The following is a 72,089-nucleotide window of genomic DNA, read 5'->3' on the forward strand; positions in this document are numbered from 1 at the left end:
GTATAACAAGTAAATGAACACCCCTATAAGGTCGATCCAGGAGATGCTTAGTGACTTTGAACCACTACATCGACCTTGTAGGGGTCTTCATTTATTTCTTGTACAAATCGATATTCTAAACCACAATAACATCTACTGAATTGGTGGCTATGCCCTTTTCGCTGACTTATAAGTGAGTTTGAACCATTGGACCGACCTTCAGATGCCATTTGATGGTAACCGGTCAACTAGTTAACATTGCAACAAAATTTTAAATGTAACGAGATACATGAGAAAAACAAAACACAATGTCAAAATCAAAATTTTGGTAAACTTAGTGACTTTATTGTTATTCAAAAAAAGTAGTTACTAAGAGAAGAGAACCACTCATTTTGTTGATATTGCAACAAAATTGTAAAATATAGTGACATAATTGAGAAAAAAAACCTTGTGTCAAAATCAAAAATTTATGGTAATATAGTGACTCTCTTGTAATTTTCCCGTTTAAATAATTTCCTTAATAAATCCAAATTTAATGATAACATAATATGTGCATTTATTTAGTGGTCTGAAACTTATCCAATAAAATAGACCAGTTACACCTCAATTACGAATTATAGATCACACTATATATGGATATACTTACCTATAGACTTCATTAAATTGATGATCATGAAAAATATCAATTCCAATTTCTATACCGATATCGTTTAGAAGTTTTTCCAAGATTAAATATTGTCATAGGAAATGAGTTAAAACATTGTTATACATGCCATAAACATTACAAGTAGAGTACACCACAAAAATGGTCCATGTGGTTGTCATTGTTGTGGTTTCAGCCCAAAACAAGCTGGATTTGCACAAGTGGTCTAAAATTGGATTTTTTGTGGTTTTGGTCCCTCTCTATCTATCTCTCACTCGCCCCATCTTGTATCCCCACCAAGCCACACCACCCAATTGTCTTCTCCGACCATGACTTTGCCATATATACACATACTGAAAACCTACAAGTTAAAATCACATACACACGATGAAAAAATTAATCATATCAAAAACAAAAATCTAAAAATGAATCAAAATTTGAAAGATATGGAAAATCAAATTAAAATTACCATATTCATGACCATCGACATAACCCTACAACACCACCACCACTATTATCATTTAAACGACGACATCAACATCTTGAAACAAACCATCAACATCAACACCATAAACTGAAGATTTCTATCGATCTAATACACTTCAAGTATTAAGAACAAAAGCAAACTACTCTAAGAAAACAAAGAACAAAAAGTAAACAACACAGAGAGTTCTCCAAATTGTATTTCACCAAGAAGACGGTTTGTCACAAAGACGGTAACCAAGGCGAACTCTCAACATTAGAGTTTACGCTAATGTAGATTATAAACTAATCTATACAAGTATATCCCTGATGGGTTTTAGCCATATGAACATTCCTATGTGCACATGCAAACCCTAATGCTTGGATCTAGGTTTCTCTAATTAAACATGCATTGAACCCAAGAATTCTAATGACTAATAGAGCATAATAACATATGAAATCAGAATTAGAAGTTTACCTTGAATCACTTTCTTGATCTTCTTGTCCTTGGAGCTTTAGAGTCACAATTGTCACTCCTCTAATGGCTTACAAACACCAACTAGCAAGAGGATGATTTGAGAGAGAGGAGAGGGAAGAGAAATTGGCCAGGGTTTCTTTCTAAAGCACAAGTGCCGATTTCCTTAACCCTTGGGATCTATTTATACTTGTAAGGCTCCTAGGGTTTCACCCTTAAACCCTAATTGGATAACTTAGGCCCTAAGCAATCCAATACCCTAATTGATAAGCCTTAGACGAATTCTAAGCCTATCCTAAGCCCTAGAAATCATCCACCATTATCCATAAGGGATTTATAGCCCAAAATCCAACTATCATACAATTGAAAGTTTATGCCCCTTTAATAAATTAATCTCTTTAAGTCACCAAATTAATTCCTAATTAATTTATGACTTATATTAATCAAATAATAATATTATTATTCTCATAATATATTAATAATATTTCTTCTCTCATAATAAATCATCTTGTCAAGTTGCTATGGTGAAGGCAACCCAAAAGGACCATGCACAACCAGGTCAAATACTTGCCTAATATAGTTGCAGCCTTAGACACTATTCCAACAGTGTCCCACTTGGATAAGTCTAGTAACTATATACAAGTATAATCCGATTAGCAATCGTAACTCTCAAAGACGTTGTCAAACTCTGATCTAATCAATCTTGTCCTTTAGATAAGGGATCCTACAGTCCTCTGTTTAGATGTCATGCTGACAATTCTATGGAACAATTTGTCTAGCATTTGGTTTCTCGATCTTCGATTTATTTGACATAGAACTTAATCGAACACATCAATTTAGTTCTGACCGGGCCCGGCACATAAGTCAAATCAAATCATCGAGCGGCCGCGATATCGCTTTTACCCTCTTAGGATAAAAGTAACAGATAAACTTCGACTTATATGCATTTACTTATTCATTAATCAACTATACACAACAATGCGTTTTATTACATCAAGTTACTGATGCGGTTTCGCATTATCGATGTACAACCAATTAACAAATAACAAACCATATATCTTGGTTTTAAGACTATATGATATTATCTTCTTGCAATCATGCTTTTTATCATATTCCATAAGGTGATTCCAGCAAGCGCGGGTTTGTTCCAATGCTCAAAACTAGTTCATAAGCACTCATGAATGTTGCAGCAACCTTTTGCTAAGTCTAATACCATTTAGACAATCTACACACCAATTCATGACAATCTTCATTCATATCTACTTCCAACATATGAACAATTGTGGACAATTTGAATAATTCGATTATTCTTAATAAACTCAATTATTCTGGAAGTCAAAACATGGAAAGAGAAACAATAGTTAAACAATTAACATAAGACAGTAACATTACTCATAAATAATACTCTTTTATTTAATCATCAAATGTTAATTACATTTATCTATTACACGTTTCCAATACTATCTAATCTATACTAATATCATCCTTCAGCCCAATAGCATGCTGCAAGTGCTTAACCCTACTCAGTCCCTTCGTAAGCGGATTTGCTGGGTTATCTTCTGATGATATCCTCTTCACCACGAGTTGTCCTTCTTCTACACGATGTCTAATAAAGTGATATTTTCTGACGATATGTCGAGATCTACCATGATCCCTCGGTCCCTTGGTCAAGGCAACCGCTCCTTCATTATCACAGAAAATCTCCATGGGCTCCTTTATGGCAGGTACAACTCCAAGATCACTGATGAAGTTTTTCAACCATATTGCCTCCTTCGACGCTTCGCTCGCTGCAATGTACTCTGATTCGCACGTTGAATCAGCTACGGTTTCCTGCTTGGAACTTTTCCAAGTTACTGCTCCTCCATTCAGGGTAAAGACCCAGCCTAACTGCAAACGGTAGTTGTCCCTGTCGGTCTGAAAGCTGGCATCACTATACCCTCGCACCTTCAAGTCATCACTCCCTCCGAGGACTAAGCACCATTCCTTCGTCCTACGAAGGTACTTAAGGATATTCTTAACCGTAATCCAATGGGCTCTGCCAGGGTTCCCTTGATATCTACTAACCATGCTCAAAGCAAAGGCTACACCAGGGCGAGTACAAGTCATAGCATACATAATTAAGCCAACTGCGGAAGCGTATGGTACTCGGCTCATTTCTGCTATTTCAGCTTCGGTACTCGGACTTCGAGTCTTACTCAACTTGGCATTACTTTTATCGGTAATTCTTCCTTCTTCGAGTTTTCCATACTAAAATGTTTTAGTATTTTATCTAAGTAAGTGTTCTGACTAAATCCTATTAGTCTCTTACTTCGTTCTCTCACTATCCTTATTCCCAAAATATAGGAAGCCTCTCCGAGATCCTTCATAGCGAAGCACTTCCCGAGCCACGACTTAACCTCTTGCAGAGTCGGGACGTCGTTTCCTATGAGTAGTATGTCATCGACATACAAAACGAGGAAGCTTACTATACTCCCACTGGCTTTGACATATACACATGATTCATCTTCGCTTCGTACAAATCCAAACTCTTTGACTTTCTCATTGAAGCAAAGATTCCATCCGCGAGATGCTTGCTTAAGTCCATAAATGGACATCTCAAGCTTACACACTCTATTCGGATGCTTCGGATCCACAAACCCCTCTGGCTGAGTCATGTAAACATCCTCAACCAACTTCCCATTAAGGAAAGCGGTCTTGACATCCATTTGCCAAATCTCATTATCATGAAATGCGGCAATTGCTAGCATCACCCTAATAGATTTTATCTTCGCAATTGGTGAGAAGGTCTCATCATAGTCAACTTCGGGAGTTTGAGTAAAACCCTTCGCAACCAATCGCGCCTTATATGTGTGTACGTTTCCATCCACGTCGGTCTTCTTCTTGAAGATCCATTTGCACCCAACGGTCTTACGTCCGGGCACATTATCAACCAAATTCCAAACTTGGTTGTCATACATGGATTGGATCTTGCTGTCCATTGCCTCTTTCCATTTCGCAGACTCCGGGCCCGTCATGGCTTCCTTATAGCTATTAGGTTCATCTAGATTTATTAGTGTACCATCACTAATATACGTATCCTTTCGGTAGTAATATGAAAACCATAAAACTGGGGTTGAACTCTAACTCTTTCGGAACGTCTAAGAGGTAAGGACTCGTCAATCGGTTCAACCAGAGTTTTCTCCTCGGGTTGAGTGCCAACGGTAGAGGTTCCTTCATCTATCGACTCTTGAATCTCTTCAAGCTCGATTTGCCTCCCACTGTCTCCTTGGCTTATGAGTTCTCGCTCTCGGAAAACTCCTCTCCTCGCAACAAAGACAACATTGTCCTTCGGTCTATAGAAGAGATATCCAAAGGATTTATGCGGGTAGCCGATGAAAATACATCGCTCACTACGAGGTTCGAGCTTGTCGTGAGTATCTCGTCTTATGAAAGCCTCGCAACCCCAAACCTTGATATGTGCTAACGAGGGAGCTTTCCCTATCCACATCTCGTGAGGTGTTTTGGCAACCTTTTTAGTAGGGACTCAGTTAAGGATGTGGGCGGCAGTCTCTAAGGCATACCCCCAAAAAGAGATAGGTAGTGAAGCACGACTCATCGTAGAGCGAACCATGTCCAACAAGGTTCGATTATGCCTTTCTGCCACACCATTCAACTGTAGTGTCCTAGGTGGCGTCAATTGTGAAACTATTCCACACTCCTTGAGATAGTCGTGGAATTCAAGACTTAGGTACTCTCCTCCTCGATCGGATCGAAGCATCTTGATTTTCCTGCACAATTGATTCTCCACTTCATTCTTGAACTCTTTGAACTTTTCAAACGTTTCTGACTTTTGCTTGATTAAGTAGATATACCCATATCTACTATAGTCATCGGTAAAAGTCACATAGAAGCGGTTCCCATCCTTTGTGGTTGATCTAAATGGTCCACATACATCGGTATGTATGAGGTCCAATAGACCCTCACCCCTTTCACACGTACTAGTGAAGGGTGACTTAGTCATCTTTCTAAGCAAACAAGATTCACATGTGTCATCTTCCCTAAGGTCGAATGACTCCAACACTCCATCCTTTTGGAGTTGTGCTATGCGCTTCTTGTTGACATGTCCAAGACGACAATGCCACAAGGATGCTCTATCCATACCATTGGAAGAATCCATGCATAAAACATCATTTCCTAAGTTATCTACAATCATAACAGTTTCATAAATTCCATTACACGGTATTGCTTCAAAATATAAGACACCATTTAGATAAGCAAGAATAGAACCATTCTCATTATTAAAAGAAAATCTAAAACCTTGTCTAAACAAACCATGAAATGAAATGATGTTTCTTGCCATTTTTGGCTAATAGCAACAATTGTTCAAATCTAAACATAAACCATCCCTAAGCACTAAAGAATACACTCCAATCTTGGTCACAGGTGACGATCTTCTGTTCCCCATGATTAGATTTATTCTTCGATGCTCCACATCCCTATTTCTTCTTAGTCCCTGCAATTCAGAACAAATGTGGTAACCACAACAGGTATCAAGGACCCAAGAAATAGCATGAGATGAATCATTAGATTTAATTGTGTATATACCTGCGAAAGACGGCTTGATCTTTCCTTCCCTGATGGCTTGCAGGTAGTCTGGGCAGCTTCTCTTCCAATGCCCTATTTTATGGCAATGATGGCACTCTGCCTCTTTTGGGTTAGGGTTAGGCTTAGCGGGATCAACTTTGGTCCCACTAAAAGAGGAAGCATCTCGGGACTTTCCCTTGCGGTGGCTCTTAGACGAAGCCTTCCTCTTCTTGCCTCTTCCTTGCCCAATGGCCAAAACAGGAGCAGCGAGTGGATTGGGAGTGGGTGCAACAGACTTATCCTTGAGGTTGCTTTCAGCAACCCTAAGGAGACCTTGGAGCTTACTTAGGGTGACCTCTTCTTTGTTCATGTGGTAGATCATCCTAAATTGATTGTAACACGGAGGCAAAGAGTGAAGCACCATGTCGATCGCCAAGTCTTCCCCAAAGTCAACATTCAACTTGCGAAGACGATCAACATACCTTTGCATCTGTTGCAGGTGCACGGTTAGAGATTCTCCATGACCTATTTTGGCGGAAATCATGTTAGTGAAAATCTCGTAACGCTCCTGCCTCGCATTTTGGTGGTATCTCTCCAACACGTCTTGGTGCGTTTCGTACGGATACATGTCCTCATAGGAATTTTGGAATTCGGCGTTCATTGTGGCTATCATGATGCAATGAACCTTCGTTGCATCACGTTCATGAGTCTCAAAAGCAGTCATTTCAGTCGGAGTAGCGATTTCTGGGTTAATCTTCTCGAGCTTCTCATCGAGGACATACTCCTTGTCCTCGTAGCGAGCAATTTTGCGAATGTATCTTATCCATTTGCTAAAGTTTGTCCCATCGAAAGTCACCTTCTGACAAAGGCTCATCAATGTGAACGAGCTAGCAGCAGCGTTGTTCGCGTTCGACATCTAGAAATGACAAAGATAGATTAGAATTTGAATCCCTAATTATCATCCAATAAGAAAAATTAGGGCTAGGATCCAACAACAATATTTACATATTAGAAAAGGGATACCGTAATCTAACATGCAAACAATTTGAAGGTAAGTGAATGACGATTCACTAATTCTCCATCACGAAAACATAACTTTAAGTTCTAAATGTATTGAGAATTCCAAGGTTTAGATGAGATTCATTGAAACTTTTCAATGGCATGTTTAAATCTCGATATGCCCCTCTCGTTTGTGACTGGGATACCGAGGATCACAAAGTGGGTGTGAATTACCATGCAAATTCACATGGTGCCTTCATTGTAACAATCACCTATTCGATGTACCGGTAAACCACACACGCTCCATCGAACTATGATAAACAATGAATCACCCTTTGCTACCTTTTCTTAGAACCAATTAGTGTCCCGATAAACCACACACGCTCCACTAACTTCTTAGCAAGGGTGCAAAGTGTAATTTCATGGGATTGCATCAATTCAATTTTCCTAAAGTAACTAGGATTGGGAATTTTTTTTGAAAAAACATGTAGTTAATTTGTATTTCATATTATACTTTTAATGAAGAGATGAGGTTGCCCTATCCTACCCGTTCGGCTAACGACCCTCCACCGATCAAGCAAGCGGTGGGTGTGAGTGTACACCCATTAAGCGCCATTTTATAGGCAGCAACTGTCACACCCCCAAACCAAGGATGGCGGAAACGTCCAGGGGTGGAGGACTTCATGTTCAGTATCACAACAATATGTATAATAGTGCTCAAAGTAAATACAACCATCATAAATATAATTGAAAAAGTTACACCAAAGTATTTGTTTACATGTTTCAAAATCAATTACAATATGATGACAAAAATAAATTGTTGACGGTTTAACGTCCCATCCTCAAAGCGCTGAAGTTTTCCTGTTTCACTGATTCCCTGAGAATACAAGTAGTTTTGAAAAGTGTCAACAATTAAGTTGGTGAGTTCATAAGAGTTTTGTTTGGAGTAGAAACTGTTTTCCTTTTTAAAAGCGATAGGATATGTATCCAGAAAATCCAATATTTTCTTAGTTAGGTGTAAACAGAATATTCCTATATGATGTGTTGATGTATCCTAGATTGACCCGTAGATTTCCCCTATAATTGTCCAACGTATATAAGTTATAGAAGATTTAAGTTAGATAAAACGTCGAATATAGTGGGTCTGCCCTAGGTCCACAACCCAACGAGGAACAGGAGATGAGGCGGGCACCACCAATTCTAAGCCAATCCAGACTAAATTCTTGTATGACTCAAGCATATACGCTCAACGATTATAGTTGAAGTCTAACAATACGAACCTTTAATGTGAATATAACCTATACATATCATAGTTCACCGGGGAGTAATAGGGATTAGTGAACCTGAACTATGCATATGAATAGCTTATCGAAAGTGAGGTGATGGTGAATATAACCTATACATATCAAAAGTGATGGTGAATGTGAATATAACCTATACATATCATAGTTCACCGGGGAGTAATAGAGATTAGTGAACCTGAACTATGCATATGAATAGCTTATCGAAAGTGATGTGATGGTGAATATAACCTATAATTATCAAAAGTGATGGTGAATGTGAATATAACCTATACATATCATAGTTCACCGGGGAGTAATAGAGATTAGTGAACCTGAACTATGCATATGAATAGCTTATCGAAAGTGATGTGATGGTGAATTCCTTTCTTGTAATTAAGTTCCTAGGGTAGATGAAACATAAACTATACCTATTATAGTTTATTACTTTGTTTGTAATATGTATTTACCATAACTATACCGATTATAACTAACGCGTTCGTTTGTGGGGGTATAATGGCTTAACTATACTTATTATAGATTATCTTAATCGTCCATAGCGGCAATAACTCTTTTGTAAGTGTAAGACCTTTAATATTGTGTTTGTTATATGAATAACCCTAAACTATACCTATTATAGTTTATCGATTTATTTCGTGGGAAATGAGCATAGGCCTTACTTGTCATAATTTATCAATGTTTATATTTTAATGGATATAGCCTCGTAATATCGTATATATATATATATATATATATATATATATATATATATATATATATATATATATATATATATATATATATATATTTGTCATACTTGTGAAGGTGTAAATCCATTCGTTTTCTGATGTATGTCTATGTAAGAATACAAAATTTGTTATATATTGCAACTACACATAATCACATAACGATGTATTCCTTGCTCAACATGTTACAAGGTGAAATGAAATTTATTGTGTTTTTCCGTTAATAACATTTTCTGTAACTGTTATTGGAAAAATTGTAGAAAAATCATAAAATGTCCAAATCAGGTTCTGTAACTTCTGAGAGTTTGGAAGATGAGTCTAGTTTATTCATAATTTTTAATGACCTCTAACTTGGGTGAAAAAGTCCATAATCACAGACTGGTCCGGATTGATGTTTGAAATGATAGGCAGTTTTGTAAAAATCACCATAAATTGTAGAAAAATCGTATGGAGATGTGCAAGTAGTCATTTTAAAGCTAAGAAGTGGAACTACATGCACCTAAAACAGTTTTGAAAACAAAAATATTTAAGATGTCCAAAACAGTCCGTGAATGGAGTGAAACTTTTCTGATGAAAGCTGTTAGAAAAATGTAGTTATGTTCTAAGTATTTTAACTTGTATTCCCCCCCTAAAAACTTGAGAAAACGTGAAAATGTAGGGGTATGAACTCACCTTAAGTGTTTTCAGTAGGTAAGTGTTGAAGAAGAGAAGTGTTCAACCCAAGAACACTTGAAGAATCACTTGAAGATTCGAAGCTCTAACACAAATATTATGGAGTTTGTGTAAGATACCCATGATTTGGGTGGAAATAATTGAGATAATCATAAAGGAAATGGATTATGCTTACCAAATGTGGAGGAAAAACTCAAGATCAGCCCTTGAATCTCGAATTTCTAGAGAGAGAAAGTGAGTGAGAAAAGAGTTTGATCTTCTTGTGAAATGAGAGCAAATGAGAGAAAATGAGGAGAGAGGATGATTATCCAGCTTTCAAAAACGTGGGGATGGCTTGTAAAAAGGGGTAAAAGGTACAAGGTATGGTGGGGAGGAGTATGGGTTGTCATGGAGTGGGTATGGGGGTTGCTTGCGTCATAAAGTAAAGCAAAGTCAACACTCCTCCTATTTGTACTTTTACCCACTTGCTTTTATTATTTAAATAGAGATTTTTATGAAAATATGATTAAATTGTGAATATTTAGGGTTTATTATGCTAAATTATGATTTTGGGTGAAAATCCCGCGTTAAAATAATTAAAACGGGCTTAAAACGGAAATTTGGTTGAAAACCGGGAGAAGAGTGCTTCCCAGCGAGACCTCTCGGTCGTAGGCCGAGGTTTGGTCCCTAGGCCGAGGCTCGGTCCACGCTGAGGTTGGAGTCGGAAGCAAAAGGCACGAGAAGTGAAGAAGGAGCGAAGGCGAGGGGCGAGGGTCCGGTCCGAAGGCTCGGTCCGAAGGCTCGGTCCGAAGGGTCAGCAGGGAAGCTTCGGTCCTCGGTCTGGAAATAAGAGGCTAGAATGTCAAAACCGAACGAACTGTAGTGAACAGTAATGAACAGTACCTTCGGTTCGGTTAGTGAACAGTACCTTCGGTTCGGATCAGCAGCCTTCTTCATCAGGAGGGTTCGGTTCCTAAGAGGGGTTTCGGTTCCTAAGGTCCGTTTTTCGCGTAGACTTCCGTTTTTGGGCTGTTTTCGCCAAATTCGAGGGTCGAGATGCCCCGAGTGATTAGAGAAAGTTGGGAGAGATTTTGAGAGAGATTCCTCGTTCTTAGAGAGATTTGGGAGAGATTTGACATACTTGGAGAGATTTCGCATACAAAGAGATATGTGGGAGAGATTTCACACACTTAGAGAGATTTGGGAGAGATTTGACATACTTGGAGAGATTTCACATACAAAGAGATATGTGGGAGAGATTTCACACACTTAGAGAGATTTGGGAGAGATTTGACATACTTGGAGAGATTTCACATACAAAGAGATATGTGGGAGAGATTTCACATACTTAGAGAGATTTGGGAGAGATTTGACATACTTGGAGAGATTTCACATACAAAGAGATATGTGGGAGAGATTTCACATACTTAGAGAGATTTGGGAGAGATTTGACATAAGAAGAGATAGAGTGAAAACGATTGAGAGAGGTTTCATTGGTGACCTTTTTGAGTGCTCGGCTTTGCAATGCAGGGTCCGTAAGCCCCGTTACGCCTTGTTTAAGGATCTTGCATACTCCCGATGAGTATGCGACATTGTTTTATCGGTTTGGCTCGCCACGTACCACAGTTTTAGGTTAAGGAGATCTAGATGTACGCACTTTTTGATTTAGGATCTCTCGTTAGAATAGAGAGTTGTTTAGGAGTTACTTAACGTAAGCTCTAGTACTCACGGCAAAATGAGTGGACCGGTTTGACTTGTTGACTTTCGTTGACTTTGACTCGACTGAAAATTGACGGTTGTCACATCAACCTTATACCCACCTTATAGACCGGCTTCGTGAATGAGGCCTATTAACGGTAAGAATAGAATTTTAATTATATATATATATATATATACATATATATATATATATATATATATATATTAATCTTGTAATATTATATTAGTATAGGGTTGAATTTTAAACTTGTAAAATTCTAGGGTTTGAAATTTAAATTGTCTAAATTAAACTTTAATCACAAAACATAAATTTCAAAACTTGAGGGTAAGTTTTAAACTTTTCAAAACATAGGGGGTCAAATAACAAATAATCTGAATTAACATTTAATCACATAATTATCCATATTTGATTTATTTAATAATTTCTTGCAAAACAATTTACCAATTTAATCAAAATAATTAATCAATTATCACATAAGGAAATAAATATTTTATTAATTGATAAATATCTTCAATTAGATCAAGAATATACTCATATATATCATAAAATCGGATTTATATTGATCTAATATGATAAAGGCAAGTATCTCAAAGATAAACAGCAAGAAATCCCGACATTTGCTCTTTCTGACACTTGGACTCACCGAGTACCCCAATGGACTCGCTGAGTCTAGCCTACTCGCCGAGTCCACTATGGGACTCGCCGAGTCCATCAGACAGAACCACAAAATTCGAATTTTGAAGGCATCAAACAAGCAACCAATGCATCAATTCAATAGAAACCAATCTAGGCTCTGATACCACTGATGGGTTTTAACCATATGAACATTCCTATGTGCACATGCAAACCCTAATGCTTGGATCTAGGTTTATCTAATTAAACATGCATTGAACCCAAGACTTCTAATGACTAATAGAGCATAATAACATATGAAATCAGAATTAGAAGTTTACCTTAAATCACTTGCTTGATCTTCTTGTCCTTGGAGCTTTAGAGTCACAATTGTCACTCCTCTAATGGCTTATAAACACCAACTAGCAAGAGGATGATTTGAGAGAGAGGAGAGGGAAGAGAAATCAGCCAGGGTTTCTTTCTAAAGCACAAGTGCCGATTTCCTTAACCCTTGGGATCTATTTATACTTGTAAGGCTCCTAGGGTTTCACCCTTAAACCCTAATTGGATAACTTAGGCCCTAAGCAATCCAATACCCTAATTGATAAGCCTTGGACGAATTCTAAGCCTATACTAAGCCCTAGAAATCGTCCACCATTATCCATAAGGGATTTATAGCCCAAAATCCAACTATCATACAATTGACAGTTTATGCCCCTTTAATCAATTAATCTCTTTAAGTCACCAAATTAATTTCTAATTAATTTATGACTTATATTAATCAAATAATAATATTATTATTCCTTATATTATTCTCATAATATATTAATAATATTTCTTCTCTCGTAATAAATCATCCTGTCAAGTTGCTATGGTGAAGGCAACCCAAAAGGACCATGCACAACCGGGTCAGATACTTGCCTAATATAGTTGAAGCCTTAGACACTATTCCAACAATCCCTTGATTAACGGGATTGTATCTCATCTATACAAAGAATCGATCCTTATCACAAGGATATCAGATATGATATCTATGATATATATATATATATATATATATATATATATATATATATATATATATTACCTAATATACAAAAGATTACATAGAATAACTATACTACTCGGTGATGTTGATAGACGTGATACGCTAGTGTTGTCGATATGTAGACGATGACGCTGATAGGAAGTGTGTAGTATGTAGACGATGACCCTGATGATGTCAAAACTAATATTCAATTAATCCTTTAGCTCCCATTCCTCCTGAGAGTAAGATTGAAATTTTAAGTTCTTTAGCTTTAACAAATGCTCCCCCTGAGAAGATGAATGACTCCCATTTTTGATTGTCAAGTGGTTGAGACGGTATTTATGAATCGCAGCAGACGGACGGAGAGATGATAAGATGAGAATGTTGATGTCAGCTTGACCCCCTAGGTTTAGCAAGATTTCTTTAGCTTTAGCATGATTCTCCCCATTTTTGACATCAGCAGCAAATACGGGATTGTGAAGTTTCCTGATAGTATAGTTTTAAACTACAATTCTTGGATATAGTATTGTGAGATTCACCAGTGTGTGGTTTGATATGCTGACTCATTAATCAGTTTTATTAGAAGAAAATGAAAAGAGTGGTATGATGTGTGTAATGCATTTCAGTATAATATGTACCCATCGGCAAAGAGTGTCGAAGTTTTATCAGTGTATGGCTAATACACTGAATCATTAACTTCTTGATAGAAGAATTATTGAGAAAAAATGGGTAGGTGCGTGTAATATATCACGAACAATGATATACCCATAGACACATATTTTTCAAATTTTCATCAATGTCTTGTATCATATGTTGAATAATAAAAATGGGTTGGTGTGTGTGATAGCCTACGGTACATAAACTAACCATCGAGACAGAGTTTCAAACTTTCATCAGTGTGTGGTATATCACATTGAATCATCAAGTTTTATTAAGAAGATGTTAAGGAAAGAATGGATTGTTTCAGTCATGTTGAGGTGAAATCAGAGTGAATCATCAACGATGTTAAGTCATCAACAAGAAGCGGTTTAACTTCCATATCATAGAGTTAAGTTGCTGTCTAGAAGTATAAAGTTCACCATCTATTCATTTAATATGGTATGGGACAGAATAATAAGAATACAACCAAAAAGTTAGTCAAACAAGAAAATAGTTTAAAAAGGAATATACAACCATTTTAATAGGCCCTCTACATAGCCTTTTTCAAAAGAATCATAAAGGCGGAAATGTTTTTTGCGTAGTATCATAAAAAAGAAATCTTTTGAAATAACTACTTATTAATTTACTTCCTTTCTTCGGAATATCTACCCTTAAGGTTTTTCTATAAAAGAAGACGCAAGTAAAGATAAAACTCATCAGTACACAATACATCTTACTACAAATCAAGTGTGATGAAGCCATTTATCATTGAAACATTGCAGATGTAGTCCAAGCTTTATATTTACCAAGAGCAGGAGAGAAGCATAGACCAGTCTTTGTAACTAACAAGTTAATTGGCTTAAATCCATGAAACGATCGTGTCCTCAAGATCAACATGAGGGAATTCAAGGTTTTATCGGATTATGATTCAGTAGATGAAAACAAGACTTACTACATTGATGGTTGCTCTTTGCATCTATAACAGTGAGTGGAGGAGAAAGTGGGCATTCACAAGAATAATAGGACATGATGCCACTCTTTTTCTCAACACCAACAACATTAAGATCTTTCTGGATGACTCCAGTTCTCACAAGCTCTAAAGAAAGAAGATGCATATAAATCTTAGATAGGCCTGAAAAATAGATAAAAAAGAGAGGTGAATGTAAATATTAGAAATAAAGCTTAAACACACTATGTAAAAGTCTATAAACATAATAAATTAATTATTTGTTTTTGTGTTTTTCAGAAACAAGCAGAAGAAATATTAAATCAAAAGAGTTAAGAAATAATTAATTCATTAAAAGCATGCCAAGATCTGCAAACAATTTGTTTAAAGTCTTCTCGTCCTATGCCTTAGTGAAAATGTCAGCCAACTGATCGGTGGATGGAATATAGAACAACTCCACTTTTCCCTTTTGAACAATGTCCCTGATGAAGTGATGATGGATATCAATGTGCTTGGTCTTGGAATGTTGCACTAGATTATGTATCATCTGAATGGCACTGGTGTTGTCATAGAAGATGGGAGTCTTTGAGAAGTTAGACCAAAATCCAAGAGCTGATTATGAATCCATAGTATCTGAGCACAACACCTTCCGGTGGCTACATATTCAGCTTTAGCGGCAGATCAAGCTATTGATGTATGATTTTTGTTGGACCATCTTACCAATATATTTCCAAGCATTTAAGCTCCTCATGAAGTGCTTTTTCAATCAATGCCACATCCATCATGATCAGAGTCAGTTTATCCCACCAACTTGAACTCAGAATCACAAGGATACCATAACCTAAGATTGGGTTTGTGTTTTAAGTAACGAAAGATATTTTTCATAGAAAGAAGATGAGATTCATTAAGATTGGCTTGATAACGAGCACACAATATAGTAGAAAACATAATGTCAAGGCGACTGGCAGTAAGATAGAGTAGAGATCCTATCATTCCTTGTAACAAAGTTGCATTCACATCAGTGTCATTTGGATCATCGCCAATAAATGTTGATGAGGACATCAGAGTCTTTTTCAGATTGAAATTAGAGAAACCATACTTTTTCAGTATATCCGCAACATATTTTTCTTGGAAAACAAAAATACCATAAACTAGTTTTTTGACATGCAAACCCAAAAAGAAGGTTAGTTCTCCTATTATGCTCGTCTCGAACTTTTTAGCCATGATCTCTGTGAATTTCAAGCTTAGTTTTTCACCAATGGATCCAAAAATGATATCATCAACATACACTTGAGCAAGAATGATGTGAGATCCTGAATTCTTGATGAACAAAGTGTTGGCAATATTTTCTTTGTTCTATCCACTTGTAAGAAGATAGCTCGCCAATGTGTCATACCATGCTCTAGGTGTCTGCTTTAAACAATAGACAACGTTATCATGATGATACACGTGATTTGGAAACTCTTCACTTTCAAACCCTGGTGGTTGTTTTAGAAATACTTCTTCTTGAAGATCTCCATGTAAGAAGGCAGTCTTGACGTCCATTTGATAGACTTTGAAGTTCTTAAAAGAAGCAAAGGCAGGAAACAAGAGAACTGCTTCAAGTCTAGCAAGAGGAGAAACTATTTCATCATAGTCTAACCATTCTAGCTGACAGAAATCTTGAGCCACAAGTCTAGCTTTATTTCTTATAACGATCCCATCTTCATCTATTTTGTTCCTGAAAACCCAATGAGTGCCAATGATAATCTTTCCTTGAGGCTTGGGAACAAGAGTCCACACACGATGATGTTCAAATCCATTTAGTTCATCCTACATAGCCTTGATCCATTCAGCTTCTTATATGGCATCAACAACATTATTTGGTTCAATCATTGAGATGAAGTTTACAAACATGCATAAGTTGTTGCTGACTCTGCTATGAGTGAGAATTCCAGAGTTTACATCTCCAATGATTTGGGATTCAGGATGATCTCAAAAAATTCTTAGATTATAACTTTCATTTGAATTACTTGGAGCAGAGTCTTCATGATTGGATGGTTCAGCCTCTTCATGCTGATCTTCAAACATAAGCTGTGAGTTGATGAATTAATCAAAAACAGGGTCTTAAGGACTGTATGAAAGCTCATTTAGAATCGATGAGGGGTGGTCAACTCGATCATGAATGAATGATTCTTCATCGAAGGTGATATGAGTTGTTTCCTTATCAGTTTACCTTGAAAGATTGAATATCCTGAAATCCTTGGATACGCTGAAATAACCCAGAAACACTCCTTCACCAGCTTTAGCTTCAAACTTCAAGCGTTGATCTCTTTGATTCAATATCTAACAAAAACATCCAAATAAATGAAAATAAGAAATGTTTGATTTCTTTCCCTTAAGTAGCTCATAAGCAGTTTTCCAATGACGCTTAAAAACGATAGACCAATTTTGGGTATAACGCGTTGTATTGATAGCTTCAACCCAAAATGACAAAGGAAGACCAGCTTCAATGACCGTAGTTCTTCCAGCTTCATTGAGATTTATGTTTCTTCTCTCCGCAATACTATTTTGCTGGGGAGTTCTAACAACATAGAAGTTTTGAGAAATTCCTTAGATTGAGCAAAAGTCTTCTAGAGAGGAGTTCTTGAATTCAGTTCCATGATCACTATGTAATTGCCCTACTTTGTGATCACAAAGAACTTCCCATTGTTTGATGAGAATAATGATTTCATCAGCAGCATGACTTTTCTTTATTAAAAAGACTACCCACGCAAACCTTGACAACTCATCCATAATGATGAGAGTGAATTTCTTTCCAACTCTTGACTTAGCTGGAACTGGTCCAAAAAGATCCATGTGAAGAAGATAAAGTGGTTTGATAATGGAAGAACATGACTTTGGTGTGAAGGAAGATTTGGTTTTATTTCCATTTTCACATGTTGAGCACAACTTATCCTTGACAAATTGCATCTTAGGAATTCCTCTTACAAGCTGATCCCCTGAGATCTTTGATATGTTCTTGAAATTCAGATGAAATAGACTCTTGTGCCACAACCAATATATATGAGACTGGTCATGAGAGAAAAAGCAACGATGAAGAGAGTTGTCAGTAGAAAACATATCCAAAACATATATATATATATATATATATATATATATATATATATATCATTATGTCAGTTTGCAATCAGAACAATGATATTTTTTTGATCAACAACCTTTCCTTCTCTGTTGTTAAAGAGGACTTCATAGCCAACTTCATACAGTGGGCTGATTGAAATGAGATTACGCTGAAGACCTTTCACATAAGATACATTATTGAAAACAACATAATTGTACTTGATGGATCCAAATCCTTTTGTAGATCCCTTGCCGTTATCTCTATATGTAATAGTCAGACCATCCTTCTTTATGAAATCTTCTAGAAGAGACTTGAATCCGGTTATATGTATTGAGCAACCGCTATCTAAATATCAAATATGCTCTTTAATGTAAAACTATATTATACAATAAGCCCTAAAACAAAACCAAAAATTCACACAATAAACGCTGACCCTTTTGGCAATGTGTCACTCAAGAAAAGATATTATATAAATCATCGGGGAGATAGTTCAACGAGTTTTCCTTTTTGGTACACTTATAATTACGAGTCATGATGTTGTCAGCACGAATAATGTTCTTTTCAAAAGTGCACTCGCTGACTTTGTGAGAGGCATCACCACATCGATAACAAGCTTTGATTCCAAGATTCTTTCCTATATCAATATATTTTTTATTTCTTTTCAACTGTTGAATCCAAAGAACTTTGACAATTTGATTTAAGAGTTCTTGTTTTAGTTCTGGAAGAAAGAATGTTATCGATGGTATGCTTAGATGATACCTTGTCATGAGTCCCATGAGTCATTGAGAGTCATCAGAAGTAGACGACTTTGGTTGATCTTCAGGTTTAGAATTGCTAACAGAGCATTGAGGAAAAATGATATGAATTTCGTTTAGTGAATAAACTTCATCATTGCATATAGGAAATTTTATAATAATCTTAGTGTAGGGAAGAACATACTCATAGTGAGAAGGTTGATGAGAATGATCAAGAGCAGATAATCGAGAAACACATTTGGTGATACCCTTAGAATTTGTAGAGCAGTGAGTGTCACACCCCAAAACCGAGAACGGCGGAAACATTCTGGGGCGGAGGACGTCATGTATAATATCAACAACAATGTAAAGTAGTAAACAAGCAACAACATCATCCATTGCATTAATAAAATAATTATTATACAATTGTATTCTGACAAATTTTAATAAACACTAGAGCATAAATCAAAATGAAAGATAAGTCTTGAATAAGCTCCATCTTCCGTTTTCCTTGCATCAGTACCTGTCTATGATGACCTGAGGATACAAGTAATTTTGAAAGCGAGTATCAGCTTTAAAGCTGGTGAGATCATAAGTATTAATGTGTCTTAATTTGTGAAAACTTATAATTTCTAAGACTTGACATTGCTTTGAAAGAAAACGAGTATAAGTATGAAAATATTTGTAGCTCAACTGTAAATGTTTGAAAATCCCTAGAAATCCCTATGATTCCTATTAGTAACAAAAGGAGTCTTCTACCAAGACTTAACTGTTATGTGTGTGTGTGTCTCTTGTAAGAGTATGTATTTTTCCAAAGTATAACTATCATTACTCAAAATATAGATTGTATATTTATGTTTAAGTGAGGTTATCACTGAAATATGTACTGGAAAAATTAACGTAGTACTAAATCGTAGCTCTAAAAGGGCTACTATTTATCAACAGATAGCATCTACATTACCGCGTTTCCTATGAAAAATTCACGAAGTGAATGTAATGGGAAAGAAATGGTACTATGGTGTAGTGTCGAACTACAACCGTACCTATTACCTTAAATCTAGGGTAATACTACCAAGTACCACAGTATTTGGATATATATAAATATATATATCAATACACCGATACTCAACTTGCCTTATTTGATGGATAAGGTATAATGTGATGTCTAGATCCCAGACTGTTTCGCTCCCCTATCAAAGGGATTTTAGGACCTACACACGACCCCTGCATGAATGCAAGCCGTGAGCATCACATTACCTGCGATCATGTATACTCGATATAACAATCACAATCGTAGTGTGTTTTATCAGTATAGTTAGATCCTAAACTGGTTCTGAGCTATAGCCCCTAGTGACGTCTATCCTATGTATATGAAAGCGTACTCATGTAAGTGTGATCATGTAATTGTACTTATGGTGTACTGAAATGTTCTACGTGTGCTAGCTGTAATGTGTGTTCTCTCTATCTAGCAAGTATTGTCATGTAAGCGTTCTAGTATAATTGTATATGTTCTCGTCCTAGTATAGATGTATATGTATTGTACAGCAATGTTCTAGAAAGTATTGACTCATGAATGAACTGACTCGTTGTATGATATCGCGTTCTAGTAATGGTTCTAGTATCTTCCTGAACTACCCATATGGTAGCTTACTAGTGATCTAAGTGGTACGTATGGACGTGGATGTATACCCTTGCTACCCAAGGGCATAGGATGAATTGGAAGGACCTTTTATGACTTTATGTGTACACATGATATATAACTAATATTTAAACGACCTTCGGATGAGTATCCAATATCCCACCAGACCACATCTCAAGGCGCGAAAAGGAAATAGGGTGGATAGCCTTCCTAAGTCTTTTAAACATTTCTTATATAACTATACATATAGAGGCATGCAATTTATAATATAAAAGCATAAATAAGTTTGGTAAAACATTTGAAACATAAATATTAGTTTAAGGAAAGATCGACTTGATGTCAATCTATAAAACAATTTGAAGGCATAAGTTTGATAAAACAATATAAGTATAAGGAACATTTGTTTGAAATACAGTTGTAAATAAGTTTGAAATATGATAAACAGAGTAAGAGGTACAGCGTAATAAGGAGTTTAAAACATATAAAATGTTTATAAAAATCATTTGAAGGAAACTGTTTGGTAAAACGGCTAATGAGTAGCCAAATCTTTTGAATGTTGTATATTAATCACATGTGATTGATGTAATAAGTAATATACTCCTACTTACTAATCACATGCGATTGACATAATAAGTAGCATGATTCTACTTGTATCCCCCCCCCCCATAAAGCATTTAAAAGTAGTTTAAAACATTATTTAAGGGTTATGAACTCACATGAAAGCTTGAAGATAGCGAGATGGAAAACCGGGCAGAGTTTTGTCTCGGGAAACGGATTTTCCTCGGGATTCTCGGGAATCTCGGGAGTAAAATCGACCCTCGGGACTTGAGCAAAAAGACCAGAGCTTCGGGTTATAACGGGCACGGAAAACGAGGCAAGATCGAGAGAGAAAAGAGAGAAGTGAGCAACATTTTCGGAAAGCCTCGCATCCTATTTATAGGAAGGCTGAACCGCCTCCGTACGCGGGGCGTACGCTCGTACGCAGCGCGTACGCGTACGTCATGTGTGACCGAAGCCTCGACTGCCTCGGTTCGGATGGGACGGGTTGCTGGGTACGCGGGTCGGATGGGACGGCGGGTCGGACGGGACAGCGGGTCGGACGGGTCGGACGGGTCGGATTCCTCGGATATTGGCGACGTGGACGATCCGAAGCCCTTGATCTCAGTACGCGGGGCGTACGAAGGTACGCAGGGCGTACTTCGGCCCTATCCGATGACTCCCCTTCGGATAATACCGGGAATTTATAATTAAATTTATATTTATTTTAATTAAACTTCTAAAATTCATATCTCCCTCATACGAACTCCGTTTTTGACGTTCTTTATATCCACGCGAAGGTGAGACCATGATCTACAACTTTCGTTTAGATTCCGTTGGCAAATTCCGAAATTATTTTTATTATTTATTTATTAAAATGATGTGATTAAGGAATTTCTTCAAAAATTCATAACTTTCACATCCGAAGTCAGATTTGGACGTTCTTTTTATGTACGATCATAGATTGAGGTTGTCTATAACTTCCATTTAGATACTTAAGGCTAAAAACTATTGCATCGAAATTTCGCGTTTTACGATTAATCGCTGATGCTGGTTTTTGCCGAGAATCTTCGGTTGGTCATAACTTCTTCGTTATAACTCGGATTTTAGGGTTCTTTATATGCTTGGAAACCTTGATACGATTCCTACTACTTTATTTAACCCAAACAAGATTTTAGGGAAGTTATATTTTGACCTAAATTTGATTGGTTTACATTACATTGTCTCGAAATATCGGGTTGTCACAGTGAGTATCAATTAAAGTTTGATTTATAAAATAAGAGCTCACAAATCTATCCTTAAAATCTTCTTTTAAACAACCAGCTTTGTAGAAGGTTCGTTTAGTCTCAACAACTTTGGTTAAGGAAACAACACCTTCTATATCACCTCCAAGAATTTTCTCACACCGATCTGGAACCTAAACATTAATAATTCTTTTTACATTTATGTGAGAAGAGGCCCAATATTTCAAAATAAGTTGAATGCATCTAGCATGATCAACACCTTTTTCTTTTCCGGTGTGAAGAAAATTTATTGGTCAGTGAGATGCATGTGTTTTCCATTTTTAACGTAGAAAAAGAATTTTCGAAAAAGGAGAGTTTTTCTTTTATTTTATTTAACTCAAAACCGAGAGAAGGTCTTTCTTTATTTGATATCAATGGTTTGAAACGTAAGTGACCAATCATGTCATATTTTTTGATGTTTTCAATAGAAGAGTAGTTAACGAGATTTTTTACCTGATACACTGATGTAGCATCCCATTCTGTCTTAAGGTCTGCAATAGCTTGAGAAGGATCAACGTCAAGAGTCCCAACGATGTCAATTGAAGTGTCAGCGTGAGATTTGACGATGTGGGTCATGAGACACTTACCTTCATCATCTGAGGAGTTTTCTTTTTCAAAAGCAGATGATAGTGTAATCTTTAGCTCTTGAGCGGTTGAACAGTTTTGAACCAAACAATAGACATAATAAGGGAGTGAGTTTCTAATAGCAGTTCTCGCCTTTACATCGAGATTCAACATCTTTTTCTCTTCCTTATTATATCCAAGTATAGATTTCTCTTTCAGCTTACTACTAGATGCACCATCATAGGATGATTGATGCATAACAACGATCAGACCAATGTTGACGCTATTGAGCATATCAAAGTCCATGAACTCAGACCTTCCATGGCCTTTTATTTCCAAGAAGAGAAGACGTGTTTATCAAATGGATGCATCTTGTTGCTAACAGTTGATTTTGGAATAAAAGAGGTCGACATGATTTACTTAAGTGTATCAAAAACCTACTCTGATACCAATTGAAGGTTTGTATCGACCGGATACACTTCAAGTATAAAGAGCAAAAGTAAACTAATCTAAGAAAACAAAGAGTAGAAAGTAAATAACACATAGAGTTCTCCAAATTGTCTTTCCCTAAGAAAGGGTTTGTCTTCACCAAGAAGAAGTTTTGTCACAAGGACGGTTACCAAGACGAACTCTCTACATTAAAGTTTACCCTAATGTAGATTATATACTAATCTATACAAATATATCCCTTGATTAATGGGATTGTATCTTATCTATACTAAGAATTGACCCTCATCACAAGGATATTGGATCCATTATCTATTATATATATATATATATATATATATATATATATATATATCAATACCTAATATATAAAAGATTACATATAACTATACTACTCGCTGATGCGGATAGACGTGATACGATGGTGCTGTCGGTATGTAGACGTTGACGCCGATATACAACATGTAGGGTGTTTGCTTCATGAGATTATAAGGTGTGAACTTACATAACCTTATACACATATACCATCAAGACTATAAATGACCCATTCCTTTACATAGATGTAGACCACCTAATAGAGTTCAGTTGATCCCCGAAGATCTGCCAGATGTTTTGCACTCTAAAACCAAATTTACTCAAATAAGCATCATCAACTTAATGTGGGTGATTAGAATCTATTCATTTAATTTGTTTACAGTGAGAATCTAGTTCTACATTGTTTATTCTCAGATTTTATTTGTATGTGTGGTTGTATCCATCCCTTTCTTTGCTACTTCAAGAACATTGTTTCATGGAACAAGCAACCATTTGCGCCCACTACTTCAACTTTGCCTTGACTCACTTCAGATTTTCTCTTGCAGAATCCCATGAATTTATTTATAGACTTGGGTGGTGGAGAATGGATATGGTTAATTTCAAATTTCAAAAAACTGGGCTACAAATCTTCCATTGATCTTCATTTTCGAATAATAATGTTCTTAAATTTGACGACAATGAGCATATCTCGTCAAGTTTAGGTATCGGTTAGACGTTACCACTGTTACGAGGAGCGTACGGTTGACCGCCTGGATCAACCATAAGAAGAAGCGGTGGAGGAAGAAAGTGAGTTATTTATGTGGTAATGTGTTGAGTGATGCAAGTCTTGTAATAGAAGAAAGAGATAAGGGTGGTTGGTGGGTTTTTGTTTTCTTTTTAATTAAAAAATAATTGTAAATAAAAAGGAAAATAATAATTTTAATATAGTCCTTTTAAGCCCTTTCAAATTTTTAAGAACCAAAATCACTAAAAAAAATCTCAATTTGGACCAATATGGTGCAAGTCCAAACTCTTTTGGAGTGCAACCACAAAAAAAAAATGACAACCATATGAACAATTTTTTAAAAAAATTTATTTTACATATATTATGAGACAAATCAAGATTATGTTAAATATTTAATATTAATCTCGAATGATAATACTCCATAGATTATTTATTGAAACATCAAATTAACAGCTTAAAGTCCAACGATATCAAGTGTTTATGAAAATATGCTCCCAGCCAAAGGTTGAGTGTTCAAGTCTTGTTGGAGATGAAATAAGTATTTTAAGAGTAGTGTAAGGAGTGTCTTGTGTTTTTGTTGGATATGTTGTTCAGGGACTTTAACTGTTTTGTGAATATTTTTAATAACAATAGGATCTCTTTGGGTTGGCCTCATGACCCAAATAACATAAGGAAATGGAGGTAAAAATAAGTTGTTAATTTATTAAAGAATTAATAAATTAATTACAAATCATTTTGGTAATTATTTAAAATTTTTATTTGATTAAAGAGCTTGAATATTAATCAATCGAAAATATTAATTGGAATATTCTGGAAGCTCCTAGAGAGCTTAATATGGACGGTTTTGGCTGTTCTCTTTATAGGCATAAGAATTAAATAAAGATTAACCTTACCGTTTGAATCCTTATATGATTCTATATGTTGCCTATAAATAGACTACTGCCTATAAATAAACTACTAGTGGTCAAACCCTAGAGCTGGTGATTCACACAGAAATTGTCCACATCTCTCCCTTTCTCCTTCGATAAGAAATTCATAAACCCTAAACTAGGGTTTCTTCTTTTTGCTTTTGGTTTTGTGGGTTTGACTTCATTAGAAAGGTGCTATTTTGGATCCTTTATCCATTGCAACGAACTGGCAGTCACAAGCTCACAATCAAGCAATCAAGAGGTTATTATTTTTTTCTGTTGATTTTTAAATTACGTTGCTAAAACTAGCAAAACATAGATTCTAGGGTGTATGTATACTTAAGTAAATCTTTAATTGTTTCCGCTACCTTAGATAGTGATGCTAAAGAAACCCAACATGTTTGCCGTTCAAAAAAATATTATTTATTTAAAATATTTCATAGTAACTTCATAAAAACAGAACTTTTTTGTAAAAACTTACACAACTACTTGGTAGCAAAATAACCGATAAACTATGATATGAAAGTGAGTTTTCACTAAGATGGTGTATTTTAGAGATTGGTTGGAATGCTAAAAAGCAAAACACACACTAAAATGTTTTATTTAATGGACTATTGGAGTTTGTCTTAAACTAAAAATCGTGTAGAAAAATACCATAAAATGGTTATAGACAACAAATAAATATAGCTATTTTTCTAAAAGAGCAAAATAGAACTGGAAAGTAGTTAAACAAACGAAAAAGAAGTTTGGTAGCCTTCCCCACAAGTAACATGCTCTATGTGCAAATTCACAAGTTAAACACTATACAACACAAGACCTTACACTTGTGTCGAGATTACAAGGTGACCATCCACGTGTCTCAAACGACTCAAAATTATCATCCTTTAATTTGATGATTTAAATTTTAAGCATTCCAGAAAAGAACCTTGAGTGGTTGGAAAATTTGGGACCTCATATTTTTTTTTTCTGGTCATCGCTCCCACTTCCCACAAATTCTCTTCAAATCCTACTTCTTTTCCTCAACACTTATTCAAACATTTCACTTTGTACCCACCCATTTATTCATCCAAGTTCATAAAACTTCATTTTTAGTCTTTAATCTCCATTTTTCATTGATACCCACAAAATCTTTCTTTCTATTTTCGTCTGGGAATCTCTTGTTTCTCATTCAAGATTCTTGTTTCATTCTGATTTGGGTAAAAAAGCTGCATTTTTTTTTCACATAAAGAAGCTTATTTTTGAAGGATGGTAGGGGGTATATCTGTGGTGGGTAGGTCGGTTGTGGATTCACATACGTCGCCATGTTTGTGTTTGGATTCTTTCACATCAAAAACTCATATGAATCAAACAAAAAGTGAGCATAAATTTCGTCCTGGTTCATTGGAATTAAGAAGTTCTTTTATTCACTCTAAGTATTTAGCCAAAACACCTTCGTGCAAGAAGCAAAGAAAAGCTAAAGGTCTTGTGATTGTTAATGAACTTGGTGGACAATATGAAGATAGTTTTCGTGATGTTCAAGCAGTAAGAACATGCTAAATCTTTCCCTCTTTTTTATTACTATTGAATTAGTTTTAATAATTTGTGGTAGTATCTTTATGTTATAATCACTTAAACCCATTAAGTTCAACTTGAACTAAAGTTATGCTAGACTTCCTGTTGATCGAATTCATTGATTCCAACACGGAATTCGAATCCAAGATTCTATTATGTGGCTTGTGTGGTTGCAAAATTTACCGAACTAATTAAGTTCTGTATATTCTTTCAATTTCAATTTTATTATTAAAAGACCAAATTACCCTTATATATAGACAATAGAAAATTTAAAAACTGAAAATTAAAAAATATTCAAGTTTTAGTATTAAATTTCAAGTTTGTCATTATAATTCTTTCAAAATCCAATTCTTCCATATCCGGATTCTTTCCACAGATTCCGTTCTCTACCAAAAACATTCTATCAACAAGACGCTTCCTAAGAAATTAAACAAAAAAAAAGACTCAAATCTGGCTTTGATCTTAAACGATAATCTAAAAATATTACAGAGACCACCAATCGATTTAACTAATTGCATTCATGTGACATTGGTGTTTTGCTACGAGTTATATGACAAAAGGCTTTTGTTTTGTTGTTTCAGCAATTATTTAATCTATTCACTTACAAAGCAGTGAGGACTGTTATGAACCAACTTTATGAGATGAACCCAACAGAATATCGTTGGTTTTACGAGTAAGATGTCTACTTCCATGTTTCTTATGTTTCTCAACTTTTTCAATGTTATGGTCCCATATCTGCAGACACGATCTCATCTAATATATAATATTAGTCTCAATACTATATAAAGGTCTCTTTTATAGATTCCACATATCTAACATGGTATCAGAGCCATCGAGTCTAGCACTAGAAACTGATTTTCTACTTTCACTTATCATTTTAACAGTTTTGTTGTGTTGAACAAACCGAGTGATGGAAAGCGGTTTCTTCGCGTCCTCCAAAAGGTAAATGCTAGAAATGAAACCTATTTTGAAATGTGGCAAGTTACATTGAAGTTTATGGTTTATGGAACAAAAAATCAAGATTGAAGGCATTTAGTTTCGGATAAATTGGTAAAAACATGTTTTTATTGGTGTAATTTATTTTGATAGGAGAAACATGAACTAGCCGAAAGAGTAATGGTGACTCGGCTTCACCTCTACGGAAAATGGATAAAGGTATGGCATGAGTAATGTTTTTGTGTGATGTTTTTAAATTGTAAATTTGACTTGTTGTTTTTGTTATTGTGTATTGTTAGAAAGTGGATCATGGGGAAATGTACAAAAATTTATCAGATCAGAATTTGGAGTTGATGCGTGAACGACTCATGGAGACAGTGATCTGGCCGTCCGATGATGCAAATTGGGACCAATATTGATGAAGACATTGATCTATTATCATTGTTGTTGACTAGGTAGAAGAATTATAAGAAAATCTCATGATATGTATATGACATTGTATATATAGTATGCTTTCAAGATTGATTATTAATTATATAAATGATATTTGCTCATTTGAGAGCTTGACCGCGTCTAAGGGTTTCAGGCTTAAAATAAAGCCAGTGGAGTAATATAGACGACCCTAGTGTAATTCCTTCATTTACCTTTTGTGCTATCCACATCCCCTCATCTTCCTTATATTGTTAATTTTGGGCTCATGTTTCATATGGCACAGGTTATTTATGGAAGCGGTCTCGTTACATTTGCGTCGAGAGGTACAATTGTCTACATCTTACCACATATTACTCCATTCGTATGTGTTCAAAATGTTGCCAAACACTTTTAATGCATGTTTATTTTCATATTTAGGTTTGGAAAAAACACGTTAAAAAAGTTATTATTTAATTACAACACCTCAAATTTATTTAAAAATGTTTCCTATTTATACGGATTTTAGAGTATCATTAGGTCATCTCCAATGCATTGAACTCTTAAGAGTTCAATGGATTGCCACATCAGCATTCCACTAACTATACCATTTAACCTATTAAACTCTACACTCCATTAAACTCTTAAGAGTTCAATGGATTTCCACATCATCATTTTAATTTTTTTTATAAATAATATTAATAAATAAAACTAGAATATTACATTAATTAGAAATTCAAAGTTACAATTACTGTAACATCCCGAAATATCAAGAGTAGAGTTGAAGGACTAAAAGAGTAAGTTGTGAAAGAGTGACTCGGCGAGTCCATGGATGGACTCGGCGAGTAGAGTCGCGACTGGGTCACGTACTAAGTAGCCGACTCGGCGAGTCGGTGAGGAGGACTCGGCGAGTAGGCGCTGATTGGAGAAAACCCTAATTCTCAGGGTTGAGCCCTATATAAAGAACATTATGTTTTCCTCCCAGCCTCTTTATCACCCCTTGAGCCCCAGAAAACCCTAAATCGCGGAGAGGCACCATTGCTGAGTGGATTGGAGCTTTGAGAAGTAATTATTGGAGGAATTTGGGAGATTGAAGGCTTGGAGCAAGGGGCTTTGCTTGGATTCGAATTTCATTGCAGTTGAGGCGTCCATTGAAGGTAATATCTCGTTCTTGGACTGATTGTATGTTGTTTCTTCATTTTGGGGTTTGTGGGATCTTGCCTATGGATGCAATTGGAAGTCTAGAGGTTAGATCTGAGGTTGCTACCTCAGATCTGGAGTAGAGAAGAATCAGAGAGCATGAAAGTCCCTGTGTTGGAGTGTTTAGTGAAGCTTTTATGTCCCAAACCCTAAATCATAGTGCAAAAAGCCTAGATCTAGTTGGATTCACGTAAAGTTTGCCACTTTACGTGATGAAGGGGTTGTAGGAAGCTAGATCTATGTTTTGGATCAATTGCATGGCTTGGAGTGCTTCTGTATGGATTCAGACCGGTAGTACTCGGCGAGTCACATGGGTGTACTCGGCGAGTTGCTTGAAGACGAGCTGGGACTCGGCGAGTTGGAAGAACAACTCGGCGAGTAGGTTGAAGATAGCCATAGACTCGGAGAGTCTGTTCTTGGACTCGGCGAGTCTTGTCGAAGAGTTCCGATATTCTCTGGTTGAGTCGAGAATCGGTGAGTCAAGGGATGACTCGGTGAGTTGTGTGCGAGAGGACCCAGAAGTTGTGGGAACTCGGCGAGTCTCGGGGTGACTCGGCGAGTTAGGTCGCAGATTGAGTGGAGTTCTGAGTATGGAAACTCGGCGAGTCATCGGGTTGACTCGGCGAGTAGGGTCAGTCAGGGGTTGACTTTGACCTTGTCTTTGACCAAGGGTTGACCAATGGTTTCCAGGGGTATTTTGGTAATTGTTGTTTATTGTTTGAGTTCAGTGCATTGGTGGTTGTCCAGAGGTGGAGATCGTATCAGTGATCGGAGCAGCTTGGGTTGTCCGTTCAGTCGGCAGATTCGAGGTGAGTTATCCTCACTATATCAATAGGGTTTAAGGCACCAAGGCCGACCCTTTATTGGATGGAAATCCGGGTAGTGTCTGTTGTTATGATATTGCGGAATATGGGCCGGAAGGCATTACGTTATGGGCCGGAAGGCATTATATGTTGTGGGCCGGAAGGCATTACATGTTGTGGGTCGGAAGGCATTGCGATGTGGACCGGAAGGTCATGGCCTGGAAAGGCGTATGTGTGTAAGTAGTATGTTGACTGATTCGCAGGGTGATGTTATGCTAGTGACCGGTTAGGCCGGTATCTTGGTTAGAGTAATGTTATGTTATGTGATCTGTTGATCGATTTGCTGACTGTGATCTGTTATATGGTTATGTGTTATGTGCAAGTTTGCTTGGTCTGGGGTTTGACCCGATATGTATGGCTGTTCTATGATCTGTTATGTTATGTATGCATTTTATGCTATGGGCCGGAAGGCGATATGTTATGGGCCGGAAGGCAATATGTTATGGGCCGGAAGGCGATGTGTTATGGGCCGGAAGGCAATATGAATTGGACCGGAAGGTCGTGGCCTGGAAGGGCGTATATGTGGTTGGTATTTTGGGGGTATCTCACTAAGCTTTCGGGCTTACAGTTGTGGTTTTATGTTTTCAGGTTCTCAGGAGTCTGTGGCAAGGCAAAGGCGTGATCGTACCGTTCCTCGCGTTGGCGTTTTATGATATGAACCTGGGAAAATACTCTGTTAAATAATGTATTGAAAACCTTTTTGTAACAACGTTGTTAAAATGGGTGGTTTTTGAAAAGTTTTAATTGTTTTGAAATTTTGGTCGTTACAATTACTAAATATTAATTAAAGATTACAATTTAGAAATTAAAAGTTACAAATAATATACTAAATAAAAAATAAAATATCTAAAATACAAATTTTACTTCATATTGTATTTTATCTTAATCTCGTCACAACGATTTCTCCAAATTTCACGTCCATCTTCCGACATGGTACTGGGATCCATGAAAATGATTGAAATTTCATCATTCTTTACCTTTTCTTCTTTAATCTTCATCTTTCTTTCTTTCAATGCATTCTTCATATCCAAGGAGTTTTGATAGCGTTCAAAAGTCTTTTTATTTTTTTCTATATGTTTTTCAAGTATTTCATCAAACCTATTACCAGATGACGAAGTGGAATTGGTAGCTTTCCCTTTTGCTGCTTTTTTTGCTGCATTCCTACCAATTGGACGAGTTGTAACTTCATCATTATCCAGGTTAATGAAAGATTTTGTATTTCATGAAGACATAGATGTCCCAGATGCAGTGCTTGAACCTTTCCATTTTTGTTCATTTTTAACGATATTCCAAATATGTTCGTGCCTAAAATCGGCACCATATCTCGCATGATAATGCTCAAAAGTTGCACGTTTGAGATCATCCTCAGACCATCCACTGAGGTGTTGACTTTTCAACACTATATACATTTGATTAAATGCAACTGCAAATGGGTTCATGTAATGCCAATGCGTTTTGAGGTTGGCTTGAGTTCTTGCAACGTTCGACGTGTTGCTTTTTTCATAGTATGCAGTAATTCGTCTCCAGAACTCTTTATCACGTTGTTGACTTCCAGTAATGCTATCTTCTGAAATTTGTAGCCAAGCTTTTGCCAACAACATTTCTTCTTCTTTGCTTTAAAGAAATGCAAGAGGCTGCAAGAAAGGATGTGGAGAGAGCATTTGGTGTTCTTCAATCTCGTTGGGCAATTGTACGAGGTCCAGCAAGATCGTGGCAACTTAAAAACATAAAGGATATAATGTATACATGCATTATATTACATAATATGATCGTAGAAAATGAAGGAAATGCAATTAGTAATTGGTCAGATGATGTTGATCCTCCTATACGTGTGAATCGAGGACCTGTCAAAGAAGTTCAATATCAAATTCAAAGAAACTCTAAACTACGCGATAATGCCGTACATCATGCTCTTCGACATGATTTAATAGAGCATATTTGGGAACGTTTTATTAATATGTAATATCACTATGTTGTATTATAATAAATAAGATGTTATCTTTTTAAAATGTTTTTAAGATTTATATATATTTTTTATTGTTTAGAATAAAAAATATGAAGTAACTTAATAAATTAAATTATTGAATATAAAATAAAATAAAGTATAATATATATATATATATATATATATATATATATATATATATATATGTATTGTTTATTGCAAAAAAAATATTAAATATTACTTTCTATTGAGAAAGAAAAACAAAAAAAAAAGTTTTTACAATAAAATGAGAAAAAAAAAGAAAGAAAAAATAAGTTTATATAATAAATTGAGAAAAAAAAAGAAAAAAGATAAGAAAAGCCATACCACCGTTGAATGGGGATTAAACCCCTCATTCAATCAACCCACTCCACAATGCTTTGTATATCCATTCAACTGCCACATAAGCTTTCTTTTCCCATTAAACTCTCTATTAAATGACCATTGTAGATGGCCTTAGGAGAACTTGTAAGGCTGTTATATAAAGTCGTTTCGATGTCAAGTTTTATTCACTCTCTCTCTCTCTCTCTCTCTCTCTCTCTCTCTCTCTTTCTCTGTGTGTGTGTGTGACTTTTATGACTCATGTAAATTTTTGATAAGAGTGTCATTTCATAGTGGTTTTTGTTTCCACTTTATATTTATTGTCGGTATTCTTTGTGGTTATTTGCGTTTGTTTATTTTATAAAAAAAATTGTATCAGAGTTCAACATCAAAACAAAATATCCATTTTTCCTTGTTGGTTCGACATTTACAAAACTCTTCAAGAGTTTTTCCCTAGTTGATTTAATCCACTTTTACAACACCATTTTAATCTTTGGATGTTTTCTAGATCAATAGCTATTATTATTGAATCAACATTGATTTTTGTTGAACCATTAAACTGTAACACCCGTTTTCCAAAATGGCTGAAGATTTAGTGGGATCAAAGATGAGGTTTTTGGAGAAAACCCATATGCCACGACGTGGTGCATGGATGACCACACATGGCATGGATTTTATGAATCTCATATTTGTGACAACCCGAAATTTCATTCATGAAAACTTAACCAAATCAATCAAAAGTCAGACTTGTTTATGCCACCTTTTAGCCCTGTTAAGGGCCTGTTTGAGAGTTTCTGAGCCTAGTGTAATGTATGATTGGATGATAGGATGAGTTAGCTTGTGATCGGGAGGATGAATCCGACTCAGAAAACCACTCACAATGTGTTCACGGCCGTGAACCACCTCCAATATATATATATATATATATATATATATATATATATATATATATATATATATATATATATATATATATATATATATATATGAGTGACCACTTTTTCTCCTCACTTCTCCTCCTCCTAACCGTGAACACCCTCATTTTCTGTCAAAAAGCTTCGACCGTGAACCCTCCAAAGCTCCAAACACATAAGTGTTTCAACCTTAAACTTGTTATACTTGAAAGATTACTAGATCCTAACCTTGATTCTTCATGATTCGTCATCACCTTCATGAACTTGAAGGGATCACGGCCGTGGACCCTTCATAAGGGTCGTGAACCCTTCATAGGTTCATTGGACCGTGAACACCTCATGAGGCCGTGAACTCTATAGGGCCGCAAACCCATCCTTGGGTGGCCGTGAAACCCCTTCCAAGCTTCCATTTGTGAGCCTAACTCTTCATTTAGGGTGTTTCCTACAACCTTAGGTAGTTACCTATACTAGTTAGTAGTTATAAACACGAATTGAATACCCATATATGTGAATATATGCCTTATAGGATCCAATAGTGCTTCGAGACTTCACTTGTGAACTCAAGCATCATATATCTATCTTACCTTGCAGATCACTCACAATCAGGTGAGTTCATACCCTTAACTTATCTTTAAATGATTTTAAATGCTTTTATGGGGGAAGGGGATACAAGTAGAAAACGTTATAGTTATTGTACCAATCACATGTGATTAATAACTATCAAACAAGTGGATTTCTTATACTTCAAACTGTGTTATCAAAAAAAACTATTTCAAAACGTTTTATAAACTGATATCAAGTCATCTATAACCATTCAAACAGTTAAAACTCTTTTACATGCTAAACTCATTATCAAACTCTTTTAAACTTATATATTGTAAAAATCATGTCTATATAGATATAGTTATATAAATAAGGTTGAAAGGGCTTAGGACTGATAACTCACTTTATTTCCTGTTCGTTGTTTGGTTGTGGACTTAGGGTATCGGTTGTTTGTTCGAGTGTCGTTTGAATCTTTGTTATATATTATGTATATGTGTATAGATATAAAAGTTCTTACATCATTTCAACACCTTTGGGTAGCAAAGGTGTACAAACATACTCAGTCATTCAAACAACATTACTAGTAAAGTATAATAGGTATAGTTTAGAGAATTACTACTCACTATTTCTAGAACAATGAAACATAAAAGAGTCAGTTCATACATGAGTAAGTTCAAACATACTATAATGAGAAACAGAAAGAACTTACTATAATGAGAAACAGGGAGGGACAAACTATACACTAGAACAGAGAGAACATACTATATACTAGAACAGAGAGAAAATACTACAAAAATACAAAAATACTATAACATTAATGTGAGCCACTACTTCATGGCATGGCAATATACTGTTGTGTCACGTTTTAGAACCAGAGTCTCCTGGAGGGAGAGCGTGAGTTTGTGTATAGATCTATACGGGATTGACCATCCTACAACTTGTTGCTAGCTACAGTGGGACCTGCAAGTCTAAGGGGTGACGAATGTCATACCATTTCGACTTCTTGGAACATCGTGTCTTACTAGTCAATCAAGTATGGTTATAATCTCATCACATTTTACCTTAATTTAACAATTGGTTTAAGGCAGTTAGTACAATGGTAGTTACTATACACAATACTACAGTACATCTTTATTTTCCCATTACATTCACATTGTGATCTTCTCACATAAACGGTAATGTAAACTATATTTTGGTAATGATAGTCATACTTAGGAAAAACACTCACTTTTACAAAAAAAAAAAACAAACATTCAGAACAGTCAGGTCTTGGTAGAAGACTACATTTCATAATAAAGTAGAAAATATAGAATTTTCTAGGAGATACAACATTTACATCAAACACTTACAAACATTTACAGTCTACATTTACAAACACTTTCATTCAAACTTATACAAACAATGACACTAAAATACTTATGAACTCATCAGATTAAATGTTTATCTACTCTTTCAAAATAACTTGTATTCTCAGGTCACCAGTAGACAGGTACACTGGACCAGATTTTGAGAAGACGGAGCACATTCGAGACTCGTCTTTTATTCTGATTCATATTTTTGTGTCTTTCAAACTATGCACAGAACACACTTGTATTGAATATACTATTAATGCAATAGATGATGTTATTGCTTTTTTTCTATTATGCATTGATATGATACTGTACATGACGTCCTCCGCCCCCAAACATTTCCGCCGTTCCGGTTTGGGTGTTCGATAGTATTTCTGATGAGCACCGCGACGTTGTGGCTGCTTGTAAAACTCGTTTTTAAAATGGTATAACTAAAGACTTAACGAGATCAAATATGTAGTTTTTGGAAAAACTCAACGACACGATGTGGCACAAGAATGCCCATGATGTGGCACAAGGATGCCCATGATGTGGCATGGATTAAATTAGTGTGTCCTCCTGATGATCCCCACGATGTGGCAAGAGAAGGGTCATGGCGTGGCGACTGTTTCAGCGCAAGCCCAAAATTTTAGGGGTTCTCCAATATTTAAGCACCATCTCCTAAGGATTACGACATCCTCTTCAACCTCCAAATTTCTAAACTCGAAACCCTAGCCTTCCTTGGAAGTTTTGGCTCATTTTGGTGTTCTTGGTGGACATAGAGAGAAAGATAAGAAGTTTGGGTGCAAGAATCAAGCAAGAAACTCTTCCCCATCAGTCATATTCTGGACCATTTATAAGGCTTCAAGATCCAACAATTTTGGTTCCTTCTTTGTAGATCTAGGGTTATTTTGCTTATTTAGGTCCTTTGATGAGTTTTTAATGGTCCAACGAGATAAATTTTGCAACTTTATGACCCATCTATTTCCCTTGAGACTTATATCTTGCAAATTTAGGTTTTGGTTGAGTTTTGTTTTTTTGGATCTTTCTTGGAATTTTAGGTCATTTCTCTTCATTATGACCTAGTTGAGTGAAGGTCATACATGGGTCATGCATGTCCATAAAGTTGAGATTTTAATGAATCACTAGGGTCCCTATAAGCTTGCCATTTGGGTGGCAAGACATGGTGGATCAAGATTTCGTGACCGTTTTGTCTGGAGTTAGCCACGACGTGGTGCCATGTCTGCTATAACATGTGGATTGGATTATTCATTATTGAGTTGTTCTTAACTCGAGTTTTGGATCGGGACTGAGTTCGTTAGCCACGAAGTGGCCATGGATTGGTCACAACGTGGAAGTCAGTTGACGATGATTTTTGACTGTTGACTTTGACCTTGAGCTTTGAATTTTTGTCTTGGATTGAGTGTTGGTCAAATTTCTAGTTTTAGAAGAAAGACTAAGTGTTCACCTTGTATGGTTTATTAGGAGGTGTGTAGCACCCACTTTTCTTCGGTTTGAGCTAATAGCTGTGGATTATGTCTGTGAGGCGAGTCTTCTCACTATACTATGTAGGATGCTAGTTGTCTTTGTGATAATTGCAAGGAAGATTAGGATGTGGTCCCTAACATATGTATGAATTTCCCTAATCAGAATTAGGTCATAATCCAAAATCATGGGCCTAAACCCTAAGTCCAAACTCCTAAGATAAGGGCCCAATTGCCTTTCGTATAATGAGCCTAACCATTCTTGGCCCAAACGAAATAACGGACTTCAAGGCCTAACTACACCACTTAAGTGTGACATCCCCATTTTCACGGCTACAAAAGACCGATTTGTTTATGCTTTATTTTCAAATCAGAGTATATTTTTAAAGAAATATAGTGCTGAATTTGTTCCCAGAAAACATGATAAATATATTATCAAAGCATTTCCGAAGAAATGTATTTTATTGATATTAAAACTTTGGGATGTCATCGTCAATACAAAAACATATGCATAAACAGACCTTACATTTATTTACACTAACGATATACATCTCTTTTAAATCTCTCAATTTAAAGTAGCTTCGTATTGACAACTGTGATACAAATAAACTGAGCGGGTCAGGCTGGGAAACCTGGTGAGTAAATAGGGTTTTCAACCCACAATAATATAATTATTATGTTTTATCATCAAACAATTAACCCAATTACCCATCCCCTTTATCTTCTTTATTTCTTAAGGATCTACCCTCAGAATCATCTATCACTCATTCCTAAGGATTCTTCCTAAGGAATAGGCACAAAGTCCATCGCTGCCCGAGTTTGTTTATGAGCACTAAGTATTTAGCTGCCAGGGTTTATACAACAGGCACTAAATCCATAGTTGCTAGGGTTCATCCAACGGGTGTTAAGTCCATAACTCACATTTATCGACAGTATTATTCACGGGAATCCACCCACAATACATGTCAACGGGTTTTTAGAGTACACCGGGTGAACATATCGTTCACAACACCTATAGGTTGCGAGCTTGCTAGTGTTCCACAGGACTGTCTAGAATAGTCCGTGGTTGTCATCTATACTCTACTAGATGACGGGGCCATCGCTTGGCTCATCGCTTCTCACCATATTTTTGTTGGATTAGGTGTCTAAGCCCATAACTATCTTGGTATGTACTTGAGTCGATTGTGAGCATGGTCCTTTTGGGTTACCTTCACCATAGCAATTGATAGGATGAATTAAGGAGAAAAAAGGATTAATTATGATTTATTAGTATATTATATGAATAATATATTAAAAGAGAAATCATATTATTTAATTAATATTAGTCAAGAATTAATAAGAATTAATTTTGTGGCTAAAAGAGATTAATTAAATAAAGGGGACCGTTATGCAAATCATTGATATTTACATAAATGGGCTAATGGACTCCATAGAGTTGGAGTGGACGAAATTTATGGGGAAGCCCATAAGATTTCGTCCAAGGCCGCTAAGGAGGGAGTTCATGGGCTACTTAGGGCCTAAACAGTCGGATTAGGGTTTCCTGGTTGAAAACCCTAATAACCTAAGTATAAAAGGAACCCTTCGCAAGACAAAAACGTCCCTAACCTTCTAAGACAAACCTAGGACGTTTTTGATGCCTCCTCCCTCTCTCCTTGTTCATCTTGTTGCATATGGCGTTTGTGACTCCATTAGAGGTACAACATTTGAGGCACTAGGCTTTCAGAAGTCAATTGCAAGAAGGATTCACATTGTTATTGCAACATAACAATCAAGGCAAGATCTAAACTCTATTCTTTTGTCAATTTCGATTATTGTATGCTAGAATTAGGGTTTGTGAGCTTTGGATGATTATTGCATGTATATTAGAAAAACTAGATCCAAAGCTTTAAGGTTTGCAGGTACACCATATGATTGATATAGTGCTCAAAACCCATCAGTGGTATCAGAGCCTGGTCTGTTTGTTTGATGTATTTAATGTTTTACATGATCATTCATTGTTGAAAGTCGAAAATTCTGCCTTCTGGACCCTAGACTTGCCGAGTGCACTAGAAACTCGACGAGTCCATCCCTGACTCGACGAGTCAGATGCTTAGAAGGACGAATTTTTGGGATTTTGCCATATTTTGCTATGAGATAATTACCAAAAAAAATTTGTTGATAAAATCCAATTTTTATTGATATGGAATGATTATCCTTACCAAAATAGAAGATAATTGTCAAATTAATTAGATAGTCATTGCCTTATGTGATAAACTAGATTTATTTGAATTATTTGATGAATTATCTTGCAAGTAATTGAATTAGGTAAAATTTAGATAATCACTAATTATTTAATTAATTAAAAGTATTTGTAATTTGATCTATATGGTTTTGAAAAGTTTCAAAACTTGCCATCAAGTTTTGGAATGTAACATATAATTAGAAGGTATTAATTTTGAAAATATTAAATTCTAAACCCTAGTATTTTGAAAAGTTCAAATTACAACCTTATGGTTTTATTAAATTAATTAAGTGTATAATTAAAAGAGAGTTAATAAATCCATAATGATATGGTTTGTATTTAATCATTAAAAGTATAATTTTGTTAAATTAGACCACATAGTATTTTAAAAGTGTAAAATACACCCTTATACTATATAAAATTAAAAGTCTAATATTATATATGTATAAGTAAGAGTCAGTCTTACCGTTAGTAGGCCTCATTCACGAAGCTGGTCTCTAAGGGGTGTTTAAGGAAATTGTCTATAAAATGACGATTAAATGGGTAACCACTCTTACCCACCGCACTTTTGACTAGTGGAGGGTCGTTAACCGAATGGGTAGGATAGGACACAACCTTCCATTATAAGTATAATGAAATACGAAGTAACTAAATGTTTTATAAATTCCCAAATCTTAGTTACTTTAGGAAAAACGTGGAGGTGGTGCTATTCCATGAACTTACACTTTGTACCCTTGCTAAGACGTTAGTGGAGCGTGTGTGGTTAACCGTCACACTAATTGGGCTCTAAGAAAAGGTGGAAAAGGGTGACTCGATGTTTGTCATAGATCAATGGAGTGTGTGTGGTTAACCGACACATCGATTTGGTGACTATAACATTGGGGGCACCATGTATATTTGCATGGTTGTCTACAACTTGTTTGTGATCCTCAGCATCCCAGTCACAAACAAAGGGCACACTCAATATTTAAACATTCCATTGATAAGTTCAATGAATCTCAAAAGATCTACGAGTTTCAATTCATTTAAAACTTAATTTTCAATTTTTGTTTTTCATGGTGGAAATTGGTAAATCGTCATTTACCTACCTTAAAATGCTCTGCAATTTGGATTATCACATCCCTCTTCCAAATTGTAGAATATTATGTTGGGTCCTAGCCTTGATATTTCATTTGGGTGTTATATGAAGGATTCCAATAAACTAACTTGAATATTCTCCAGTTTTGTAGATGTCAAAATCTATCAACTATGGTCTTCCTAAATCCGTTGGAAAAAGTTTTCCACATGAAGATGGTGGTCCACGATTGGATTGTGGAAATGAAAATCATACTTCACTTCCTCCACCCCCTCCAATAATTCTCCCTGACCTACGTGTTCGAAGACTTGAAAAGTTCAAGGTCACTTAAGCCCTATTGGCAAAAAGACACAAAGATTGAAAGTATGTATGTGCTCATGTATTGGATATGAAGTTGCATATTGATAGATTGGGAATGTTGGGGTCAAGGAAGTTGGTTGTTGACTTGGTTCTTCAGTCACTTCCTGAATCATATAGCGAGTTCATTAGAGAGTAATATGTGATGGACCACGACGTAACCCTCATTAATATGACTTATTTGCTTATTGTTGCTAGATCGGCGATGATTTGGTGCACTGGTCAAGTAAATTTATCTAGTAAATCAATCTCCCAACCTTCTATGGGAAATGGCAACATTGGAAGTCCGGAAAAGTTTTCTCTACGCAAGAGAAAGGCTGAGTCTGAGATAGTCCCATGTACCATTCCAAAAGAATCCATATGTTTCTACTGCCAAAAGAGGGGGCATTGGTTATGAAGCTTCCCTAAATACCTGAGAGATCTAAGAGATAGGAGAGTCAAGATGTATGACTCTGCTTCAGGTAAAATCCACTATCTAACTCTATTAAGTTTTCTATTTTAGATTCTTAATACATGATGTGATAAGATTGCATTTTGTTGTAGGATCGAAGAAAAGAAAGGAAGCTTCAAGGAAGAAGTAAGTTGAGTCTGATCACGAAGAAATGGATTTCAATCGCATGATTCGATAATCGGATTTTTGGAGCTGCTACTTTTAGAGTTATGTTAGATTGTTTAGAAATATGAAATAGCATAGTTTTCATTTGAATTTGCATTGTAAGGACAAGTATTTCTGAACCTTTTTATAAATAAAATAAAATTTGAGTTTTGTCTTATTTATATATCCTTGCAATGTTATTTATGAAAATTGATGCTTGTGTGTTTCTATTGTAAACAATAAGTGGATGCGATTCTTAGTTATGTTATTTATGGTAGTGTCATAATTTTTCTAAGTAAGGAAATAATCCCATCACCCAAGTATCAATTGGAAAGAAGCTTGGAATCATATGATTTGTATCATGTGATGTATGGAAATCTTGGTACTTGGGAAAATAAGACTAATTCCTTGATCACACAAGTATGTGAGTCAAGAGAAGGACTAAAGGACTAGAGCACAATGTTGTGCACTGGTCAAGTACGCCACAAATAACAATAAGACTATTTGTCATGATTTACTAAAAGTCTAATAAATATGGTTATGCTTACAAGATTAAGTATAATTCGGGATTATTGAAAAGTTTCAATAATAGCAGAACGAATAAGAAGAATCAATTAAGCAGAAAGATAAAAGTTTCTCTAATCTGGAAAGAAGGGAGAGTACTTTTGTATCATGATCGTCTTATTGATTATGAAACCGTATCACAATTGATCCTCTAGGTAAACCTTAGTGCACTGGTATGGCTAAGAAGAGGAATCGGAAATTGTTGAAATGGTTAAATCAATAGGTGAATCATACTTCGTTCCAAAATCAAGTCTTAGAGTCATCCTACAAGATTGTGACTTGGGTGACACATCTTAAGAAGTTCTAACAAACTCATCAAATGTGAAGCATAAAATTGTTTTTCTTACTCTTGCACATTTGAAATTGGTAAATTGTGATGTCTTGGATAAGACAAAGACCAACTAATACCAATTGTGTGCGGTGTTTGTCTTGATAAGAATCAACACTAAATCTTGAATATTTGTTTGTCAAGAAATGTTTCTTGATAAGAGAATCTTATATGTCATGAGGTCGGTGGGAGTCTAAATGATCTTGAAAAGGTTCAAGAACTAATCAAGAGTAAACCCATTATTAAACACTAGCACATGACTTGAGGTTTGTAACCTATCGTGTTGACATATTCTTGTTTCTATACCATTCCAGTTTGGTCAACTATGCATGTGAGTTTTATGAGTTCTCAATGGGTTGCATAGGGGCAAGGCACCCTGATCAATGGAAAGTACATTAATAGGTAGGGGTGAGCTGTTCAATAACTTGGAAGCAATGGTGGGACCCTTGATGGCAAGAAATTAAGAATGAACAAGTTCTGTCCATAAGAGTTAGATTTGTCACAAACATTATCTCATGATTATGGTTATGACAAATTCACATGGATAGGGGCATTCTATATATTGCAATATTATAGCAAGAAACTGATAAAGTATCACGTTTTTTTTTATTATGAATCGTGTCCCATACGTTTCGGGTATAGGATCGATTACATATGCTATAATATTTGACTGTTCTAAAATGTTCCAAATGCCTAAGGTCACTAAGAGGGAAAAGAGACTAGAACCGGATTGACTAAAATAATTGAACAACTGTCAACGACAATCTAAGGTTCGCTAAGGATTGGTCGCTTGTGAGCAGTTGGAAGTATAGTAATGAATGGACCATAATGACATTATTATGATTAGATATAATTCTATTAATAATTATTTGTCATATTGAAAATATGGAAATGTTTCCATATTGGGAGTTGGACGTTAAGAATTTATGTCTAGATTAGAAAGTTTTATGCAAGAAGGATGTTCAAAGGAATGCACTTTGAATGTGAGACTTCACATCTATGGAATTGTCTTGTAACAATCCCCAATAGAGAACTTTGTAATTTCATTGGCAAAGTCTTGGTAAATTTCATGCAATAAGATTACAAAAGGATCGCTGCATAAAAGGTTAGAATCTAACATATTCTAATAGTGACGAGAATTTTGTGTTCTTATACTAACAATAAGGATTAGGAATTATGGAATGAGCATCATTGGAAATGTTTTCAATTGACCTATTTCACAAAGTATGGACCATAAGTAAACAGAGTGTGCATGCTTGGCGCATGGGACAACTGCTGTTACAATGAATAATGTGTAATCAATATGATGACTAAATAAAAGGAGCTTTATTTATACTCAAAAATTTGGGGCCATATTGGATTCAATTATTATTGAGTTTCACTTTGTTTGTTTTGACTTCCCGAATAATAAGATTATTCAAACCATCCACAGTCGCTCATGCTTTGGAAGTAAGTATGAAAGAAGATTGTCACGAATTGGTTTGTAAATTGTCTAAAGTGTATTAGACATAACAAAGGTTTGTTGCAACGTTCATGAGTGCTTACGAATATGATTTGAGCATTGGATTAAACCCACGATCACTTTGATCGCTTCATGGATTTTATCATGAGTGATTGGTGAGACGATAATATCTTATATTCTTGAAACTGAGACGTGTGAGTTGTATTCTGCAAGTTGGTTGTACATTGATAATATGTAAATGCACTAGTAACTTGGCGTTATAAAACATATTGTTGTGTGTGATTTGATGAGTAGGTACAAGCGAGCATCGAGTCAAATTTTATCCGTTCCTTTTATCCAAAGTGGGATAAAAGCGATATTTGTGGGCCCCTCGATGATTTAGTGATGATACCCTAAGCGCTTGGCCAAGCCGGGACTAAGTTGATGTGTTTAATTGTAGTCTGATGTCGGTCATCATAAATTGGAAATTGGGAAACTACACATAGACTGAGTGAATAATTATAATCCATGTCTCATGTCTATACGATATCTAGAATGAAGGCATATATGATCCCTTATCTAAAGGACATGAATCTGATATGATCAGAGTTCGACAACAACTTTTGAAAGCTACGATTATTGATCAGGTTTTGAAGTCACATTCAAATAGTTATTAGACTTATCCAAGTGCGAGACTATTGGATTAGGTGTCTAAGCCCATAACTATCTTGGTATGTACTTGACCCGATTGTGAGCATGGTCCTTTTGGGTTACCTTCACCATAGCAACTGATAGAATGAATTAAGTAGAAAACAAGATTAATTATGATTTATTAATATATTATATGAATAATATATTAAAAGAGAAATCATATTATTTAATTAATATTAGTCAAGAATTAATAACAATTAATTTTGCGACTAAAAGAGATTAATTAAATAAAGGGGACTGTTATGCAAATCATTGATAGTTGCATAAATGGGCTAATGGAATCCATAGAGTTGGAGTGGACAAAATTTATGGGGAGGCCCATAGGATTTCATCGAAGGCCTCTAAGGAGGGAGTCTATGGGCTGCTTAGGGTCTAAGCAGTCAGATTAGGGTTTCCTATTTGAAAACCCTAATAGGCCAAGTATAAAAGGAACCCTTGGCAAGACAAAAACGTCCCTAACCTTCTAAGAGAAACCCTAGGACATTTTTACTGCCTCCTCCCTCTCTCCTTGTTCATCTTGTTGCATATGGTGTTTGTGACTCCATTAGAGGTGCAACATTTGAGACATTAGGCTTTCAGAAGTCAATTGCAAGAAGGGTTCAGATTGTTACTGCAACATAACAATCAAGGAAAGATCTAAAATCTATTCTTTTTCAATTTCAATTATTGTATGTTAGAATTAGGGTTTATGAGCTTTGGATGATTATTGCATTTATATTAGACAAACTAGATCCAAAGCTTTAGGGTTTGCATGTACACCATATGATTGATGTAGTGCTCAAAACCCATCAATTTTACCACTCATATATCATTGCTCATATTTCATCACTCATCATTTATCTCATCTTTAACCTACCCATCTGTTACCCATCATAATTATAGGTATAAAATACATATATAGTTTAAGACACATAAAACGTGTATATTTTTATTCATCCAACATAAATATCAAGAACACAGATAATACGCACACATAGCATGTAATTTATATTAAATACTTCATATCTATGTTTAAGATGAAAGTAACTATGCATTTACCTTAGTAGCATGATTGGATAGAATCTAACTAGAAACGGTAAGCGGTTCGTCGTTGTTAGGCTCGGGAAGGGAAACGACCTTCGAAAAACGAGAGAGAATGAAAGTAGAAGGTGTGGAAATGGCTGAGGTTGAACTTGCTATTTATAGAATGATTTTTGGTCTCTCACGTCATGAGAATTCATTGCTCACGTCGTAAGCTATTGGTGTATCACCTTGTAGCTTCACCATCTGCGTTCTAGGCTTGAATAGTGCCTGTTTGACTCCTCATGTCGTGAGAAATCATGCTCACGTCGTGAGCCTTAAACGTAGACTTGCCATTTGCATTCTAGCCTTGAAAAGTGGCGTTTTGACTTCTCACGTCGTGAGAAATCACGCTCACGTCGTGAATCCAGTCAAATTAGGGTTTCTGACACGTGTCATGATCTCAGACAATGGCATTTTAGGAAGGTCATAACTTTTGCATACAAGCTCCATTTTTGATGTTCTTTATATCCACACGTAGGTGGAGACATACTATACAACTTTCATTTAGAACCCTAAGGAAAAAAGTACTTTATTGTAAAATCAATTTTTACGATTCCCGGTGTCGTACCGGTTTTGTCGCGAAACTTCGACATGTCATAACTGTTGGATTAATGTCTAAGTCCATAACTATAATTGGTAAGATTTGACCCGACCCGGCATGGTCCATTTGGGTTGCATACCATCATGCACTTGGATAGACTATAATGAGAGAAATAAGACACTTATGGTTATTAATATATTATAAGTTCTAGTATATTAATAATAAGAATAATAAGATTATTTAATTAGTATTGATCAAGAATTAATCTAGGATTAATTAAGTGATCAAAAGAAGACTAATTAAATATATGGGTTGATTGTGTAAATCATCCATACTTGTATAGTGGGCTAAGCTCCATGGATAGTCAAGTTGGGCTAAAACCCATAGGATGGTCCATGGATGCTCCATGGTGTATTTGTACCCATGGATCATGGGAATGAAAGGCCATGTCAATTAGGGTTTACATGGTGTAACCCTAACTATATAAGCATCTTATTCTTGACCAAAATCGGACACTAGTGGGTGAAAAGAAAGGGCTAGCCGATTTCATGAGTTGTAGAATTCTCTCAAGTTATTCTAAGTGTTTTGATGATTGTGATTCCATTTGAGGTGTCACACTTGGGGCACTAGGCACTCAAGCTTCATGAAGTTTTTCTACACCAAAGAGGTATGTATTCTATCTTGCTATAGTTATTGTTTTGTATGCTAGATTAGGATAATACCTTGGAAGTTCTTATTTGCATGTATAATAGAGAAAACATAGATCCAAGGTATTTAGGGTTGCATGTACACTTAGGAGTGTTAGAATGCTCAAAACCCAACAGTGGTATCAGAGCCTAGACTTGCTTTCTCTTATACTTGATGCAAATTGTTGAAAAATGCTGAAAAACTCGATTTTCTGGCTTTCTGGGCACTGGACTCGCCGAGTCCACTGATGAACTCGCCGATTCCATGAGTAAAATCATCCTACTCGCCGAGTAGGAGCCCCAGACAGCATATATTCGACGTTTTTGGCTAGAAATGGACTAGGAACATTACCCTAAGTTGTTTTTGAACTTATAAACTTGTTTTTGATGTGGTAATGTTCATGCTAATCCATTTTCAAAGATAATTGTCAATAGATTCATGTTTTGTATTAGTTTAAGGTTTAGACTAATTACATGAAAAAGTTTGATTTGAATTATCTTGTTCTTATGAGTTGCTTAGATTAATAGAAAAGTTAATTGAAATAGTTGTTTTCAATCCATTTTAATCTAAGAGTTGAGTATAAAATGTGTTTGTGTAACTTGTCCTCAAGTTACATGAAGAGTCACATTAAAGACTCATAAAATTCATAAAAGTTGGCAATGGTTACAAAATGAAGAGTCTTGTGTCATTGAATAATTTTTTATGACTCCATAACTTGTCCTCAAGTTATGGAAGTTCAAGAGTCACTTCATTAAAGAAAAATATGTAACCATAATTAAATCCATAAGTTATAAAATAAAGGAAAAAGTTAATTCTTTTATTAGTTTAAAGTCTTCCATAACTTGTCCTCAAGTTATGGAACTTGAAGAGTTTTTGGATTAAAACTACTTTAAACACATAGGTTATGGAATTAATTAGCTTTGAATAGTTTCAAAACTTGCCCTCAAGTTTTGGAATTTGAAAAGTTTTCACTTATGAATACTTTAATTCCAAGTTAGCCCTTAGAATTTTAAAAGTTAAAATTCAACCCTTATACTTTATAATATTATAAGTTAATAATATATATATGTATAAGAGTAAAGTCAGTCTTACCGCTAGTACGACTCATTCACGAAGCCGGTCTATAAGGTGGGTATAAGGTTGTTGCCTATAAAATGGCAACTTAATGGGTGTCCACTCTCACCCACCGCTTGCTTGACTGGTGGAGGGTCGTTAGCCGAACGGGTTTGACAGGACTAGAATTCTCCCTTCATTAAAAGTATTAATGATAATACTAAGTAACTAAACTCTTAATAATACCCAATCTTAGTTACTTAGGAAAAAATGTGAATAAGGTGCTAATCCATGAAATTACACTTTACACTTTGTCTAAGTCGTTAGTGGAGCGTGTGTGGTTAACCGGCACACTAACTTGGACTTAACAAGGTAGGTAAAGGGTGACTTAATATTTATCATAGTATCGATGGAGCGTGTGTGGTTAACCGGCACATCGATTGAGGGGTAATTTATTAAGGGTACCAAGTGATTTGCATGGTTACTTCACACCTTGTTTTGTGATCCTCGGCATCCCAGTCACAAAACCTGAAGGGCACACTCGAGATTGAAACATGCCTTTGAAAAGTTCAATGAATCTCAAAGATCTAGGAGTTTCAAAACCAATTAAAACCTAATAATACATTTCGTTTATCTTGGTGGAAATTGGTGAATCGTCATTCACCTACCTTCAAATATTTTATAGCTTGGATTACGGCATACCTCTTCTAAGTTATAAAATAGTTTGTTGGGTCCTAGCCTTAATATTTTATATTGGGTGTCATATTAAGGACTTAAAATCAACTATCTTGAATATCTCCCAAAAGATGTCTGGTTTAGGCACCTATGATCTTCCCAAATCTTTTGAAACAAGGTTTCCTAAATGAAGATGATGTCCTTTGGAAATCATACTTCTTTCACCTCCTCCAATTATTCTCCCCAACCCACAAGTTCTTGAAAATTTTAAAGGTCACTCAAGCCCTATTGGCAAGGCAAGGTCTAGGTGTGATCACATCTTGGAGATGTAGTCACATATTGACAAGCCGGGAGAGTTGGGTGTCAAAGTCTTGAGAAAGTTGGTGGTTCAATCACTTTCTAAGTCACATAGTGAGTTCCTTTGGGACACCTATGAAACAGACTATGACAAGACCCTTAATGATCTTATCTATTTGTTAAGATCAACTTCCTTAAAACTTGATGGAAATTGACAATAGTGACACAGGAAATCCAGAAAAGCATTCTCTTCCCAATGGAAAGGGATCGGCCATAGTCAACTCGGTTGACCAAATGGTAAAGAGAAAAAGCTAAGTCTGTGATAGTCTCGTGTACCATTATCAAAGGGTCCATATGTTTATATTGCCAAAGGAAGGGGCATTGGTTGCGAAGCTGCCAAATTTACCTAAGGATGTTAAAGTCAATAAGTTTGACTCTACTTCAGGTAAATTCCACTGTCTAACTCTGTTAAGTTTCTATTCTAAGATTCTTGATACATGATGTGACTGGGTCACATGGTAATGTTTTAAGAATCAAAGAAAAGTGAAGAAACTTAAAGAAAGAATATGTTGAATCTGATCGCATAGATGGATTTCTATTGCATAGTTTGAAAAAATCGGATTCTTGAGCTACTTCTTAGGAGTTATGAGATATTGCTTAGGAATAGATAACAACAAGTTTTCATATGGATTGTAAGGATAAGTTTTTCCACAAAGTTTGAAAATAAAAGAAAATTTTTGTTTTATTTATTTTTAAAATATCCTTACAATAGCATTTGAGGGAAAAATTGTTGCTTATATGATTCCATTAAGAGCAAGAGTGGAAATATGAAATTGATTCTTTCATTTGTGGTAATGTCTAGATTTACCAAATAAGGAAATATTCTCATCACCCAAGTTTCAAGTGGACCGGAACTTGGAATCATGCAAGTTGTATAGCATGATGAATGAGAACTTTCAAGTTTTGGAAAATTAAGACTAATTACTTGTTCACATGGATGTGTGAGTCAAGTAAAGGACTAAGGGATCGAGTACACATTCTTGTGCACTGATTAAGTCCACCACAAAAGTTTGATAAGACTATTCGTCATAGTTTACTAAAGCTCAGTAAATATGATTATACTTACAAGCTTAAGTGTAACTCTGAGACATTGGAAAAGGTCCCAATGTATGGCAGAGCGAATAAGAAGAATCAAATAAGGCAGAAGGATAAAAGTTTCTCAAATCTGAAAAGATGGGAGAGTACTTTAGTATCAGTTTTGTGATCATCTTAATGATTAAGAAACCATAGCACAATTAGTTCTCTAAGGAAATCTTAGTGCATTCTTATGACTAAGAAGAGGGATCTTGAATTGTTGAAATGGTTAAATCAAGAAGATGAGTCATACTTCGTTCCAATACAAGTCTTAGAGTCATACTCCAAGATTGTAACTTGAGTGACATGTCTTAAAGAAGGTTTAAAACACTTGTCAAATGTAAGAGTAAAAGTTTTCTACTCTTGTACATTTGAAATTGGTAAGTTGTGATGTTTTGGATAAAACAAAGACCAACTAAGGCCAATGTTGTGAAGTGTTTGTCTTGATTAGAATCCGCACTATCTCTTGGATGGTTGACAAGGGAGTCTTATAGGTCAAGAGGACAGTGGGAGTCTTAAAGGTCTTAAAAGTCTCAAGAACTAATCAAGAATAAAACCTGAAGTTCTTCACTAGCACACGACTTGAGGTTTATAACCTATCGTGTTGACATATTCTGTGCCCATTCCAGTTAAAGTTGGCTTTGCATATGAGTTCTTAGAGTTCTCATTTTGTTGCACAACAACTTGGAAGCAATGGCAGGCCCTTGAGCTGCCAGGTGGCAAGAAATTAAGATTGAGTTCAGTCCATATGGTTTTGGATTTGTCATTATCTTTGTCTTGTGATCATGGTTTTGACAAATTCATATGGGTAGGAACTCATACACCATATAAATCTAAGTGTCATAAGGTTTCTCTCCGATTCATGAAAATGATGGTGAGGAAACACTTTCACTAAGTAGATTTTATCTAGATAGAAATTGTGATATTTGCATTCTCAAAGTTGTTAGTGGAGCGCGTGTGGTTAACCGGCACACTAAAATGGACTTGTGAGAAGTGGCAAAAAGGTCTAACCATTATGATTACGGCATACCTCTTCATAATTGTTTACACACACAAGTGTGCTATCTAAGGGAAGGTGTATGACTTTGATAAAGTCTTATCAAAACAATCTAGTATCAAAAATCTGAACTTCGGTAAGAAAGTCAATGAAGTATTGATTTCTAGAAGTCCAGCTGATTTCTGGGTACATGTCAAAGCTAGTGGGAGCATAAGTGTTATGCTAATAATCATCATGTTAGTGGGAGCATGATAATTATGATAAGTATTGCAAGCTAGCAATGTTAATTATAGAAAACAAAAGGTTTCAATTAGGAAAAGGTTGTTTTGCTATAATTAAGGGAGAGGAAATTATACTTCATCTCAAATCTATAAGCTTAGATCGTGAGGTTTTAATCATTTAGTCAAGGAAATATATGTGAATTTCATGTTGGAATGGCTCAACATAAGGAAATTCTGTATATGGGTCCATTATTTGCGTTCTAAAATTCGATTATGATTATGGCATCCCTTTTCATAATCTGAATTATGAGAACTTGGCAAATTGAAATGGAAATGTTATAGCAAAAGACTGGTTTAGTCTTTATGTGAGACATCATGAATCGTGTCCCATATACTTCAGATATAGGATCGATTACATGTGCTATATTCATCCGTTCTAAAATTTTCCAAATGCCTGGGGCATTAAGAAGGGAAAAGGTTTAGAACTGGATATGACTAAAAGGATTAAACAATTGTCGAAGGACAATCTAAGGTTTACCAAAGATTGGTTGCTCAAGGATAGTTGGAAGTATAGTGATAATTCTGGAAGGACCATATTGACATAGTCTGTAAGGAGGCAACTCTTGTTCAGAAGTGATAGTCAAAATGGAATCTGGAAATGTTTCAAAGTTAGAATTTTCAATCGGTTTAAGATTAGGAAACTTAATGCAAGAAGGATGTTTCCAAGGAACTGATCTCCTTTGGAATACTCTGTAATGATTGTTGTCAAGTCATTCTGACTTTGTGCATAATCATTATAAGAGGTTCAATGCATATAAGTTTAGAATCTAACAGATTTCAGTAAATGGCATGAATTTGGAATTCTTGCATTTGCAGTAAGGATTTGGGAGTGTGAAAAGAGAATCTTTGAAGTTATGTTCAATTGATCTAGTTCACAAAGTAAAGATCATAGACAAACATAGTATGCATACTTGGTGTGTGGCATGACTAGTGTTTAGAAAACATAGTGTACATGCTTGGAGCATGGGACAACTATTGTTTTAAATTCAAGAATAAAGTTGATAGCTGAAACAGTATACAATGAATAATGTGTAATCATATGGTGATAGGTTTTGATACCATATTGGATTCTATTATTATTGTGTTTCACTTTGCATGTTTTGACTTCCCGAATAAACTGGGTTATTCTTCTGGAATGACTAAGTTGTTCAAACTATCCACAGTCGGTCATATGTTGGAAGTAGATATGAATTAAGACTGTCATGGGTTGGCTTGTAGAGGTCTAAGGTGTTGGACAAAGGGCTACAACACTCATGAGTGCTCATAAGTTCTGAGTATTGGATTCAACCTGCGTTCATTGGAATCACTTCATGGATTTTATCACGAGTGATCATGAGACGATAATATCTTATATTCTTCAAACCTAGAGATATGAGTTGTTACTATGAGTTGATAGTACATTGATAGCACGAAAACGCATTTGGTAACTCGGTGCTATAAAACGTGCTTTTGTGTATGATTCAACAAGTAGTAGAACAAGCCATATGAGTCGAAGTTTATCCGTTCCTTTTACCTTCGGGATAAAAGCGATATTTGTGGGCCCCTCGATGATTTGATGATGACAAATGGAAGTGCTCGGCCGGGCCAGGACTGATTTGATTTGCTCAATTAGTCAGTCGTCATAAATCGGAAATCGGGAAACAACAAATGGACAGAGAGAATGATTATAATCCATGTCTCAGTCCATATGATATCTAGAATGGAGGAATATATGATCCCTTATCTAATGGACAAGTCATTGACAAAGGTCAGAGTTCATCTACAAGGTCAGAGTTCGACAGAAGCTTTTGAGAGCTACGATTGCCAGTTGGTTCCTGAAGTCATACGCAATAATATTTTTAGACTTATCCAAGTGGGAGACTGTTGGATTAATGTCTAAGTCCATAACTATAATTGGTAAGATTTGACCCGACCCGGCATGGTCCATTTGGGTTGCATACCATCATGCACTTGGATAGACTATAATGAGAGAAATAAGACACTTATGGTTATTAATATATTATAAGTTCTAGTATATTAATAATAAGAATAATAAGATTATTTAATTAGTATTGATCAAGAATTAATCTAGGATTAATTAAGTGATCAAAAGAAGACTAATTAAATATATGGGTTGATTGTGTAAATCATCCATACTTGTATAGTGGGCTAAGCTCCATGGATAGTCAAGTTGGGCTAAAACCCATAGGATGGTCCATGGATGCTCCATGGTGTATTTGTACCCATGGATCATGGGAATGAAAGGCCATGTCAATTAGGGTTTACATGGTGTAACCCTAACTATATAAGCATCTTATTCTTGACCAAAATCGGACACTAGTGGGTGAAAAGAAAGGGCTAGCCGATTTCATGAGTTGTAGAATTCTCTCAAGTTATTCTAAGTGTTTTGATGATTGTGATTCCATTTGAGGTGTCACACTTGGGGCACTAGGCACTCAAGCTTCATGAAGTTTTTCTACACCAAAGAGGTATGTATTCTATCTTGCTATAGTTATTGTTTTGTATGCTAGATTAGGATAATACCTTGGAAGTTCTTATTTGCATGTATAATAGAGAAAACATAGATCCAAGGTATTTAGGGTTGCATGTACACTTAGGAGTGTTAGAATGCTCAAAACCCAACAATAACTTCTTCGTTATAACTCGGATTTGGGCGTTTTTTATATGTACGGAAACCTTGTGACATATACTAAAAATTATTTAAGATTATTTATTCTAAATAATCATCTATAAAAAAATTCATTTTTGACGCTTATCGTCTCTAAATTGACTAGTCCGAATTTGCGGGCGTTACATTAAGGCCCATCAGCAGAAGTCAAAGGCCCACCTACTTTAAACAGGTCAAGGACCAAAACCAACTAAGGCCCAATGACCCAAAAGCCCAAAAAAGTGTAAAAGCCCACTCGGAGCATACGCACAACGTAATCTTAATACGCTCGGCGTACTTGATTGTCGTGAAGTACGTGTTGCGTACACCTTTGTACGTTCAATGTATCAAGCTACTCAGCACTTTTACGCGTTTGGTTCTTAATCGATGCAACCACTTAATCTAAATTCCAAATCTCGATCATTAAGGGGGTCCTAGGTCATAAAGTTGACAACTTTATTCCTTAACATGTCTTATGGGGGTCCAACATCTATTTTGTTCATCAAAGCTCACATACATGACCTAGATTCATGCATGTTATCATATCAACCACCAAGATAACATTTTTATGCTTCTAACATGCCAAAGGGACTAAGATCTAACATTTCTAACTTCAGGAGTTGCCCAAACTCCCAAAAGAGAACCCATGGACCCAAAATGAGCTTATAAATAAACCCTAACTCTAACTATTAAATTTCTAATCTTTACACTATTAAAGTGTCCCTAGCTAGAAGCATGCTGCTGCATGTAGTTTGAATCCTTTGAGACTCTATGTTTGACGCCTTAAGAAATTGATAATACTGATCATTTCTTCCTAATCAAGCCAATATTCACATAACTCATTCAGCTACCTTACTCTTCTCACATTAAGTTAAGAGTTGACTGCTTAGTCAGTTTTGTATAACAGAGGTACACTTCTCTTCAGAACCATCTCCCAATATTTTTCCATCACATTCATTTTCACACCAGTAACCCTTGAGACCCTCCGAAATTACCACTAAGTTTTACAGTTACACAACTTCTGTGTTTATGATCTTAAATTCGTTACCACCATGAATTGAGTGAAACCCAAAATCCAACACATATTTACAAATTTACGGTGAATAATTTAAATGTTCTAGATTAATCACCATGGAATTAACGAAACTCCACTTTTGTGGTTCGTACCTTGAAATCTATTTTTATTCTTGCGAGATCTTAATGAAATGTTCTAGACCTAAGAATTTTCTTCCCATAAGATCCAATTTTTATTTTCTTGAGATTTCTAAATTATCCAACCACTCAGAAGTTTTCCAAAGCATACTTGTTCTGATGGCTACACTGGTCTGACAAGTACTTCATATGAACGTTCAGACTTATATTGAGTTTCGGACTTAGTTGATGATGAATCCATCCCTTTTGCCTTATTAAAAAAAAGCCTTTCACTGTTTCTCCACAAACAGATGGTCGTAATTCAACGAGACACCACACAGGCTCTTCAAAGTCTCTATTGACTGCGAAGGAAGAGATCATTGCCCGAATCCATCTGGTTTATGTCTTTAGTGACATCACTAGAATCCCTCAAAGAACTTGTTTTATTTTTTTTTTATCTTTGGCACACTCTTGCATGAATATCTTTGTGATTTTCAAAAATCTGGTTCGTTGTCCTAATGGTTACTTTCAGATTCGGAGTACACGAAATGGTGATCAATTGCGAAAGTGAGCAACAAAAACGGCGATATTTAATGTTTAAGATTACGATCATGGCACGTGGAAATTTCAAACTAACATTGACATCATGCTGCCTGACACATGCCTATCACACGCCAGCCTGTCACACTTTTTATGGCTACTTTATCGGGATTTTGGAGCGCCAAATGTTGATTTTCTCTCACCAATCGTACCATATATAAGGAAATTGGACGCTTCACTTTTACTCACTACTTTCAAAGTTATTATCCTTTCAGCGCAAGAAAACCCTTTTCTCTCTCAATCACTGTTCATCGTCTTCTCCACTGCATCCATGGCTGCTTCTTCTTCTGTTGATGAATGAATGGCTCGATCAACATTGCTCGGTATTAAGGCTAACCAGAATCTCATCCTAGACCTTGACTGATCCAAGTATGATGCCTTTCTTCAACCGTTGATTGAGTGCCTCAGATCCTCTCCCTTGGCAACTGCCATTTCTAAAATAGAGAACGTGCTTATGGCTCTTCTTTCTAGGGCTTACTCTTTTGCTTATTATGGAGAAAGTGATTCGACCATCTATTTTGAGCTTGGTAATCAGCAGACCTCCATTACCAATTCAAAATTTTGTCATATGCTAGGGTTTTTAACAATTCTCTATGGTGTTTATTCGGGAGTTAACTTGGACTACAGATCAATGCTTTGGGCTCAACTAGTCCAGAGTACTCTTTCTGTTACAAGGAACAACGAGATTTCATGCGCTCGTTTTTGGTCGATTGTTGTTCAAAGAGCCACTGATCGCCTTAACATTTTAGTTATTGAGGGATCCATTATTGCTACAATTCCAGTTTTTCACACTTTAAACATTATTCTGTCTGATAGTTCAAGATTCGTATTTATTGGCTCAATTCCTGAATCGATGCTTCATAATGTACCGGCTGACAGTACAGTAGACCAAGCCTATCGCAGCCATACGGCTTCAGGTCCTCATCCAATGACAGCTTCAGTGCGTGAAGTTTTTGTGGAGGCTGATAAGCCAAAGAAATGAGGAAAAAGAAAGGCGAAGGCTGGACCTTCTGAACCTAGACAATCTCTGAAGAAAAAGAAGTGAGCCAGTCGCAAGCAAAGAACTCCAACTCGAAGTGCTGAGGATGATTCAGAGTCCAACACCATCTCGTATGTTCACAGTCCAGAGTGAGTCCAACATGAACATGACAATAGAACTGTAACTTCATATCCTATGGTTTCGGAGCCTATAACTACGAATCGTAACGTAACCTTGTCTATGCCAACTTATGTTCCTATTTCAGATGATTTCTTTCAAGATTTCACTCCACCATCACCCACTACTACAACAAACATTAGATCTCAATTGCCCCTGTGCAAACGTTTATATGGTGTTTCGCAACCTCAAACTGTTGGATTAGTGTCTAAGGCTGTAACTATATTTGGTAAGTACTTGACCCGATTATGCATGGTCCTTTTGGGTTGCCTTCACCATAACAACTTGACAGGGTGATTTAGAGAGAAGAGATATTATTATTAATGTATTATAAGAATAATATGTTAGAGAAATAATAATATTATTTGATTAACACAAGTCATAAATTAATTAGGAATTAATTTGGTGACTTAAAGAGATTAATTGAATAAAGGGGCATAAACTGTCAAATGTGTGAAAGTTGTATTTTGAGCTGATAACCCTTATGGATATGGGTTGGACGATTTTAGGGATGTGGATCACCTAGAACTCGTCCAAGGCCTTATCAAGAAGGGATATTGGATTGCTTTGAGGCTAAGTTATCCAATTAGGGTTTTAAGGTGAAACCCTAGAAGCTCACAAGTATAAATAGACCCTTGGGGTTGTGGAAATCAACACCCTTGTTATTGGAGTAACCCTAGACCCGATTTCCCTCTTCCTCATCTCTCTAAAATCATCTTCTTGCTAGTTGGTGTTTGTAAGCCATTAGAGGAGTGACATTTGTGACTCTAAGCTCCAAGAAGAAGAAGGTTTTCAAGCAAGTAACTCAAGGTATTATTATAGATCTATTTTCATATGTTTTGATTGTTAGTTTACACTAGATCTAGCCATGAAAGTCTTGGATATATTGCATGTTCAATTAGAGAAACCTAGATCCAAGATTTAGGGTTTGTATGTGCACATAGGAAAGTTCTTATGTCTAAAACCCATCAGTGGTATCAGAGCCATGATTGGTTTCAATTGAATGTGATTCTTAACTGTTTTGCTTGCTGGAAATCGTTTTTCTTCACCTCTGTTCGACCCAACTCAGCGAGTCAGTGTTTGGACTCGGCGAGTTGGCCCTACTCGGCGAGTCCAAAGCTTGAATCGGCGAGTCCGAGCGTCAGACAGAGGATAATTCGGGATTTTATTGCTGTTTTGTCTTGGATTGATACCTAAATCGTTTTATTATGTAAAAATCCGAATTTTAACTTAATTTAATGAGTATCCTTGACATAAATATAGATAATTTCAAATCTTTTAAATATTGATTGTTTATGTGATAAATATGGACTATTTAAGATTATTTGGTAATTATCTAATGACTAAAATTGGATTAAGTCAAATATAGATAATTATGAAATTAATTATTTAATTTAAATTATTTTTTATTTGATCCCTATTGTTTTGAAAAGTTCAATTTCTATCCCGAAGTTTTGAAATTTGAATTTTGTGATTAATAGTTTAATTTAGAAGAATTTAAATTTCAACCCCTAGAGTTTTACAAGTTTAAAATTCAACCCTATACTATTATATTATTAAAAGCTTAATATATATATATATATATATATATATATATATATATATATATATATATATATATATATATATATATATAAGTAAAATTAAAATGTTAGTCTTACCGTTAGTAGACCTCATTCACGAAGCCGGTCTATAAGGTGGGTATATGGTTGCTGCACATAAAATGGCGCTTAATGGGTGTACACTCACACCCACCGCTTGCTTGACCGGTGGAGGGTCGTTAGCCGAACGGGTAGGATAGGGCAACTCTCTATCCTCATTAATAAGTATAATGAATCTATAAAGTAACTAAACTTTTTTCAAATTCCCAATCCTAGTTACTTTAGGCAAAAGTGAATTGATGCAATCCCATGAAATTGCACTTTGCACCCTTGCTAAGTAGTTAGTGGAGCGTGTGTGGTTTACCGGCACACTAATTGGTTCTAAGCAAAGGTGGCAAAGGGTGATTCATTGTTTATCATAGTTCGATGGAGCGTGTGTGGTTTACAGGCACATCGAATAGATGATTGTAACAATGAAGGCACCATGTAGATTTGCATGGTAATTCACAACCACTTTGTGATCCTCGGCATCCCAATCACAAACGAGAGGGGCATATCGAGATTTAAACATGCCATTGAAAGGTTCAATGAATCTCAAAGAAAATCTAGGAATTCTCAATGTGTTTAAAACCTAAAGTTATGTTTTCAAGGTGATGAATTAATGAATCGTCATTCACTTACCTCCAAATTATTTGCATGTTGGATTAGGGCATCCCTTTTCTAATATGTAGATAATGTTGTTTGGTCCTAGCCTTAATTTTTCATTTTGGTTGTTTAATTAGGGATTCAATTCTAATCAAACTTTGTCCTTTCTATTTGTAGATGTCGAACGCAAAAAACGGTGCTACTAACTCATTCACGTTAATGAGTCTTTGCCAAAAGGTGACCTTCGATGGTACAAACTTTAGCGAATGGATAAGATACATTCTCACCATTGCACGCTACGAGGACAAAGAGTATGTCCTCGACGAAAAGCTCGAGAAGGTCAACCCGGAAATCGCTACTTTGGAAGAGATGGCTGTCTTTGAGACACACGAACGTGATGCAACGAATGTGCATTGCATCATGATAGCCACTATGAACCAAGAATTCCAAAAGTCCTATGAGGACATATATCCCTATGAAATTCATCAAGACTTGATGGAGAGGTACCACCAAAGCGCAAGGCAAGAGCGCTACAAGATCATCACCAACATGATCACCGCCAAGATGGGAAGTGGAGAATCATTAATCGTGCACTTGCAAAAGATGCAATGATATGTTGATCATCTTTGCAGGTTAAATGTTAACTTTGGGGAAGATTTGGCTATTGACATTGTTCTTCACTCCTTGTCTTCATGCAACAATCAATTTAGGATGACCTACCACATGAACAAGGAAGAGGTCACCCTAAGCAAACTCCAAGGACTCCTAAGGACTGCTGAGAGAAACCTAAAGGTCAAGTCTGTTGCACCAACTCCCGCACCAACCGCTGCTCCTGTTTTGGCTATAGGGTAGGGAAGGGGCAAGAAAAGGAAGGCTCCATCAAAGAGCCACCACAAGGGAAAGTCCCAAGGTGGTTCCTCTTCTAGTGGGACCAAGGTTGATCCTGCTAAGCCCAACCCTAACCCGAAGGAGGCAGAGTGCCATCATTGCCACAAAATAGGGCATTGGAAGAGAAACTGCCCGGAATATCTGCAAGCCATCAAGGATGGAAAGATCAAGCCATCTTTTATAGGTATATACACAATTAAATCTAATAATTCACCTCATACTATTTCTTGGGTTCTTGATACAGGATGTGGTTACCACATTTGTTCTTGTAACATCCCAAGGTTCAGGTGCAACTATTCAACCCCCCTTCTTTTCTCTTGTGGTCAAGTTTAGCCCTTTATTGGAAAATGTGGCAAATGAGTACGCTGGGTGTACTCATGCGCTTAATTTGGACGCGGAGTCGCCAAGGTACGCTGGGCGTACCCAGAGTTATGTCGGGCGTACCCGGCCCAGGTGCAAACCCTAATCTGGCTTGTACACTATTTAAAGGGTGCTAAGGCTCATTTCTCAGCCTCCATATCAGTGAGTGAAACCCTAAGAGAGAGCCTCCCATCATTCTTAGTGTGTGTGAGTGTTGTTGGAGCTAATTGTGCATTGGTGGCTTAGTGAAGAAGAAGGAAAGTAGCTTTTGGAAGCTAAAGCTTAAAGTGCAAGTTTGGATCTAAGATCTACAGAGAAAGGAGCTACACTTAGAGGTATAAAGTTCAAAACTTTCCTCTCCTTTTTGGTTTGTTGTTGCATGTGTCATTATAGGGCTAAAAACCCCAAAGGTGGAGACTTTATGAGTGTAAGGTGCTCCATGATCAGAGATCTGTCCCTTTTCAATGGTATTAGTGGTTTAGATCCATAAAGTTTCCATCTTGGTTGTTGATATGAGGTTATGCTTGAGTAATAAGCCTTCTAGAGTTAGAGAATGGGATATTATGGGAGTTGGTGACTTGTTCAGCCATGCAAAGGCTTAAAGTCATCAACTTTATGGATTAAGAGGCTTAGAAGTGGTCAGATCTAGAAGTTGGACGTGGGTCTTAACTGTTTAAGACCTCAAGAGATAAAGGGATGAAGCAGGAGAGTACGTCGGGCGTAATCCCAGTACGCACCGCGTATTGGGTGGTTTTCCCCGATTCTGAGAGGCAGCCGGGTACGCACAGTGTACACATTTGGTATGCGCAGCATAACCCAGAAAGTTGACTTTTGGTTGACTTTTAGGGTATGGTCTATAGTGGGGCCTTTTGAGTTATGAGAGGGGTAAAATGGTCTTTTACCCTTCTGAGAGTGTCATAAGAGGACATAGTCTAGCCTTTGAAAGTTATATTAAATAAGGTACTTATTTCATGTGATTAGGCGGAGGCTAGACCAGAGTTTACCGAGTCAGAGATTTACCGAGTTACCAGAGGTGAGTCTTCTCACTATACTTTACCTAGAGTGGTAACGGAGTTATGTGTTAGAGATATTATATGCTATCTATGTGAAGTGTGGCACTGCATTATTTCTATGTGATTTATGTTGTGTGTATATCAGAGTTAGGACCGGAAGGTCCACAGAGCTAGGACCAGAGGGTCCGTAGAGTTAGGGCCCTAGGGCCCACAGAGTTATAGCCTCGAGTGGCTAATATGTGCTATATGTGGTATTTTTAGGATTACGTGCCAGTGAATTTGTATGTTATTTATGTGTTGAGATTTATTGTGATATGTGATATGCATGATTCAGAGTTATCAAAGTTAGGGCCTTTGGGTCCATAGAGTCAGGGCCAGAGGGCCCACAGAGAGTTAGGACTAGAGGGTCCCACTGAGACACACTGACCAGAGGGTCAACAGAGATTATAGCCCCGAGTGGCTAATATGTATTAGAGTGGTATTTTGGGGAACTCACTAAGCTCCGTGCTTATAGTGTTTGTGTTATGTGTTTCAGGTTTTCTTAGGATCACGGGACGGCACCGGCTCGTTTGTACACACCATAGGAAGCGTTTGTTTTGAGGATCCTGGTTTATTAATTGAATGAACAAAATATTCATGTATTGTAATTTAAACAAAAATGGGATTTTTATGAAAAGTGTTAAAGAGATAAGCGATTTTAATTTTCAAAAATTTGTTTTGAAAATTTCGATGTTACAGTTCTGATTTGCAGGGACTAAGAAGAGATAGATATGTGGAGCAAGGAAGAATAAATCTAATCATGGGAAACAGAAGATCGTCGCCTGTCACCAAGATTGGGGTGTATTCTTTAGTGCTTAGTAATGGATTAGGTTTAGATTTAAATAATTGTTGCTACTCGCCAGATATGGAAAGAAACATCATTTCATTTCATGTTTTGTTTAGACAAGGATTTAGATATTCGTTTAATAATATGAATGGTTCTATTTATGCTTATCTAAATGGTGTTTTATACTTTGAAGCAATGCCTTGTAATGGAATTTATGAAACTATTATGGTTATAGATAACCTAGGAAATGATGTGTTGTATATGGATTCTTCCAATAGTATGGATAAAGCATCTTTGTGGCATTATCGTCTTGGACATGTCAACAAGAAGAGCATAGCCCAACTCCAAAAGGATGGAGTGTTGGAGTCATTCAACCTTAGGGAAGATGACACGTGTGAATCTTGTTTACTTGGAAAGATGACCAAGTCACCCTTCACTGGCACTTGTGAGAGGGGTGAGGGTTTATTGGATCTCATACATACCGATGTATGTGGGCCCTTTAGATCCATCACAAAGGATGGAAACCGCTTCTAATTGACTTTTACCGATGATTATAGTAGATATGGGTATATTTACTTAATCAACCACAAGTCTGAAACGTTTGAAAAGTTCAAAGAACTCAAGAATGAAGTGGAGAATCAATTGGGCAGGAAGATCAAGATGCTTCAATCCGATCGAGGAGGAGAGTACCTAAGTCTTGAATTCCACGACTATCTCAAGGAATATGGAATAGTTTCATAATTGACGCCACCTAGGACACTGCAGTTAAATGGTGTGGCAGAAAGGCACAATCGAACCTTGTTATACATGGTTCGTTCTATGATGAGTCGTGCTTCACTACCTATTTCATTTTGGGGGTATGCCTTAGAGACTGCCGCCCATAACCTTAACCGAGTTCCTACAAAGAAGGTTGCCAAAACACCTCATGAGATGTGGACAGGAAAAACTCCCTCATTATCACATATCAAGGTTTGGGGTTGTGAAGTTTTCCTAAGACGAGAAACTCATGACAAGCTCGAACCTCGAAGTGAGCGATATATTTTAATTGGCTATCTGCAGAAATCCTTTGGATATCTCATCTATAGACCGAGTGACAATGTTGTCTTCGTTGTGAGGAGAGAGGTTTTCCGAGAGAGAGAGAACTCATAATCCAAGGAGACAGTGGGAGGCAGATCGATCTTGAAGAAATTCAAGAGTCGAGTGATGAAGGAACCTCTACCGCTGGCGCTCAACCCGAGGAGGAAACTCCGGTTGAACCGATTGACGAGTCATTACCTCTTAGACATTCCGAAAGAGTTGGAGTTCAACCCCAGTTTTATGGTTTTCATATTACTACTAAAGGGGTCACATATATTAGTGATGGTACACTAATAAATCTAGATGAACCTAATTGCTATAAGGAAGCCATGACAGGCCCAAAGTCTGTAAAATGGAAAGAGGGAATGGACAGCAAGATTCAGTCCATGTATGACAACCAAGTTTGGAATTTGGTTGACAATGTGCCCGGACGTAAGTCCATTAAGTGCAAATGGATCTTCAAGAAGAAGACCGACGTGGATGGGAATGTGCACACGTATAAAGCACGATTGGTGGTGAAGGGATTTACTCAAACTCCCGAAGTTGACTATGATGAGATCTTCTCACCAGTTGCTAAAATAAAATCTATTAGGGTGATGCTAGCTATTGCCGCATTTCATGATTATGAGATATGACAAATGGATGTCAAGACCGCTTTCCTTAATGGAAAATTGGCTGAGGATGTTTACATGGATCAGCCAGAGGGTTTTGTCGATCCGAAGCATCCAAATAGAGTGTGTAAGCTTGAGAAGTCCATTTATGGACTTAAGCAAGCATCTCGCAGATGGAATCTTTGCTTTGATGAGAAAGTCAAAGAATTTGGATTTGTACGAAGCGAAGATGAATCATGTGTATGTGTCAAAGCCAATGGGAGCATAGTTAGCTTTCTCGTTTTGTATGTCGATGACATACTGCTCATGGGAAACGACATCCCGACTCTGCAGGAAGTTAAGTCCTGGCTCGGGAAGTGTTTCGCCATGAAGGACCTCAGAGAGGTTTCCTATATTTTGGGAATAAGGATTGTGAGAGAAAGAAGTACGAGACTAATAGGACGTAGTCAGAATACTTACTTAGATAAGGTACTAAAACGTTTTAGTATGGAGAACTCGAAGATGGGAGAACTGTCGATACAAAGTAATACCAAGTTGAGTAAGACTCAAAGTCCGAGTACCAAAGTCGAGATAGCTGAGATGAGCTGAGTACCCTACGCTTCCGCAGTTGGCTCGATCATGTACGCTATGACTTGTACTCGCCCTGATGTGGCCTTTTCTTTGAGCATGGTCAGTAGATATCAAGGGAATCCTGGAAGAGCGCATTAGATTGCAGTGAAGAACGTCCTTAAGTACCTTCGAAGGACCAAGGAATGGTTTCTAGTCCTCGGAGGGAGTGATGACTTAAAGGTGCGAGGGTATAGTGATGCCAGTTTCTAGACCGACAGGGACAACTACCGTTCGCAGTCGGGATGGGTCTTTACCCTTAATGGAGGAACGGTAACTTGGAAAAGTTCAAAACAGGAAACTGTAGCTGATTCAACGTGCGAATTAGAGTACATTGCAGCGAGCGAAGCATCAAAGGAAGCAATATGGTTGAAGAACATCATTGGCGATCTTGGAGTTGTGTCTGCTATAAAGGAGCCCATGGAAATTTTCTGTGATAATGAAGGAGCGGTTGCCTTGACCAAGGAACCGAGGGATCATGGTATATCTCGGCATATCGACATAAAATATCACTTTATTAGACATCGAGTAGAAGAAGGACACCTCGTGGTTAAAAGGATATCATCAAAAGAGAACACAGCAGATCCGCTTACGAAGGGACTGAGTAGGGTTAAGCACTTGCAGCATGCTAGGAGTATTGGGCTGAAGGATGATATTAGTTGAGATTAGATACTATTAGAAACGTGTAATAGACAAATGTAATTAACACTTGATGATTAAATAAAAGTGTATTATTTATAAGTAAAGTTACTGTCTTATGTTAATTGTTTAGCTATTGTTTCACTTTGCATGTTTTGACTTCCAGAATAATTGAGTTTATTAAGAATAATCGAATTATTCAAACAATCCACAATCGTTCATATGTTGGAAGTAGGTATGAATGAAGATTGTCATGAATTAGTGTGTAGATTGTCTAAATGGTATTAGACATAGCAAAGGTTTGTTGCAACGCTCATCAGTGCTTATGAACAAATTTTGAGCATTGGAATAAACCCGCGCTTGCTGGAATCACTTTGGAGTGATCGCAAGACGATAATATAATATGGTCTTAAAACCTAGATATATGGTTTATTATTTATTAATTGGTTGTACATTGATAATGCAAAACCGCATCAGTAAATTGATATCATAAAACGCATTGTTGTGTATGGTTGATTAGTCAATAAGTAAATGCATATAAGTCGAAGTTTATCTGTTACTTTTATCCTAAGAGGGTAAAAGCGATATCACGGCCGCTCGATGATTTAATTTGACTTATGTGTCGGGCCCGGTCAGGACTGAATTGATGTGTTCAATTAAGTTCTATGTCAAATAAATCTGAGATCGAGAAAATAGTTGCTGGACAATAAGTATGACAATCGTCTGCACGATATCAAAACAGAGAACTGTACGATCCCTTATCTAAAGGACAGGTTACTGATAAGATCAGAGTTGACAGCGTCTTTGAGAGCTAGGATTGCTAATCATATTGTGTTTGTGTTTATAGTTACTAGACTTATCCAAGTGGGAGACTGTTGGATTAGTGTCTAAGGCTGTAACTATATTTGGTAAGTACTTGACCCGATTATGCATGGTCCTTTTGGGTTGCCTTCACCATAGCAACTTGACAGGACGATTTAGAGAGAAGAGATATTATTATTAATGTATTATAAGAATAATATGTTAGAGAAATAATAATATTATTTGATTAATATAAGTCATAAATTAATTAGGGATTAATTTGGTGACTTAAAGAGATTAATTGAATAAAGGGGCAAACTGTCAAATGTGTGAAAGTTGTATTTTGAGCTGATAACCCTTATGGATATGGGTGGACGATTTTAGAGATGTGGATCACCTAGAAATCGTCCAAGGCCTTATCAAGAAGGAATATTGGATTGCTTTGAGGCTAAGTTATCCAATTAGGGTTTTAAGGTGAAACCCTAGAAGCTCACAAGTATAAATAGACCCTTGGGGTTGTGGAAATCGACACCCTTGTTATTGGAGTAACCCTAGAGCCGATTTCCATCTTCCTCATCTCTCTAAAATCATCTTCTTGCTAGTTGGTGTTTGTAAGCCATTAGAGGAGTGACATTTGTGACTCTAAGCTCCAAGAAGAAGAAGGTTTTCAAGCAAGTAACTCAAGGTATTATTCTAGATCTATTTTCATATGTTTTGACTGTTAGTTTACACTAGATCTAGCTATGAAAGTCTTGGATATATTGCATGTTCAATTAGAGAAACCTAGATCCAAGCTTTAGGGTTTGTATGTGCACATAGGAAAGTTCTTATGTGTAAAACCCATCACAAACTTCGATTCCATTATCTACTCCTCTCTTCACATACTCAACAACAACCACTACAAATAACCACCAGTTCGCCACCAGTCACTACCAATGTATCTGATACGGGGGTAAGGGCTTCTGGTTTTTCTGTTGGTACAGAGTCAAATCCTATCTCACCACTTCGTCAAGATAATCCATATACTGTATTTGGTGATGATCGGGATGCTTTTGAGGATTTTATTTTAGTCCTTTTAACATCCAACTAGAGAGTGACGAAGATGATGCTCCCATGACCACAAAGCAGTTTAAGGCACTGAATTCCAAGTTGGATTCTTTACTTGAGTCCCCCAATGCCTCGACTACTCTCAGGTCTTTGTCAAATCCTTCCTTGAAACACTCACTAAGGAGCATGCGTCCAATCTCGCTATCATTACACATCTGAAACGAATGTTGGCCTGTTACATCTAAGAGGTTGGAAAGATGGACATGGAGATTACCACTGTTCTTCGTAAGAAACCTACAGTTCTCCCCAAGTAGCCTCCAAAGGATCTTGATACGATGAAGTTGGGGAGGATACAAAAGAGGGTTGGAGTGTCTCTTTTCAGATAAGAGAGAAACAAGGTGTGAACTTTCACAGAGTTTGTTTCTACTTACCAGAAAAACATCTATACTCCTCTTATTGTCTAGAATATATCATGGATTTTGTGAGTCGGAATAAAGCGAACAGTGTTGCGGAAAAAAGTGTTTTTTTTGACATGATCAACTGGTACATCCTGGTTCACAAGACTCTACTGGGAATTATGTCGAATCTGTTTAAAGTTCAAAAGCGCCAACAAAAATGAAGATCTATCTTTCTTATTGACACAAAGGGGAGATTGTTGGGGTTATTTTCTGTTGTGTCAGTAATTGTATTGTATTGCATTAATTGATCTTTTGTAATGGGATGGGCCTGTCCACCCGATATTAATGTGCTAGGGTTAGAGTACAAATAGTGCATGCATGCACCGTGTTTTGCTAATGGTCTTGTAACCCTACTCTGCCTTTACAGTAGCAGTTCTTAGTCGAGCTCTTCTATGGCAATGCTTTTCAATCATTCAGTATAACTTTGATCTCCATTCTTTGTGTTTGATTCTTCTACTTGTTTTGAATCTATCGATCTTATAGTTTTAATCTTATCACCTACACCTCCTTCCATACAACATCTCAAAAGGAAATCGATCACTACTAGCATGATAAGTGTTGTTGTAGGAGAAATCTGCCATCGGAAGGTACATATCCTAACTTCCTCCAAAATCCAATATGTAAGCCCAAAGCATATTGTCGAGTGTTTGGATCGTCTACTCACTTTAGCCATTAGTTTGAGGGTGTTATGTTGTACTAAAATGAAATTGAGTACCTAACTCCTCATGGAACTTCCTCCAAAACTTAGAGGTGAAACGAACATTGCGGTCCAAGACCACAGATATCGGCACCCCGTTCCTAAATAATACCGTTTGAACATAGATATCATCTAACTTTTCCACGGATTTGATCTCAACAATTGGGATAAAATGTGCACTCTTGGTTAACCTGTCCAAAATGACCCAAATAGAATCAACACCCCGCACCATCCTAAGCAATTTGGTCATGAAATCCATAGTGATCCCCTCCCACTTCCACATAGGGATGGGTAATAGTTGCACCTTGTCGTGAGGTCTCTAATGTTCGGCTTTGACCTCTCTACATAATTTTCCTCTTCATATAGGGCCACCACTAAGTCAACCTCAAATCTTGGTACATCTTTGTGGCCCCCGAGTGGATAGAAAATTTTGATTTATGAGCCTCCTCCAAAATCGTCTGTCTTGCGCCACCTGATGTCGGAACCCAAATCCTATCACACTGTGTCAATAACCCCCGACTGTCTATAACAAACAAAGAAGTCTACCTTCTAATATGCTTAGTCTTGCAATTTTACTTTTTCAATCCTTCCACCTGAGCCTCCTTGATCAAATCCATCAAAGGTGAAGTGACACTCATCCTCAAACACGTATCTCGAATAGGCAAGCTTGCCACCACATTGGCCTTACCACGGGGGTATAAGATCTCATAATCGTAATCCTTCACTTCATCCAAACATCTTCGATGCCACATATTCATATTCGGTTGGTCCATCAAATATCTCAAACTCTTGTGGTTGGTGTAGATAGTATATCGGATCCCATACAAATAATGCCTCCAAATCTTGAGGGCAAACACCACAGCCCCCAATTCGAAATCGTGTGTAGTTTAATTTCGCTCATGAGGCTTCAGCTGCCTCAAGGCGTATGTAATCACGTGATCTCTTTTCATTAGAACACCTCCCAAACCCGAAATAGAGGTGTCGCAGCACACCACAAAATTATGTAAACCCTCTGGGAGTGCCAGGATCGGGGTGTCACATAACTTCTGCCTCAGCGTCTCAAAGGCTAGATGTTGATCAGGCCCCCACCGGAAGGTCACATTCTTCATCATCAGGCGAGTCAAGGGCACAACAATCTTATAGAAATCCTAGAGGAATCTCTTATAATACCTCGCGAGCCCAAAAAGCTTTGAATATCTGATGTTGTCCTTAGAACCTCCTAACCCATCATCGCCTCAATCTTTGCTGGGTCAACTAGGATCCGCTTCAAGTTGACGATATGCCCCAAAAACTACACCTCCCTCAACCATAACTCGCATTTGATGAACTTGGAAAAAGCCTCTCCTCCCTTACCAAGGTGGTACAAGATCTCACAATCGTAATCCTTCACTTCATCCAACCATCTTTGATGCCACATATTCAGATTTGGTTGGTCCATCAAATATCTCAAACTCTTGTGGTCAGTGTAAACAGTATATCGGACCCCATACAAATAATGCATGTGAATCTTGAGGGCAAACACCACAGCCCCCAATTCGAAATCGTGTGTGGTGTAATTTCCCTCATGAGACTTGAGCTGCCTCGGGGTGTACGCAATCACGTGACCTCTTTGCATTATAACAACTCCCAAACCCGAAATAGAGGTGTCACAATACACCACAAAATCATCCAAACCCTCTGGGAGTACTAGGATTGGGGTGTCACATAACTTCTGCCTCAGCGTCTCAAAAGCTAGCTGCTGATCAGGCCCCCACCAGAAGGTCACGTTCTTCATCGTCATGCGATTCAAGGGCACAACAATCTTGGAGAAATCCTGGATGAATCTTTGATACTACCTCGATAGCCCCAAAAAGCTTTGAATATATGATGTTGTCCTCGGGACCTCCCAACCCATCACCGCCTCAATCTTGGCCGAGTCAACTAGGATCCCCTTTTGGTTGACGATATGCCCTAAAAACTACACCTCCATCAACCATAACTCGCATTTAAAGAACTTGGAAAAAAGCCTCTCCTCCCTTAGGGTCTTTAATACCTCACACAATTATTGTTTGTGTTGCTCCTTGGTCTTGAAATAGACCAGAATATCATCAATAGAAACAATCATAGACCGATCCAACATCAATCTACAAACCCGGTTCATGAGTTTCATGAATGTTGCGGTGCATTGGTGAGTCCGAAGGGTATCACCACGAACTCGTAATGACCATAATGAGTGTTGAAGGTTGTCTTCTGAATATCCTCATCCCTGACTCTCATCTGGTGATACCCTGACCACCTAAATCAATGTTGGTGAACCAAGATGTGCCCTGAAGCTGATCAAACAAGTCGTCAATCCGAGGTAGTGGGTATCGGTTCTTCACCATCAGCTTATTCAATTCCCTATAGTCAATGCACATCCTGTACGAACCATCCTTCTCCTTCACAAAAAGAATGGGTGCTCCCTACGGAGAACTATTGGGACAAATAAAATCCTTGTCTAACAGCTCCTACAACTGTGTAGATAAGTCTTGTATCTCACGCGGTGCCACGCGATACGGTGCCTAGGCTATTGGGGTAGCACCAAGCACTAAATCAATCCGAAACTCAACCTACCTCTCAAGAGCCACTCCACTAAAATCCTCAAGGAAAACATCAGGGAAATCCCTCGCAATAGGCACTCCTCTCAACTCGGTTGAGGCCTCAATCCGTGTGTTAGAAACAGTAGCTAGAAACCCAAAACATCCCTGCTAGGGATGAGCAAAAGGACCAAACCGACCGGAATCGGCCCGAACCGGGAACCGGTTTCGGCCAAAATCAAAAACTGAACCGGCCCGGCGGTTCTACCGGTTCCCGGTTCCTACCGGTTCCCATCGTGTCTTCAAATCTCGGAACCGGTCCTCAAAAAATAGCATCATACGGTTCCGGTTTTTGTCAGTTCTACTGGTTCCGATTATGTTGATTCCGGTTCCTACCGGTTCCCGATTCTAAAAATCCACAAAAATAACGTCATGGTCACAGCCCGACCGGTTCTATCTGGTTCCGGTTCCGGTGCCGGTTCCGGTTCCGGTACCGGTTCCGGCCGGTTCCCAGGTTCATATGCGCATCCTTAATCCCTGCCGTAGATATCTCCTGGCCCTAGCGGCTTAACAAAGAGCCGAGCTATGAAAAAACTCTCTCTCCTGAAATAACTAGTTCTCCCCCACTTGGGGCTCAAACTCTCACCGACTGATGCTCGCAATCAATCACAACCTCGTTTGGGCCCAACCAGTCCATCATAATAATAACCTTTGATCATCGCAAAGGAATTGGCACCAAATCAATAGAGAATCTCTCGCTAAACATGTTCAAAACACACCCCCAGAAAAACCTAAAGCCACTCACAGTACGGTCATTCGTGATCTCCGCCTCCAAAGATGAATTCAAAGCCCCTGGAGCGTCTTGAAACTTCTTATTGAGCGCCAGAGATACAAAGGATCGGGTAGTCCCTGAATCAAACAGAACATGAACAGAAAACCCATTGACCAAAAAGGTCCCTATACAAAATCATAATAAACATAAGCATATCAAGAAAGCAATAAAAGATAGAGTTAAGTCACATAATAGTAACTACATGCAGCGTTGCACGGGGCTCATTAGTGGTCAGCTTAAAAGCCCTGCTCTTCAACGTAGGGGCCTCCACCTTGCCCTGGTGGCCATCGGTAATCCTCAAGGTGGCGGATGTAGGCGTCACCACTGATTCCCTAATAAATCTCGGATAATCGGCCTTTTTATGGTCGGTCTGGATGCAGTGGAAACAAATCAGAGACCTCTAGGGGAAATCCCTGCTCACCCAACGTGCCTGGCCACAACTGAAACATCCAGAGCCCACAAATCGATAGGCTCCACTATGCGGCTTGTCGCACTTGGCACATCGGCCCCGACTCTTTTGGCCTCTGCTATGAGTATCGGAGGTCTTGGGATTCTTTACCTGACTCACTATTATCTATAACTGCTCCGAAATTCGCTTCGTTCGGAGCTCCAACTCAATTTCCCGCTCATGGGCCTTCTCAATCATATCGTTCAGGGTCTTGCACCCCGAAAAGCTCACGAACTCCATGATATCATCCCTCAATTATATCTCGTCTTCCTCATCTCCTACATCATGGCACTCAAAACATACCCTCTTGTCGGACGGACACACGTTGGCATAATGCCCAGTCTTTCCACATTTGAAGCAAGTCACCTCCTCACTACATCTCCTAGAGTGCTTTTTCTTGCACTTCTCACACCATTTCACTTCACCTCCTCCTCCTCCAAACTTCTTGGACTTAGAAAATTTTCTTTTCTTGTTGGAACCTGAAGTTCCTTCAAATTTTCTCTTTTCATCAACTTCTGACCTCTCCAGACCCTTCTCTTTGATCTGAACCTCGACATTCTTAGTAGCCCAGATGGCGGCTTTCAAAGTGGTTGCTTGCTTAACCATCAGACCAAAGTCTGTTGGTAATCCGAGGGCAAACTTGTTGACCTTAAAGAGTTCAGTTGGAACTAGATGAGGAACTAGCTTCATCTTTTCCATAAAACTAGAAGCGTATTCAGTAATGCTCATCTTTCCTTTCTTTAAATTCTGGAACTCATTGTTGATTTCCAAAAGATCCTGCTCAGAGCAATACTGCAATTTCAGTTGTACCACAAATTCTTCCCAAGACATCTTACTAGCTTCACCCTTGGGCATCGAATCAACTAGTAACTTCCACCAGCTCAACACACCAGACTTTAACAGA

The 72,089-nt window shown here is 37.0% G+C and overlaps 3 protein-coding genes across 4 annotated transcripts; 2 read left to right on the forward strand and 1 right to left on the reverse strand.

Annotated features, from left to right (window-relative positions):
- Positions 1 to 25,918: 25,918 nt before the first annotated feature.
- LOC111877494 (chaperonin-like RbcX protein 2, chloroplastic) lies at positions 25,919 to 30,657 on the forward strand. Of its 2 annotated transcripts, XR_008224765.1 has the most exons (7): positions 25,919 to 26,517; positions 27,129 to 27,220; positions 27,432 to 27,489; positions 27,637 to 27,702; positions 27,783 to 27,938; positions 28,199 to 28,238; positions 30,543 to 30,657. XR_008224765.1 is itself a non-coding variant. In XM_023874011.3 (5 exons), exons 1-5 carry the CDS (start codon positions 26,242 to 26,244, stop codon positions 27,900 to 27,902), a joined length of 612 nt encoding a protein of 203 aa, XP_023729779.1. In that variant the 5' UTR covers positions 25,919 to 26,241; the 3' UTR covers positions 27,903 to 28,037. The 2 variants fall into 2 exon arrangements, 1 of the variants encoding a protein (XP_023729779.1); XM_023874011.3 differs by lacking the exons at positions 28,199 to 28,238; positions 30,543 to 30,657 and having other exon boundaries at positions 27,783 to 28,037.
- A 157-nt stretch (positions 30,658 to 30,814) lies between these two features.
- LOC111877468 (glutathione S-transferase T3-like) lies at positions 30,815 to 31,555 on the reverse strand. The gene is made up of 2 exons (XM_023873987.2): positions 31,213 to 31,555; positions 30,815 to 31,137 (listed from the first exon to the last, which is right to left on the reverse strand). Exons 1-2 carry the CDS (start codon positions 31,553 to 31,555, stop codon positions 30,815 to 30,817), a joined length of 666 nt encoding a protein of 221 aa, XP_023729755.2.
- A 23-nt stretch (positions 31,556 to 31,578) lies between these two features.
- Positions 31,579 to 31,917, forward strand: LOC128126806 (uncharacterized). The gene has a single exon (XM_052764936.1). The coding sequence runs from the start codon at positions 31,579 to 31,581 to the stop codon at positions 31,915 to 31,917; it is 339 nt and encodes a 112-aa protein (XP_052620896.1).
- The last annotated feature ends 40,172 nt before the right edge of the window (positions 31,918 to 72,089 follow it).

The sequence above is a fragment of the Lactuca sativa genome, chromosome 6 (assembly GCF_002870075.4).
Source record: "Lactuca sativa cultivar Salinas chromosome 6, Lsat_Salinas_v11, whole genome shotgun sequence".
Taxonomy (NCBI): domain Eukaryota; kingdom Viridiplantae; phylum Streptophyta; class Magnoliopsida; order Asterales; family Asteraceae; genus Lactuca; species Lactuca sativa.

Excerpts from the sequence above, each read along its gene's own strand:
- LOC111877494 (XM_023874011.3), top strand. The coding sequence starts at position 26,242 with ATGGTAGGGGGTATATCTGTGGTGGGTAGGTCGGTTGTGGATTCACAT. Across the intron at positions 27,221-27,431 it reads GAATATCGTTGGTTTTACGA|TTTTGTTGTGTTGAACAAAC; the intron begins GTAAGATGTCTA and ends TCATTTTAACAG. Across the intron at positions 27,703-27,782 it reads TCTACGGAAAATGGATAAAG|AAAGTGGATCATGGGGAAAT; the intron begins GTATGGCATGAG and ends GTGTATTGTTAG.
- LOC111877468 (XM_023873987.2), bottom strand. The coding sequence starts at position 31,555 with ATGTTGTTGGCAAAAGCTTGGCTACAAATTTCAGAAGATAGCATTACT. Across the intron at positions 31,138-31,212 it reads AAATGAACAAAAATGGAAAG|TTACAACTCGTCCAATTGGT; the intron begins GTTCAAGCACTG and ends ATAATGATGAAG.
- LOC128126806 (XM_052764936.1), top strand. The coding sequence starts at position 31,579 with ATGCAAGAGGCTGCAAGAAAGGATGTGGAGAGAGCATTTGGTGTTCTT.